General features: G+C 40.8%; 2 protein-coding genes across 2 annotated transcripts in view; both read left to right on the top strand.

Moving 5' to 3' along the window:
• Positions 1-3,451, top strand: part of AQP1 (aquaporin 1 (Colton blood group)) — an 18,224-nt gene extending 14,773 nt beyond the window's left edge. Inside the window, exons 3-4 of the mRNA XM_085050155.1 lie at positions 1-19; positions 1,509-3,451. The exon at positions 1-19 is cut by the window's left edge and continues 62 nt beyond it. Of these exons, the coding sequence (XP_084906281.1) occupies positions 1-19; positions 1,509-1,688 (199 nt within the window). The 3' untranslated portion in view covers positions 1,689-3,451. The remainder of the gene's footprint in view (positions 20-1,508) is intronic.
• Positions 3,452-29,225: 25,774 nt separating this feature from the next.
• Positions 29,226-48,420, top strand: GHRHR (growth hormone releasing hormone receptor). The gene is made up of 13 exons (XM_085053931.1): positions 29,226-29,282; positions 33,124-33,229; positions 33,905-34,012; positions 35,179-35,279; positions 37,704-37,801; positions 39,281-39,413; positions 40,496-40,649; positions 42,321-42,381; positions 42,487-42,556; positions 44,134-44,225; positions 44,702-44,831; positions 46,276-46,317; positions 48,243-48,420. Exons 1-13 carry the CDS (start codon positions 29,226-29,228, stop codon positions 48,363-48,365), a joined length of 1,275 nt encoding a protein of 424 aa, XP_084910057.1. The 3' UTR covers positions 48,366-48,420.
• The last annotated feature ends 23,669 nt before the right edge of the window (positions 48,421-72,089 follow it).

Raw genomic sequence — 72,089 nt, 5'->3', positions numbered from 1 at the left:
CAACTTTGCAAATCACTGGGTAAGTTGAATGAATTTTCATAGCCTACAAGAGGCTCAGAAAGCATACAGCCTACAAGACCAGAAGCATTTGAACATGTATCATTACACCCAATCAGTGAGGTGGCATTTCTCTTTCATTTAACAGAGAATAATCTCCTTTCAATCCTGACACACCTCAGGCAATCAGAAAATCCTCAGGCTCATCCAGTCTCTTTGTTCAAAGTAATACAATAGATTTTCTTTGGTTATTTCCCTTTATATTTCTTTATTTCAAACCTTTTAAATATTTAAGCTGTATCACACAGAATCCTGTTTTGTGTATTTATTGTGTAAACTGAGTGTGTAAAGTGCTACTGCTTAATCTGGTAAAACTTGATTTAGAAAGTTTCTTAAGCAGGTTTATAAACTGAAATAGATCATCCAATATTTAAGAGCTAATAAAAGGTTCAGCATCTTAAAGCTGAGTATCTGCTTATGTGTTTTCAAGGATAAGTGTTCTGGAAATGCAATAAACCTTAGATTATTCCTTGTGTTTAAGTGTAGTTAAAATGAGTAACTTCACTAAAACTTACTTATTTCACCAAAGCTCAATACAGAAGGCTGTTATAAAAGTTGTAAGTGAACATGTGTTCTTGAATATATAAAATGGGGCTTGTTCCAGCTCTCCTACTCACGATTTTGGCAGCCCATTGCATAGGCGTTGGTGGAAATTTAGTGGTAATACAATGGATTGTGAAAAATTTGGATATGGATTCCATTTTAATTTAAAGAGTAAAACATAAAGGGAGGACTCTGGGGAAATTTTGGCAGTATCTCCCAGTTGAACATTATTATTAGGACTCTAAGGGTAAGTAACTAAGTGAGTAGCTGGCATATGCAAAATTTAATAGGAAAATTATTATCCTTTACAAAACCAGAAGAAGATAGAGGTAATAATTTGTTTTAAACTAGTGGTATTGTTGAATAAAAGAAGAAAAAGCCTTTAATGTCAATTGTTATGTCTATTAAAATCAACCTGTCTACTAAAATCCCTTTATTACCTTTCCTTCTAAACTTTAATTTCCTTAAGTGGTTAGGCCAGTTCAATTACAGCAACATCATCACCTAAGCAGCGTCTGGTAGCAAATTAAGCCCTTCATTAGGTTCTTGTTAAGTGGTACTTTCAAATTCACCTATCACAGGAATTTAATAGGAGAATGACATCTAATGCCCTGTTTTTTTAGGAACTGTGCTCCCCTGCCAACTCTATCTGGAGTAGCAGAGGTGTTTTAGCAGGGGAGAACTGATTTTAAATGTCAGAACTTTTCAACATAGTCACAGTTATTTACCTCTGGGTCTATCACCAATTAATGGTGAGAAGTTCCTGTTATTTTGCCACGTAGTTCAGTAAACATTCAGGTTGTAAATTTAACAGTTCCCAGTTCACACTGTAAATTTCATGGTGCTAATCCTCAGAGGAGCTTCAAATGCAGAAACACCTGATGCAATAACTTGGACCTGCCTTTCAGATCTTCTGGGTTGGGCCAATCATTGGAGGAGCAAGTGCTGCCCTGATTTATGACTTCATCCTGGCGCCCAGAACCAGCGACCTCACCGACCGCATGAAGGTGTGGACCAGCGGCCAAGTGGAAGAGTATGACCTGGAAGGGGATGATATGAACTCCCGGGTTGAAATGAAGCCAAAATAAAGGGCATGGAGAGGAAATTTAAAAAAAAAAGCAAAAAAAAAGCAGCACATTGGTTTTCGAAGATTTTATCAGTGTTATAGACTCTTTGTAAACCAGCAAGCAGTACTTTGGTTTTTTTAATTCAATACAGTTTTCCTTTTTTTTTGTTTTTTTGCCCCCAATCTTAATAGCATTTTTTATATCTGGGTTTTTTCAATTGCAGAGTCTTCAGGTCAAGAAGTCATGACTTAAATAAATTGGGAAGAAGTTTATTTAGGTCACCTTTGCATGACCTAAATAAATTGGGCTGAAGTTTATCCCCTCCCTTGCTACCACCCAATTGTGAGGTGTATTTAGTGTGGTGGGTTGTCCCACCCCATCACTCAGTAATATGTAGTTCCAGTGACCAGTCTGTTTCCTGAAAGAATAGATATTGAGGATGGAGAACCATCTGTACCAACAATGGGGGCCTTGCACGTGAAGGAATAGCATTTATATAAAAATGCAAGGCTGGTATCTAATGCCAGCAATTAATAGGGAAATAAAGCTGTCACAAATCGGTGTCCAAAAGCATCTTTTGGAAGGAAAGGCTACTAAAAATTACTTGTTATGTAGAATTAACCGTAATTTCCTAAAGGATTGGTCATCTTTGAGCAAGAGGACCAGAAAAGTTAAGCAGGGTAAGAATTTCCAGAGTCACAGGATCGTTTAGACTTTCTGGTGTTTAATTTTCCCTGAACATGCATCCAGCTGATTGTGAGGGGAGAATATATCTAACAAAAAATATATGTAGATATGTTAATTCCTGGGAAGTAATAACTAGAAGTCAAATTGAAGAGTAGTAACAACAATGGCGACAAGAGCAACATGGTGCCAATGTGTAGACAGGATCTGATTCTTCCTGTGGCTACTCTGCTTTTGGTCACCTTGTGTAATTTATCTGTGTGTTTTAAAGCAAAACAAGGAGAAAAGAAGTCCCCTTTGTCTCTGACCCCATTCCAGTAGCCAGCGCTGCGACATTCAGGGACCACAGATAGATGTACACACAGTATATTTTCTAATGAGGGACAAATATGTACCTGTAAGTCCATTTTGGGGGTGGTTGCTTTGTTTTTTTATATATATATATATATATATAAATGTTTATATATATGTTTTATACAGAAAGCCTAGTATACTGTTTTGTAAGAAAATAAGAGCATAAAGACAAGAGGAAAGATTTGCAGCAGTGCTTAGCGAAATAAACGACACTGGAAACGAGAAGAAAATTAACACTCTAAATGACGTGGAAGATTATTTTCTGTTTTCATTTGTGTGTGTGTGTGCTACTTATGATTTCCTGAGTAACCCAAAGCATTAGCTGGTCTTACCTACTAACTATAGAATGTAGTTAAAGCAGATACATGCTGATGTACTTGTTCTGCACTAAACAGTTTTCCATAAGTGAGGCCCAGAGGGACTGACAGAAAATCAGCACATTCCAGCATTTAGAAAAACCCCCCAGAGGTAATGGGATGGATTCTGCTCTTAGAGAGACAGTGTGGGATTGGGAGTTGAGGTAGGATTGTTATAGGAATCCATATGGGTTGGATCATTTCATCCACTTGCACAGATGTACAATGAAAAAAATAATAAAGAGGAAAATCACCAGCAAAAGAAACCAGGATATATTTTATCTTTCTTGTCTACATTCGGCGTGCTATCCCGTGTATTGCCTATGTACATAGAGCATGATTGGATTTTGGGGTGGTTTAAAAATAAACAAAATCAGTTGTGCTAACGTACTGACTGTTCATGATTCTTCATTTTTAATTTGTCATGTAACACAATTTAATTTTCTGCACTGTAAGACAGAGAATTTCTGCTTTTCCATGCTTGATGCTACCCTTTAGGGAAAGGTAGCAAAGGTTCTTTGTTTTAATGGCAGGAAAAGCCTTACCTGGAAGTGAATTCTATCCAAAATATAGAAATTAAGCAGGACCTTGTGCCCATTTTCTAGAATATCTTTCCGACTTTATTTGCTGCTATCCCAGTGCATCCATTGACTCCAAATTAACCCTTTTAGGCTTTACAGAATCTCTGAGCCAGAACAGTGGCAGAACTCACCCACAGTAAACTGTTTTGACAAGCTTGCGGTGACTTAAGGTTTAATGATAGAGAAAATGTGAGATTCAGAGTTTGTTCCTTAGCCTACACCTTGCAAAGAACAATATCTTGGCTTATTTTCTACACTTCAAAGTCCAATACTGTGAAGACAAACAACAAAGTCTTTCCATTTGGGGTATGATAGGACTGTGTCATGTTAGCTGCTCTATGATCACTATGATCACTAAAATAATAAATAAAATATTAAAGATGTGCAATAATTATTTCACTAATGAAGAAACAAAGAAAACCCCAAATCAAAGTAAGTGAAATGTGATTTCACAGAATAGAATCATTGAAAGTTTTTTGTTGGAAGGGACCTTAAAGATCATCTAGTTCCAATCCCCTGCCATAGGCAGGGACAATTTCCACTAGAACATGCATTCACAGTGATAATGTTTAAACAATTTACAGTAAAGCTCTTGAAGGAATTACATGAAAAAAAAAAAAATCAGCTGAATTCCAGGCTTAAACCCCTCCCTTCTTAAAGAGGGAAAAGCTTAATGGTATATGTTAAAGTGTTTTTGGAGTACTTAAACCCTGAACTGAGAGCAGGGATTCAGGCCATGGCTGCTAATGCTGCCTCCACTCCTGGCACAAATGGTTTTGCTTTGTGCTAGACAAGAACCCTCCAAAGTTATCATCAGCTCATTAAAATTGTTGAAACATACCCAGGGAAGGAATTGAAGGCATGAAGCAGCAAGTATCGAAACCCACTAACAAATGTCAAGTGGGCAAGTGTGATCACCCAGAAACTCAGCAAGATGTCCCTGACAAAGCAAGCCTGGGACACAGTGGTTCAAAGAGCTCAAAGATGTGTGCTTTGAGAGCTCCTGATTGTTGGGAGGTGTCTGTGCCCTGGTGATTCCCAGGCAAAAAGCTCTGTATTTATGACACATTCTAACTGGAAAAGGTCATAGGATCAGAGAATGGTTTGGGTTGGAAGGACCTTAACCATCAGCTAGTTCTAAACTCTAGGAAAACCTAGGGACATCTTCCACTATCCCAGGCTGCTCCAAGCCCTGTCCAGCCTGGCCTTGGACACTTCCAGGGATCCAGGGACAGCCACAGCTCTCTGGGCAACCTGTGCCAGTGCCTCCCCACTCTCTGAGTAAAGATGATAAAGGGTGGATGTTTTCCTGGATTATCCAGGAACCACCTACTGTGGTTTCAATACCACCCATCAGGCACCTCACAGCATCCCAAATACCCACACTCTGTAAAGGAAAAAGCACAAGGAAATATTCCTGAGCCCAGGAACAAGATTGTCAGGGCATGTATGGACCAGCTCAAGCTTTTCCTGGGTAAAGCTGAGCAACTCAGTGATGATCCACTTTGCTTTGCCCAAGGGCCTTTGCCATCCCAGTGGGGTACATGATTTCTCTCTCTGTGGTTTCCTTAGATTATCCTCTGACTATTTTACATTCCAGCATGAGAAAATTTACAAGAAGGGTGAGGAAGGTGCTTTGGATTCATCCCTGGAGAAACCCCTGTTGCTCAATTCTGGAGACAATCTATGGAGATATGGGCCCTAACTTTATCCACCTATCTTTAGAATTAAATACATATTCTCCCTCCCCATTGTAACTGACAATTTAATTTTAGATTTCATGTTGCTCGGCTCTACGTAGACCTTTAACACGTGCAAGGAAAGAAAGGCAATTGAAATCTAACATAATGACAGCCAACACTCCAGGAAGCTTCCATTGTCCTTCCATATCCACCAGCTGCACCAGTCACAATTCGCAGCTAAATGTTTTTAAAAATTAGGATAACACAATAATACGAATACAGAGTTTCTTATCGTATTTCAATGTTTTCCCTGCCCTTACCCAGCTGAAGTTCGGATGTGCCAAGAGTCACACAATAAATTATAATAAGAATATGGATGTTATGATTCTGTTGAAGTCTGGGCTTGTGTAAACATCTGTGTGCAAACATCTGTGTCAAGAACAGTTCTGGGATTCGTTCAAGTTGATGTCCTTGAAAGTACTACATTTTTTATATATAAGTTGTCTGATATTACCTGAATTAGCCCAGAATTCCTTCTGGGAGCAACTGCACCATTGTATTGACTTTCTGAAGTTGAATTGTGAAATCAAACCTCTGTTAAAATAGATTAATGGCTAATTAGAAATTAGCCATCTATTTGGTCACTTTGCTTTAGGTTCTTGAAATTAATTTGCCAGGTAGGGCTATGAATGATGATCCTGAGAAGGCACAATCCTTGTTGACTTCAAGGTTCCCTTTTGCTGCTGGAAAGTAAAACTTTCTAGGGACCTGTGCTCCTGACCCCTCCCATGTGTCTGTGGACTCCTGCCCACGGCCATTCCTGTTCCTCTACAGGCCTGCTGCCTGTAGTGCTGAGATAAATTCCTGTACAGTCCAGAATCTGGTAAGGGCAGAGCACAAAATAAACACAGGAACACAGAATGGATGGAGGGAAGTGTCCCAGGGCACCCAAGGTGGCAGGTTTGTGGGTTTTAATGGCATTCAGAAGGATTTATTCTCCTCTCACCCTGGCTGAACTCTGTGCCCTACTGCCCCTGAGCCATACCTGGTTGAATGAGAGGTTTTCACCTTTCTCCATCGTTGTGCTATGAGATTTACAGGTTTGGATAAAAAAAGAACCCCAGAAACTCACTGCACTGCCCTGCTCATGATTTCCTGAACTTCCTGATCTGTCATGCTCTAAAATTTGCCATGAATTGCCCTCATTGTACCTTTTCCTCTGTTTTGTTTCTATTCTTGTCCCAGAGCAGGAATTAAGAAGCTGGTGAAAAATGGTCAGTGTAGTGATACTATTTGCCCATTTTTTGTAGCATTGCTAGAAAATTCTTACCTCTTTGTCATCTTTTCCTTTACACTTTATTTTCAAGGTGATGAGAAGGACTAGTATCAGTTAGAGCTGATCCCTCAATTTAACTTCTTCTTCACTTAGCTTGTGCTCAGTTCCCTGTCTAAAGGGTGTATCCTCACTCCTGGACAAAAACCTGGAGGGACCATTTATTAATTCATTTTTTCTTTGCCATTGAAAGCAAACAGAACAATGTTTCCTGGAAGCATGGGAGCCAAACAGTGACTCTTGACTAAAAGTGGCTGTTAAGTGCAATTGCTGGAAACAGTCATAGTTTTTCTTTCTTTTTTTTTTTTTGTTTTCCCCCTGAAAAGCAAATGGAGTACTTGCAGGTAACAATCTGTCCAAATGACAGATGTGACTATAAAAACAACAAGCTGCAGCACACACTTGATTTCCTTTGGGGATTTCCAACTTATTTTTTTTTCTTACCATTTCACATTATTTAATCAAGAAGAACCTGGCATGAAATAAAGGGGAGAGGGAGAAATAATGGGATATAGCATCTGCCTGATGCTATATCCTATCAGTGCTGCTGGGAAGAGTGTTACTGTATTTTCTGTCTTGGAGCCAGATCTGATTTACTCAACATTATTTAACATTGTTCAAGGAGTGAAAGAGGAACTAAATTATATTCCTATCTGGCTTTACAGTGCTTTGTGTTGTCATGGCGATGTGAAATGTTTTTTTGTGATATTAGGGAGAGGCCATTAATGCTTTCATGTGGGCTGTAAGAGATCTGACCTCAGCTCTGCCTGGTCAAGACTCAAGCCAGGCAAGGGAATGAATCTCAAACACCTATTTCAATCTCCAAATGCCAAAATTTCTGTGATGTGCCAGTTTTACGTATAAATATATTTACATCCTTGCTAATCCATGTAATTCCATTTTGTTAATCTTCAAAGCATGCTCCAGTGAGTCTTTCCTTGCAAACATTATTGATAAAGGAGACCTGTGATTTATTTGTCACAGGTGGGTATTTTGTCTCTGGGACTTTGTTTTTTTCCCATTTGTGTCATTTTCTTACTTTTTTTTCCTGTATTTGCTTTTTTCTATAGAATGCAGAGAAAATGCTTTATGGATCTATGTTCACATTTCCATTTCCATGGCTTTTAGGCAAAATATTGGAAGCAATGTGAAAGCTGTACTTCACTACAGGAAAAAAAATTAAAAATACCTGCTGAAGAATTTTCAGTGTTTGTTATATGCAGTTTGAATTAAACCACCTTGCAATGGGAGGGGTAGATTTTAGCTGTTTTATTAGAAATAATTTGGGTCTAGCAGTCAAGAACTTGACAATTTCATTTACTAATACAAATGCATCCTGAATCAGTGTCTTCGTGACTTTTTAGGAGGGCATTGCTCTCAGTTGCCACCTCTCTCTGTCCAGTGTGTGCACAGAAATGAGCTTTGCCAAACCTGAGCTCCAACACGACGAGGGACACCTTTGATCAGAGCCTTGGTCCTCCTGATAGGTGCAATCTGGGAGTGGCTGTTTTCAAAGAACTTGGAGAAATGACTGATTTCTATCTCCTGCTCAAGCTTTGGCAGGAGTGGAGCTCTGAATCTGCTGAGAACATGAACTTTTGGCTTTGAGTGGCCTTGAAGACAACCTGGTCCCTGTGTGAGCACTTGAGTGATTTGGGCTCTTGAGATTCGTGTTTGAGTTGTGTTTCTGTCCTCATCAAGTACTTTGGCTTGTCACATGAGGACTCCTCACATGGGTTTTCAAGCACTTTGTGCCTCTATTGCATCTGACCTTTTGTCAAAACATCCAGAGTGGTTAATTATTATGCTGTGGTTTCCACTGCATGAACAATAACCTCTTTCTTTCCCTAAAGGATTGTTTGTCCAATTAACTGCTTTTGTCCAATATTGTTAAAAAGCCTTGACTTTGGCTTCTTGATACATAATAGCTGTTTCCTGAACCCATTCAAACATTGAATTCATTGTTAAATTTTAATAATGGCCTCAGAAAAACGGTAGGGTTTCACCACTGTGCATATATTCCAAATATAAACCAGCAGAAATGGTTTAAAGAGTGCCCAGTCCTAGGAGCTTTGCTTAATAAAGTCACTTCAAAGTTTTGCATGGATAAAGAAAATGGAATAGAAATGGAAGAGCTGCAGAGTATGCAGAGTTAATTAATTGGGAATGGATGGGAATTAGTGGTAGCTGAGGTATGGAAACCAGTGGGATTCCACACTGTGCCAGGCTGGGTTCTCAGACTGCCATCTGACTTCCATGTGACTCAGTAAAAAGTGGGCATGTAGGTGTAGAAAATTTTGTACGTGGAGTCTTACATATGGAAAAGCACAGATGTGGGCCAGAGTTATGTAAAATCACTGGTGGGTCTCTGCGGAACACACTTTTCCAACTCCTGTTATCCCAGTGAAGATCTAAAACAACTCTTGGATGAGTTTTGATGGAGATGCAGGTGGCAGCTGATATTAAATTAATAGATATGATTTGAACAGCTCTCTTTATTGTTTTATTCAGTTGTCTTTTCATTAGGCTTTTTCTTTTTTAATTATATTTTATATGTGAGAGGGAAACATTATCTTTTCATACAGCATTCTGTCAGTGTTTTGAAGCGGATTGTGATTTTTAATAATATTAAGACTCAGTATAATTCTGTTATTTGAGGGAAGACATATTTTGACTTGCAAGTCAAGACTTCTAAATTTAGATATTGGCAAGGCAGGAGTTCACGTGAGAGTTCATTTTCTAAAAGTCCATTAAAGTCACTGCAAGTCCACTGAATTCAGTTAGTGAAATATGAAAACTGTTCAGATGACAAGATTAGGTTTACCTGAATAACTGGAAACTTCCCTGAAAATATGGATGAGATCCTGATAGACTCTAATAGAGACCTGTCTCCCTTGTATGTGCCTGTACAGATTTATACAGATAGGACACTGAGACAGGATCTCTAGTTTTAAATAAAATGTTTTTAAAAACTCACAAAATTTTTGACAAAAAATAAAAGCATTTGCAATATTTGACGTGGGTCTTTACATTCCAGTCTTTTATCTTATAGCTGAGTTTGACATCTACAAGTCAAATATATAAATTATCAAATATAAAATGTAGTTCCTTGACAGAATGACAAGCACAAGAGAAGACTTTAAATGTAGTCTTGTCTGGTGAGAAAGAAGGATTTTATATTCAGCTGTGTCAACTGCCTCTCAATCACATCCAGATATAGACAGAAATTATTTGCCTGTACTGAAATAGAAATCCAGCAGAACACTAAAATTTCAGTACACAGTTGTCTGATTAATCTCTGCCTCAGGCTGGTGGAGGCAGTTTGACTGCTCTGCAGAGATTTTCGGGATCTCAGTCTTCCATGAGACATGGGACAGAACTTGGGGGAATTTCCTGGGAATTCTTGGAGCCAAAACCTACTCTAATGGAGATGAAAGTAGGAAGGGCAGGCTATGGGGTGACATATTTGTAAGGAGAAACCTTGAATTTGGATGTGTAATGTTTCTAACAGGAGGGCAAGTGAAATTTCTGTAAATAAAACTTTCTCTGTCCATGTCTGTGGCCTTCAAGGCCTAACTAAAGCTAAGAAATCTCTGTCAGAGACGTAAAAGTTCCATTTTTCCACATCTTCCTTATCCAAATTCAGCTGGTAGTTCACTCAGCTAGCCCAACCTCTGCCTGATGGTTCCACATGGAAGCCTGAAGCCTTCTAACCCCTCTGGAGCAGAGATTCCATAGGAATGGATGTTCCTTTAAACACCCTCATTTGTACAGGATCAGCCTCTCCTGCTGCACTTCAGTCCCTCAAGATCCCTGGGATGCTAACAGGGACATTGCTGCTCCCTGCACTTCTGTTTAAGGCAATCCCAGAGGAGTGGTAACTAAAGAAAACCGTCTGCAACCTGGAGCTTTAAAAATAGAAGCAGATGGCTGGAGCTCTGCAACCAGCTGGGCTGCAGTTTGCAAAAGCTCGGGAATGATTTTAAGGTCAGCCCTGCACTGTGGGAACAAACAGCCCCTGTGGTGTTTGAACTGGAGGCTGAAAAAAGAGCCACAGCAGGAGCTGTTCTCTGATGCTTTTCAGCCTCTTTCAGAGATGTTGTCCTGCTTTGTTCCTTCAGCCAAGCAGGCTGGAGATGGGACTGGGCTGGCTGCACTGCAGAGAACATCCCTTGTCAATATGCTGCATTGTTTTGGCATCTCTCCCTTTCTTCACACACCTCATAATACTTCCATCACTTTTTACTTCAGATGTTCTTCACTCACTTTTAACCTGATGTGATTTGCTTCTCCTCTGCTTCACACTGGAATATGTCATTGGGGCAGTCTCAAGTTTAGAATCATGGAATCATGGAATCATGGAATCATAGAATCATAGAATCATAGAATGGTTTGGGTTGAAAAAGGACTTAAATATCATCTCGTTCCAACCCACTGCCATGGGCTGGGACACATTTTGCTAAACCAGATGCCAATTCCATCTGGCCTTGAACAGATTCAGGGATGAAGCATCCACAAAGTCTCTGGTCTTAGTGTCTGTCCTTGCTTAGCACCTGTCCCTGATGAAGATGATGATGATGTATTTCACACCTTTGTCACTGAGTTAATAGGAATTTGTTCTCTCAATTCTGCAGCGTCTCCCCTTGTTGACTTTCAGAGCAGATGTTCTTCACCCATCAGCACACCAGGCAAACAGCACTGGGCTCAGCTCACACCTTCTCACAGGGCTCCTGGCACATCCATGTATGTATTCAGGACATCCATGCTTTGGAGAAGGTAAAATTAGGAGTCTCTTCTTTCATTTTCCCTGCCCAAAAATCCAGTAGCATTCCCAGCTGAACAGCTTTGACTCGGATTGTGAATGCTGGAGCCTTTCTTTTGTTTCTATTTTGATCTTTGTCTTGAATTTCTTTATATTTTTGTTCCACAGAAGAAAGACCTTTTCCATAAATATATCGGGTTTGAAAAAGATGCCCTAAAGTATTTTATAGACTCAGCTAATTTGTGTCTAGGGCATTTCCAGAGCACTCTGTTGAAGTTACTGTCTCACAGCTGGCTGGAAATATCCGCATGTCCTCCTTAATTTCTTGCCTTTACCCAGCCACTTCATTAGCAGCTGAAATGACAATAAAAATTAGGCTGATAAGCAAAGAGGGACATGGCACAAGCTTAACAACCTGGAGGCAAAGCTCACATCTCTTCCAGTGAGCAGCATGTGATGACATTGCAGTGGTGAAGGACATGTGTCATCCTTCGGTGATGGAGTTCTGAAGAATATTTGTGTTGAACAAGAAAACCACATCCCTGATGGGTCAGGGCAGACCTTGAGGCCTGTGAGGGTTTTGCAGAGAGATGGCAGAGCAATCTGAGCAGAGCAATCTGAGCAATCTGAGCTGCAGAAAAGCACAAATCCTACGGTGAGCACATTATTCAGCCTGTTGCTGCTGGCATTATGTCACCGAGGAACACACCTCCTCCTCTGAGCTAAGGGAGAGACAGGAAACCTAAAACCAACATTTGCTCCAGCAAATGTAATCTTCAAGCATTCTCTCCTTGGATTAAGTCATCTCAAGGCTTTGTCAGACAGCTCGAAACAGTCTGACAGGAGGCCAAAAGCAAAGGCTGCCAGACTGGGTCACAGTTGTGACTGAAAGGTTGACAATGGCTGAGGTGGGAAAGGGAGGCTGGAAGAATGAGACCAGCGGGGAAGTGTTGCTGCCCACGCAGATAAGTCATTTGATGGGAAAGCTTTGCCAAGCCAAGGCTTGCTGTAGTGGAAAGCACATTGTATTCAGGGTTCTCAGCTGGGTCTGGGCTCTCCTGCACCATGGGGAGCTCATCTATCAAGTTCCATTGGGTGCTTCTTGCTTTTTTCTTGCTTTCATCCTTTTTACTGGCTGGGAAAGAGGGATGAACAGAACACACTGTGATTCAGCAAGAGAAATGCCCTTTGAGGACAATCAAAACGCAGCCTGAAGATACTGGGAGGGGATAAGATCAGTGCAGCTTGCCAAGGGAAATGGCCACGATTTTGGTGCTTTGGACACAGAGAGGTTTCTCCCAGGAATCATCTCTCCCCTGCCCAGCTCTTACCAAGGACAAAGGCTAATTCTGAACCTCCCAGTGTGACAGAGACAGTTTGGGGATGCAGATTTCCCTCCTCCCTCTCCCAAGGCTGGCTCCAATGAGGTGCAGAGACCCTTTGACTGCTTGACAAAAGTTTTTCAGCACCATCCAAGTTCACTTCTTAGTAAGAACCCTCTCTCTCCTCCACAAAGTGGCTCTGTGTTGTCCCTTTGGCATCCAGACACAGGGTTTGCTACTAGCCAGTCTGAAGGACTCTGCTCTTAAAAAAAAGAAAAATAGATCCTTCAAACCAGCAGAATAGTGAGACAGTGAGACCCAAGTGATTTGCCAGGAAGTTCAGATGGGTGGGATGCCCAATGGGTTTTCTCCACCCCTAGTCACAAAGTCTTGGGTGTCTGCCTTTAATAAATATGGCCTGAAAGCAGCTGGGAAAGGAAGGAGTACCACCAGGGATGTGGTCCAATTAAAGGAAAAATAGCGATTTCTTAAACTTCTTTAAAACATTTGGAGCAACTCTTCTCTATGGACTCACCAAAGGGTGGTGTCTGAAAGGCTTCAGTGACCTCACAGCCACCAAGAGCAGGGACTGGTGTTTCACACTGGATCAAGGTGGTGTTTTTCACATCTCAAATAAATTTCCAGCTCTTCTGAGGATTTTCTCACTGCCACTGAGAGCCTGAAGCAGAGCAGGGATGTGTGTGTGAGGGTGAGTGTGCACACAGCAGTGCCTGCACAGGGCTGGATTTCCAGCTCTCATTTCCTAGCCAAGGCACTGGGTGCAGTGCCAGCTTGGTGCTGAGCCAATATTGTTGTGTTCTGGGAAAACTCCATGAGAGCTCCTACTTGGGCTATGATAAGAGGTCAAGTTGAGCACAGCAGAAGCCAAATCATCCCAAATTCCAGCTCGGCGCTGACTGTGGCAGCAGTGAAGGTGCAGAGTGTGGCTTTCAAAGAACATGAGCTAATGTCTAGAAAATGAGAGTGGAGGAAGGATTTTGCCAATGGTTCAGCCACCAATTCCAGTCATGTCTCGGATAAATAATGATAGGCAATATTTGTTACCCTGAAGAAAAAAAAAAGCAATATCCAAATAAAAGCTGGTTTAAAAAAAAAAAGAAAAAAAAAGAAAAAATCAACAAACCCCAGGATGTTTGCAGAACTTCAGAGTATTCAGCACCCTCTAACCTGCACCTGAATATGGATGTACAAGACAAGCACACATGTTGTATTTTTCTTCCTCTGAGGTGAGATTTTTGAAGATATTGGACTGAGTTAGGAACTCAAATCTCAACATTATTTTCTGGGGTTTTCTGCTCCTAATTCACTCATATTTCTGAGTGCCTGTGCTCTGTCATTCCCTCAGTTTTCCTCCCTCTGGGACAGAACTTCTATTCTGTAACAGGGTTTGTGTGTGAAAATTAACAGTATTTTTACAGCAACCTTATCACTAGCAGCAAGCTCTCTCTCAGTATTTTAATATTAAAACTGCAAAAGCAGCATTTTATTACCATACGAAATTCTTGTGCACTTTAATTACTTAAGACTTGCAAATCCTCTGAGTTTAACAGTTTTCATATCCCATTTGTTGTCATTATTGTATGGACATAATTACACATTATGAAGTTATAGCCTATATTTCTAGCTTAGTGTGCTTTTATTCAGGTTTGAGGCATTAAACATGGTCCTTGCTGCACTGTAGTTCTGTGGGTGTTTTTAGTATTTTAAAAAGGCAGGACAATGTCTTATCAAGATGTACATCAGACAATATAATGTGTAACTAATTAAAAGGATACGCTGGTGTCCCACTCAATCTGGCATTTTTCTTCTCCACATTGTGCAGAATTATTTTTTTATTTTAAATTCAGATATCCTTTATTTTATCTTTACTTAAAAAGTGTTCCTTGTAGTGATTATAAACAAAGCACCACCACATGCTGCTCTCTCAGTGTTTGACCAGCTCTTCTCTAGAGAGCTATTAAGGCAGAAAAACGAAGAAACAATAAAATGTTGCTTTGAGCTGAGTTATTCCAATTCCCCTGTCCAAGCTGGAAGGATAGAAAAGAAATAAACACCAATAAACACTACATATTTCAGTATACTTACATCCTGACTGTATCCATCTGATAACACTGTGATTTGGTACTTCTGTGTTCTTGAAGGATTTTGAAGATTTTTTAAATAACTATCTCCCTTTCATAATTTTACAAGTCCTTCAGAGGGGATGAAGATGCTACTGACATAGTTTTGCTATTTTTTTATTAGTTTTCAACTCACTTGTGCCCTTTATGGCACTTCTCTGAGGTATCAATAGTTTACAATTAAAAATGTTGCATAAACAGCTTCCTCTTTTCCTTCTTAACCGTTCCTCTTCACCCTCTGCAGAATTATTGCTCAAACTCTCATTTTTAGTTAGAAATTTGTCTTTTTGCCTGGGTCAAGTGGAATGAACTCCTGACCTTTCCAAACTCACAGAAAATAGACTCAGGAGTAAGGGACTTACTCACAGCCAGACACAGTTCTTGTGAAACTGCCAGGGCTGCAAAATTGTCACCCAAGCAGCAGTGATGGTTTGTATGTGCAGTGCCAGGGTGGATAAGATGACCACAGAGGGGTGAGTTAGCTTGCACTCATGGCTGGGTCTTTCTGGTCAAATGAGTTTCCAAAAAAGGGGAGGAAAAATTAAAACGCAAAAGAAAAAAGTTCATTTTATAGAAAGATGAAAATAAATTTGGAAAAAAAGAGAAATATTAGTCACATAGTCTTTGGAGAAAGGTTTGTATAGGATTAGGGACAATGCATACAATAGTAACACTCAAAGAAAAAAAAACCTTAAAAAAAGATATATAAAAGATAGATTAGATATAGATATAGATAGATATAGATATAGATATAGATATAGATATAGATATAGATATAGATATAGATAGATATAGATATAGATATAGATATAGATATAGATTAGATATAGATATAGATACAGATAGATATAGATTAGATATAGATATAGATATAGATATAGATATATAAAATAATCAAAAGTCAGCTCTTCTGCCCCAAGTAAAAGTGATTGTGTATGTATTGAAAGGGGAGAACAACCCAACACCAAAATCAAAATCAAACCTCTCCATCTAGAAGGTTTTAAAAAATCTTTTGGATTTGGCTGCAAAAAGGGTAATTTTCTTTACAGCAGCTTGCTCAGTGCTGTGTTTTGCATTTAGCAGGAGGATCATGTTAACACCACACTGATGTTTTGGTTGTTGCTAAGCTGTGCTCCTCCTAAATCAAGGACTTTCCAGTGTCTCATGCTCTGCCAGTGAGGAGCTCCATGAGAAGCATGGCCAGGACAATGACCTGGACAGGCCAAGGGGTCTGCCATCCCCTGGGACACCATGCCCAGTGTATAAAATGGGGAAGGTGATGCTAATCACAGCCAGGGCATGGGTTTGGCATTGACAAATGCATGGTGAGCAACAGCATTGTGCATCACTTGCCTTTCTTGGGTTTTACGTCCCTCTCTCCCACTCCTATGTATAATAATTATCATTATCATTATTATCTTTTACTTATTTCAATTATTATACTGCTCTTATCCCAAACTACAAGTTCTACATTCTTTTCTTTCCCGATTTTCCTCCCCCCATCCCATTAGAGAGGCAGAAGGGAGTGAAGGCTTGTGCTGTTCTTAGCTGCCAGCTGGGGTTAAACCTTGACAAAAATTTCTATTACACATTTTATCCGCAGGACACCACTTCTTTCTGGGCTGATTTTCCGAGTTTCAGCAACCCCACGTTAATGGGTGTGATCAGAGGCAAGCAGTGATCTAACGGCCATGGTGAGATGCCTGCTGTCAACATCAAAGGCTGCAGTTCTGGAGGCAGAAATTCCAGCTGGGACATTCTTGTGTCACACAAATCAAGCTGTTCCTGACACTTTGCTCTCTTATCCTCATCCAGACTCCAAATTGTGGAGCCACTTTGGGGTGAAAATGACACGTAGCTCTTGGGCAGGGCCAAGGTGTCAGGAATGATTTCACCGCTTGGAACTTCCCAGGAAGTGAGATCCTCACAGTGGTGTTGGCTGAAATGGTGAATCAGTTCAGGAGGCAGATTTCTGTTTTTTTCTTGCTGTTTGAGGGGGGAAAGGGGGAAATGGGTGTTTCTTTGCACTCATGAGGGCAAGATAATACATTTCACTGCTCATTTGTATTGTTTTTACACAAAAAATCCACTTTCACACTCATCACTGCACCTCATTGCTTCGTGTTTTCAGATAAATAAGGAGCTTTTTGGGCCTCCTTGCTCATCCTCCCAGAACATGCCAGAGGAGAATTGTTGTTGCACAAATCCTGCCCTCCCTATTCCTATACCACCAAATTCCCAGCAGTGAAGCAGATTTATAAACACTTTCCTGCCTCTGACGAGGCTTTTAGCATAAGTTTACAACTGGGTTTTGTTTGCAGTTGATTTCTTCCTGTAACAAACCTCTCCCCACCCTGGCATGAAGTGGGGATTCGAGTGTGTGGCTGTCCTGACACAGCACCAGGGCAATGAAGAGGGAAATTACTACACTTCCCCTCTTCTGGGCAGAGAACAAACGGGAAGCTTGATGACTTTTGCCGTTTCAAGAAGTCAGTGGGTCAGACTGGCCATTTCCAGGGAATGGCTCAGTCCCTGTCAACCCTCTCCTTTTGTCTTTATGAGGAACAAAGCTCAGAAAACCCCAAATCCAAGATGCTCCCTGCAGTTGAACTTCCTGCAGGCTCATGAGCAGCTGGGAGAAAATAAGGGCAGAGTCAATTTTTTTGCAATGAAAATATCAAACCCTTCAGACAACTCATTGGTGTGGAAATCCCATAGTTCTACAGAAACTGTCCAGTTCTGTGAGCAGGAGGGACTGGGGAGCTGAAGAAAAGGTGTAAAATTCCCTAAGTTGCTTCTTACTCTCTTTAGCCAATCTTTGGCAGAATTGTCATGGTCCTTTTGGTCCCATTTAGGTTGGAAGCAAAACTTTTTGATATGGCATTCGCTTTTACATGAAGAAGTATTCAAGAGAATCTTTAAAAATTTGTTATATTTTCTTTTTATGACAATATATTTATGAACACTACAAGTTTGCTATTAAATCAAACAGAAGGACCAGAGTGAGCTCAGACAAAGCTGCAATGATGGAGAAGCTGGGTAAGTAAGATCCAGAAGAAAGCCTTAAGAACTGGGTGTGTGATTCCACAGGGAAAGGAAGATTTGTGATTAACTGAGGCTGGCTAAAATAGATGTGACATAAGAGACAAGCATCAGTTATTCCTTCTCATCATTACAGGCAGGAGAAATGGGTTTACAAGGCAGCAGGGAGGAATTAGATCAAGTATTAGGGAAAACATCCCAGCTCCAAAAAAAAAAAAAATCAAAAAAAAAAAAAATCTGCATAACTACCAGGAAAACTAGGCAGTGGATTTGGTTACCAAGAGAGGATGTGAATCACTGTCAGTGAAGATCTTTGGAATTGAAAAGCCATCTATCGTAGAATTAAATCTCCATTGTAGTGTTAGAACAGGGTTAAAATATTTAGTTATTGCTGTTATTGGAGCTAGACTGAGTTTTTTATAACTGGTATTCATAATTATGGATAATCCAAGTGAAACCTGCTTTTTTGTTGTTTGTTTCAGGTTCTATTTTCTTTCCCCCCACCTTTTATTATGCTCTATATCTATGAAGGATTGTGTAATAACACAACTGCTACATTTTGCTTTTCCTCCTATTTATCCACCACAGGAAACCATCAAAATACAGTGAATATAATGTGATAGGTGGAGAATGTGTCTCATGGTTCTTTCAGTAAACCTCCAAAATCTACATCCCAGGAAGCTGAATAAGCTGATAGCCCCTTGTAAGGAAAAGAGGTGCAGATATGGCTTAGTCTGAATGAGAGGGAGGAAAAATATCATGGTGAGCTGTCCCTTCTCTGTTTATCATACAATCATTAAATCATTGATTAGAATCTGAAAGTTGTCTCTTCCTTTTTTCTCTGTGGCAAGAATTGATGGTTTTTATCCTTACTCAGGACTTCAGTTCAGGAAGATACAAACTGCTGGAGGATACCAGCAGTTTGGGGAGTAAGCAAAAAGAGCAGTGACCAATTCTGATTACTAAAGATAGTGCTAAAGAGAGAAAATAGAGAAGTTGTGAGAAAAAAAAAAAGAATTTTTCATAGGGAAGGACCTTGAGTCTTTGTAAACTCCTGTTACATGATGGAGCTAGTGAGGGGTCAGACAAAATCAGGCAATTAGATCATGAAGACGCTGGAAAGGCTAAAACAGAGGCTTGGCTTGTTGGGTTAATCTCTTTTTTTTTGTTCCTTGAAGATGGTTTCAGGATTTCAAATATATAGTCTTCAAATTAACATAATGCCTGATCTTTCTAGAAAGACACTTCAAACCTGTGTGTGAAAAGACATTGAATCTGCAGGTTTGCTGGAAAAGAGTTAGAATTTATTCTTCCCCCCAACTTGAAAATGCATTATAATCATCACAGTTTAACCATTAACACACCTATCTATCCTTTAATTTGTAAATATTTTGTGCTGTTTTCCTTCAAAAGCTTTTATTCCAGTACTTCCCTGAGGTGAACCATTTGTCTGAGCTGAGAACTATTTCCATAGCCCTTAGGTTTGCAAGGAGAGAGCACTTCCACGTTATTATGTCATTTCCTCAAATAAGGGTCTGTGCTGCAAGATCGAGGAGCTAATTATGGTTCTTCTTTCTCTTTAGTCAGTCCTGAATCACCACATTGTGTAATTGCTCAGCTACTACCGTGCAATCAAAATAATAACATGTTTCTCACTTTTCTCATTACTACTGTAACCAGTGCAACCAGAGCCCTTACTTTTTGGCAGAATGTGACAGTGTGAAACCATCTGCAGGATAACCACAGGCACTGGCTTATCTGTGGCCCACAGGCCACCAAGAGCAGAGAGTTGACTTAACTCATCTCATGCCACTCTAACACTCCATAATTAACACCATAATCGTCACTTGGGTGTCACTAACTTCATTACTGGGCTTGTTTTCCTCCCAGTTTGAGCTCCCATTCTGATGGGTGCTGGGTGAAGATGTCTGATAGTTAATAAGTCTCTAGAAATTAAGATCTCAGAGCCAGCAGTTGGTTACCCAGGTTTTGACCCTTCTTCTGCAGGCAGATCACTTTCCATTTAGTCTAGAAGAAGCGTATGACAAAAACTTTTAAATTAGCATGATGGGTCTGCTTTGTGTGCCCACCAAGACTCTCTATCACTCCCCTCCTCAGCAGGACAGGGAGGGAGGGAGGGAAGAAAATAAAATGGATAAAGCTCACAGGGCAAGATAGATAAAAACTGTTTGATAAAGCAAAACCAAAGGCTTCGTGAAGAAGCAAAGGAAAACAAAAGATTTATTCTCTACCTCGTGTCTGAAGGGCTGTTCTGCCACTTCCTGGGAACTGGGGCTGCAGTGTGCTTAGTGGTTGCTCTGGGAGGCAAACATTGTGATAACAAATGCCCCTGCCAGCCCCTTCTCTTGGCTTGCATTGCTGAGCAGATGTGATATGGAGTGGAACATCCCTTTAGTCAGTGGATAATAACACCAAGGTTGTGGTTCAATCCCTGTATGGGCCATTAATTTAAAAGCTGGACTTGATGATTCTCGTGGGTAGCTTCCAACTCAGAATATTCTGTAAGTAAGGTTTGGCTCAGCTGTCCTGACTGTGCTCCTTCCCAAGATCTTGCCCAAACCCAGCCTACTGGTGAGAGAGAAATGATGAAGAAAATCATATTATCACAGAAATGTTTGGGTTAGAGAGAGCTTAAAGATCACCTCATTCCACCCCCTGCCATTTCAGGGACACCTTCCACCATCCCAGGTTGCTCCAAGCCCTGTCCAACCTGGCCTTGGACACTGCCAGGGATCCAGAAGCAGCCACAGCTTCTCTGGGCACCCTGTGCCAGGGCCTCCCCAGGCTCACAGGGAAGAATTTCTTGCTAAAATCCAATCTAAACCTGTCCCCTGCCAGTTTGAAGACATTTCCCCTTGTCCTGGCACTCCAAGATTTTATAGCCTCTCTTCTTCTTCCTTGCAGGTTCCCTTCAGGCCCTGCAAGGCCACAATGAGGTCACCCTGAAGCCTTCTCCTCTCCAGGCTGAACAACCCCACGTCTCCCAGCCTTTCCTCCCAGCAGAGCTGCTCCATCCCTCTGACCCTCCTGGTGCCTCCCCAGCACTCCCTCCCACAGCTCAGTGCTGTGCTCAGCAGTAGCCAAAACACTCTGGTGTTCCCACACCTTTATAGTCACCAACACACAGCTCAGCTGCTCTGTGGAAAACTAATTCCACCTCAAACAGACCCAGCAGGGTCAGGGACAAGATCCAGACTGAAATTTGGACACCTTATTTTCAGCATCTAAACATACATGTGCTGAAGGGGAGAAATTTCTGACCCAGGCACTGAATGTCCTTGTCCTAACACGATACCTGTGGACATTTGAGAAATGCCAGGGTGTTGAAGACACCCATGTTGATGGATTCAGGGAACACCTGTGCTATCCCTGAGCAGCTGGCAGCTGAGCAGGATGAACCAGAACAGCTCAAATATCAACAGCCACATCTGTTCAGGTAACTGAATCCTGTCGCAGATGTCTGGACTCACATTAAAGACCACAGGGACCTTTCCAGTGTGTCAGGAGACAATTTGCCATTAGGAAGGTAAAAATATTCGCTGCCAAAAAAAGGTATCCATCCATCTCTTTTAGGTCCCATCACACTGCTGCTCACCTCAGGTCATGAGACAGCAGCACTCTGTGTTCTTGCACTAAAAAAAATGGATTTGTTAATGGGCAGCACAGAGAGAGAAGCAGAACCATGGAGTGCTGACTTTTCCAGCATCCATGGTTAATCAATTCCATTTTTGAATGCACACCACTCAGATTTGGCATTAGTCAGGGGGGGAAAAATAGACCAAAAAAAGCCTCAGATCTGCCTGTCATTATTCTACTTTTTCTCAACCTCTCCCATGGTTATGATGTTCAGGGATTTACTGATTATTTTAACCTTTGGCCAATGATACAATCAAAACAACAGTCAGTGCCCTTCCCCAAGTAAAATTTGGCAGTGCAATGGCTTGAAAGAAATAAACTTAGTTTTGTAAGAGAACAGGGTATGCTTTATGTAATGAAATTACTGTGCACCTGCTTAATTAAATACAAATGTTCCTTCATAAGTGAATTTTGCTTAGTCCCTAGTCAGGGTAGCAGCAGTTTATTGGAGAGTAGTTAGGAAAAAATAACTCACTATTTTCAATAAAAAGATAAAGGCAACTAATCACTGCTTCTGTGAGGCTCTTTAGTTTAATATTAATATTCTAGTACTGTATGTGATGCTCTCTGTGGTGTATCAAGTACACATAGGTTTGCTCCTTCCTGAGAGCATGGCAAACATTCCTATTTCCACTGACTGATAACATTTTTTTTTGCCAGGAATTGTACCATTAATTTCGAAAAATGTTATCCCTTTTATATCTTATTCCTACTCATTGGTTCAGTAAAAGTGTTTGGTGATTTTACAAGGTTTGGAACATTTGCACAATGGAGCTCATACTGGAGTTCATCTCAGAGACATGAGACATAGTGAATTTTTTTTTTTAAAGAAAAAAGTGGGCAGAAAAATTGTCTTTTATTAGTTTCTGAACTTCAAAAAAAAAAAAAATAGAAAGAAAGTAGAAGAATCAGATTCATTTTTCTTGCTGGTTTGAACAGGAAAGGAATTCCTGGTATAGAAGAGAAATGGGGGCACTTTTATAAACTGGTTTCTCCTCTCAAATTCTCCTTTCTTTCCAAGGCTGCTCACTTTGCCACCCCTGAAGACAACTCTGTTGGCAGAGCCCTTCAGGGACCAACCCTCTGTGGCTGATGGAAGTCCAATAAAATACAGGGAAACAGCTTGAAGACACTTCAAGGCATCAGCCAAGCCCCTGCCCAGCCCCAGGGCAGCCTCACTCATCACTCCCATGGTGTTTGTCAGATCGTTTTCAAAAGCCACCCAACGACAGAGACTCTGCATTTCCTTCTCTTCATTTATTAAAGACTTTAACAATTTTTATTGACACAAAGATTTTTCCCCACATCCCATCCACAATTTTTTTTTTTGCACCTTCAGCAGTGCCTTTTTGCCCAATGTGACACAGCAAAACCATTCCTGTCTCCATTCCAAAGGTATTTTATAACACACAACGTGTCTTGTCACTATGGGTTAGTGGGAGGTGTCTCTGCCCACAGCAGGGATTTGGAGCTGGATGATCTTTAAGTTCCCTTCCAACCCAAACCATTCCATGATCCTGTGGTTCTGGGATGAATCTGCTTCATCTCTTTTGGCAAAACCATTGCTTTCCTTCCGACCTTTCCCCTTACTCTGCATTTTCCTGGCCTCTCCTCCAACTCTCTGCTTGCCTCTGGGTTATTTCCAGCAGATCCAAAGCTTTCTTGGAAAATGCTTCCTAAATAGGCTTCAGCTAAGACTGGTCAAATTGCTCTGGCCAGTTGGACTCCTTACCATCCTAAGTACTGCTTTATGCAGGAAGTAATTAATTCCCTCATTTAAACACCCAATAATTTTGCCCTTTTCCCAGCATTGTGACACCACTGACATCATTTACTCACCTTTTATAGACACCCCAACCCTTGGGTACTTTCTTGGAGGCCTGTTGATTATTGCTGCTGTTTCTGTCATTTTTTATCCTGAAATTATTAATGCAGAGAGTGAATTATTTTCCTTCTCTGATGTAAGGCATTGGTGGAGTATAACCAGCAGAAAATGAGGAATTGTGATTTGCAGGACAATTTTTAGAACTTGCAAGGTCCTAATGAACAACAAATCAAAAGAGAAGTAAGATAGAGAGAGAGATTTTGGACCACACAGTAATTGTCTTCCTGTATAGGTTGGGAAAATTACTGATATATTTTGTGTTAGAAAGGAATGTTCTGTTTGGGTGAGACAACCTCACACTTAAAGTGGAAATTAAATTTCTCAACTGAAAAATTTCAGAGCTTTTAACACCAACTCCAGGCTACAACTCACTTTGGAAAAGAGTGCTTAGTGCATTCATCCATTGTTTTCAAGCTGAAATCATAGATTATCAAGAGAAATCAGTAAATAAGTTAAACCAGATAATGTCTCATGGATTCCCGTAGAAATTTAAGTATTATCTTCTGTAGAAGTCATTAAATACATGAAGGTGATTCAAATAACATTTTTATTGACCACTTTAATTAAAAAATAATTTCTATTGCTAATTTTTGTCATATGAGGTGAACATTAGACAATAGTTAATCAATGGACAAGTCAATCAAATGATTATTTGAAACTATTTCAAAAGAGAAGGGTTCCAAACTCAAAATCCAAAATAAGCCTTTTAAGACTGAAAAATGTTTTAATGTTTCTTGCTTATCATTGCAAAATACCCTGTTTTATTTTATGTTTAGGGACTTATTTTTAATTTTTAAGAAGCACTTTCATTCTAAGTTCAGCTTGGTTTTGGACTTTTTTTTTTCTTCTTTTCTTTTCTTTTCTTTGGGTTTTTTCTCCCCTTAAGAGAAGAGTCAAATGACAAAGTAGTGTGTCTGGAAGCATCACCTGATGGGAACCACAAGACACAGATTTGGGTCTCAGCAGCACCTGCCCTCTCCTAAAACTGACCCCACTTCCCACCAGGAGCTGCCTTCTCTCTTCCACTGCCAGCATTTACAAGATGCCCTGAGGAATTGGTTCTGCTGGGGGAAAAATATGTTTATTTCTAGTCTGGATCAGCTCCCTGCTCCAGTTCCCTGCAATGCCCACAAATAGCTGTGGCAGGGAGGAAGCAGCTCAGAAGAAGTTGAAATGGAAGAGGGAAGAAGTGCTGAAACACAGTGTGGTCAAATAGTTGTGCTATAGCCTCGTTGCCAAGCTAGAAAAAATATCCCAGTGGAAATAAAATCAATCAAGCAGACTGGTACAAACCCCAGTATTCAAGTGCTTAAACAGATTTAATTTCACATGATAAAGAATTAATGCTCTACTTTTCATGCTGTTTAAACAGCTTTAGTTGAAACCCATCAGCTCATTTCATACATGATATGAGGCTAAATAATCAACCTCTTATGCTGCTAGGAAAAATGGATTTGACTGCATAATTATGACTTTGCATACTTTTCAGTCTTCAAGCATGGTAATTCAAGGCCTCGTTTGTAAAGCTTCTTTAAGCTCTGGGTTGTGTAAAGTTTCAGTGTTTCAAACATTCCCCTTTCTCCTCAGAAACGAAACATTCATCTGTCACGTCTGCACAACAAAACCGCCTATTCTTGGAGCTGTGGTTAAATGACAGACCCAGCCTTCCTCCTCCCCTCCCCTCCCACACCTTTCCTCTGCATTTCAATAGTATTAAAGAGCTGTCATTAAATAAGAGAGTCTGTGAGACAACGGGAGAGACTGAAATTTCTTTTCATTTCTCTGCAGATTCACCCTCAGTATTACAAATTTCACCGTGGCAGTCTGTGCCCTTGGGTGAGACCTCAGTTGCCCACAGAAGCATTCCTGGCTCCATTTTCACTTTGGACACTTCTGGTTGGATTAACGACTTCAAAAAAATGCAGATCTTTTCCCAATGTTGAATTCTAGTACTTTTTTTGGGGCATGATCCTTGGGAAATATGAAGCTGTAGCAACTTCATCTCAGAAGCCATAACTATTTAACTCAAGTTTCTTTGCTTTTAGCTTTGGAAGATCCACAGGGTTTATATGACAATGAAATATATTGTCAGTCTCTCCTTACATACTGAAATATTAATTTAGAGTGTGAAGTTTTCCTTCAGCTTTCCATCATCACAAGAAAACTAAAGTCATTAATCATGGACTGGTTTTGATTGAAAGTGACCTAAAGACCATCCAGTTCCACCCCCTGCCACAGACAGGGACACCTTCCAGTAGACCAGGCTGCTCCAAGCCCCATTTAACCCAGCCTTGAATATTTCAACTGTAGATTAATCTATGTATAAATGCCTTCATAAGTCCAATAGTTCCCCCAGAGAAGTTGTGGAAATCCCATTCCTGGAAATATTGAAGTCCAGGTTAGATGGGGCTTGGAGCAACCTGGGATTGTGGAAGGTTGGAACTAGATCCTTTTTAAAGTCCCTTTCAAGCCAAACCATTCTGTGATTCTGTGATAATGGAGAGGAGAAAAATGGCAGAAAAAACCCAAGAGGTTTCTATCAGTTTTGGGATGTTGTTCTGTGTGGGACAAGAGTGGAGAAACAGGGATGGCAGGGCTAGGAGGAGGCAACAAGTTGTGAAATCAGCCAGCATCTCATAAACGACACAAACCTCTAACACAAACTAAAACCATCCCACAAAAAGCAGCAAGAAGATCCTCGGGAGAGCTGTGAAAATGCCAGGTTTTCACCTTTGGAAAGCCCATGGGGAGACAAGCAGCTCCTTTTGCTGCTTCTCCAGTCTCTCCTCTGCAGCTCTGCCATCCTGAAGGCAAAGTGCCACCACTAGAGAATTTGGCAGAGGAGCTGCTGGAACAGGGAGTGTGCTGATGGTGGAGGTGATGAGTGGAGAGAAGATGGAGTAATTACTGATCTACTACGTGCTTGCCTCTGCTCAGGAGGAGTGTGGGAGCAGCCTTGCAGAGGTGGTGGTATTCAAGGACTGGTAGGAAGTGAGAATTTTGTGCCTGTGGAAAAGTGGTCCTTCAGATGTGCTTTTATGGTGAAACGAAGCGGCTCGGAGATCTGTTAGTTATTGTGGAAACTTTTTGGTTTAGATGTTAAAAAAAAAAAAAAGAGGTAATTTTAATGGAATAATAATGAAAAGGACCCATGAGTCCATTATTTTCTTTTAGACATGTCTTTCTCCTTAACCACAAACAGCTGGAAATTTGCACACAACAGCGACAGTAGGAAGGAACTCATTTTAATGGAATGTCTGTGCTGCAGAGTGGCAGAATGAGGCTGAAAACACAGAAAAGCCAGGCTTTCCAAAATGATCCATGGTGATCAGAGCTCCCTTATGGTGGATTTCAGCATAAGACCCCTCCACACCGATATTCACTCTGCCTGAAAAATGAAAACCTTTTGAATTCTCTTTCCCTGTGTTCCCTGGTAGGATGAAAAGTGGCAGGCAAAGCCTTCTGTGGTTTTTATAGGCATGACTTCAACAGCACTGAATAAACACCCAGAATGGTTCAGATGTGGTGGCTGAAGTGGAAAATTCTGATGTGGACATCAGCAGCTTACTCAGAGACAACTTATTTTTTTCTAATACATGGACCAAAAAAAGTGCATCCCTCTGGAATGGGAGATGTTGCTGCTCTGAAATGGATCTGTTTATGATCCTTTTTCAAACACTGCTTGAAATGGTTGTGGGATGCATTGCCAGTAGACAACTTTTGGGACAACCTAAAGGTTATTAGCATTATTAGCACTGATACATTACAGGAAACCTGATGGATGATCAGCCAAATTTTTTTCTTAAATCTGCAGTCTCTTTGGGAAGGAAGGGAGAGAGAATGTGTCAAAATTCTGGCATGAGCTTGTGGTGACAGCACTGGTCATGATGGTTTTATAAGGTTTTCCAGGGTTATAACAATATTAAATGTTTGTAAGACAGCTAAAACTCCCTGTCGTAGTCTTACTATTGCAAGAACTTTAAATTCAGGACAGTCTGAATATTTACACTATCCTCAAATGGGAATACAAGGTAATCAGGAAAATACAGATAAGACCTGAATCCTGTCACCAGACATGTTTTTAAAGGTATGTGTGAAGATGAATTAAAACTTTGTAGGTTTAATTTCTCTTACTAGCATTTTTTTTCATAGCTTTACCAACTGAAAAAGTAGATTTAACATTATGGGCTGAAATTTTTCCATGTTACACCTGTGCTGCAAGGTTCCCTTTCCTTCCTGTGAGGGAAATCTTCCAGTTCTGGAGATTTCATAGCTTCTGACATGAGTTTAGAAAAAAGCATGAGAACTTGTTGATGATAAGTACATTTGCAAGTGTTCATTTACCAGTCTAGAGCTTCATCCTCTGCAATGAGATGATTAAAAGTGACAGGAACACATATCTAATTTTCTTTTAGACAAGCCTTTGAAAGCTTGCATTATTAAAGGCAAGGTATAAGGCTTTGGGGAAAAAGAAATAAATCCTTAAGCACACACTGAAAGGAAAACTTGGCAACTTCAGCTCTCCAATGACATTTTCTTGCACTGGATATGCTCAGTTCCCTTGAAGAACCAACCTACAACCCAGTCCTGAAGGCTTCACACTCACAGATATTCCCAAATGTAGAAATTTCAGGATTCCTCATAGCTGTGGTGTCTCTGTGAGGTTAGAGGTTTCTTTCCAGGCTCTCAGCATTGCCACACTCCATCCATGAAGATAGGCAGTCTGAAGATATTTGAAATAATTGAAGAAAGATGGACAAAGAGCAGAGCCAGAGGTGAAAACAAGGTTGTAGGATGGACCATTGTGGGAAGATGAGAGCTGGGGTTTATAAATGATTTTAAGGAATGGAATTATCTTAGAATAGAAGAGCAGAGAAAGATATATTAAAGGTATTTCATATCTTGTGTCTCTGATCTTCCAATGTTAAGATTTGCTTAATTTTGATGGGGAATTTGAAATCCTTCAAGCTGGTACAAATTGATAGGCAAGTGAAATAGATATTCCTTTAGCTCTGAGGAGGAATAGGTATTTCTGGAGTGGGATTCACCTGGTCTGCCTTGAAGCTCAGGATGAGATGAATGAGATGAATGAGTGTGTGTATTTCTGGATTTTAACTGAAGAATTTGACTTCTTGAGATTTAGATACTCAACTTTCAGAAATCTGAAGCAAACTGGGAAGAATCCCCTGGGAATTTTGCCCTCAAATCAAAGCCCAAACAGGTACACAGCAAAATTTGTGTTCACATGCCTGTTAATAGGCTTTGAATTTGCATTTTAAAACAGCACCATGGTCATTACTCTCCATAAAAACACCAAGATACGCTGGAGCCACACTAAGAAAAATGTTTCCTTAGAAAAACTTTGACAATAACTGTTAGGAGAGGTTTTTTTCTTATGCCAATCATGTTGATTTAACACAGGACTAGCAATATTTAGAGCTCTCCATCCCTTCTAAAACCATTTGGTGTTAAAAGAAATAATGAGTCTTGACAGGAGGGTAGAGAATTCCCATAATCTTGGCAACAGTTGCTTAATTCATGCAGCCCAGTCTTTGAGCAAAGTCAAAAAGTTGGAAAGCTTCAACACAGCTTAGAGAATTGTTAATATTTATTCCCCACTTCACATCCCTGTTACGTCACTTCTGTGCAGAAACATAAATGCTTCAAATCAGCGACTGAGAGGAGAAAGAGAAGTCAAAAAGCAGGTGAAAGATGCTAAGAGAGGCTGAAGAGGTGAAGTTTGCCTCTTGCTTTGGAACATGAACTCTTGTGCTTTATACCACTGTGCTCTGCACACCCTGAGCCTGGCAGTGCTTGTAAGTAATTGCATTGAAAAAAACTTTTACTTCATTGTGTTTCGATAATTGTTCATTTCCTTGTGGGAGCAGATGGTCAGGTACAGCTTTATTTTTAATTTTTTTTTTCCTTTGAGTCTCTTTTCTCTCTGTTTGCTTTGGATTCCAGTTAAACAAGGCAAGAGGCAATGAAAAGTGTGAACAGCAGCAGAAGGGACCCACGTTGCAGGATCTTTATATCAGTTTATTTCTCTGCTTTCCTATGACACACTCAGCAAAGAGAAACACATAATTGGCAGAAACCCTTATTTTGTGTGTGTGGGCTTTAAAAGACAGTGACAAAGAAGAAGAAGCTGGAGGAGGGCTGTTACACCAGAGCAGCTGAGTTTTGATAGTTTGCTTAAATTTCAGATTCTGCAGTTTTATTTGTTACAATTTCATCTCCCTTGGTGGTAGCATAATTGTTATTTAGAATGTGAGCAGCTGAGATGCTGCAGGTAACAAAATGTGGAACCAGCAGGGATGCTCAGGGCAGATTTACAAAGATAAAAAACCATTAAAAAGCCCAGAGGTCTTGCTGATATTTCCCTTTGGACAGAGATTAGCAAACCAAGATCCAGGATCACATAGATACCAGGAAATGTTTGTGAAAAATGGGGAAAGGCTTTTATCTTTGCTTTTGAGAATAATTGCATTTTCAGCATCTTCCTTTTGTGATGCTTCCTCTCTATCCTTTCTTCTTTCCTGGGAATCTCTTCTCTGAAGGAACCTGTCATGAGGGGAGGCAGCGCAGATTGGATTTTTTGTGCATTGAGAAAAATAAACTACTATGAAATGATTGAACAAACTTTTTACTGATGTGAAACAACAGATTCCTTTGTATCACCTGTGTGACAAACCCACTTCCCTGCAGTGGGAGTAGATAAGTGTGATTGCTTGTAAGTAGAATATCAGGATTCAGTGCTCATGGTTAAAAATATGACTGAAGGTCTCTGTAAAACCTGCCTGATTTACCCAAGAGAAATAGCACTTTCTTCTTTAAAGTTGAGTTAGTAATTGCATGATTATGCACTGATCAAAAACAAGTTTATGTGTTTGTGTGTGATAAAAATCTCCTTGCATATTAGAGGATAGGTAAACAACTCTTTTTTGGTGTAAAATGATGGAAAACCAGCCCTCTGTTTTTGCTGCTGGTGTAATTTGATCATGTGCTGTCCCTGGAAGAGCTGAACTCCTGGAGAGGTTTGGAATTCTTAAGAAACTTACCCTCATCTCCTTGAACTGAGCTAGTTCAAGGTAGTTAAATGCTATAGGGGTATAAATATAACTAAAACACAACCTGGGAGTGGAATAATTTTTTTTTTGGTTTATTTTGCCTGAGTTTTTGCCATATCAGATGTGGCACTCAGTGTCTGTTCAAGCAGTGGTTAGTGCTGACTTGCACATAAACTGTGAAAGCATCTCTGAAGGTCTTCCTGGAGGAAGAGGCAACAATTTAAATGCCTGGTACTTGATCAACCTCATCTTTTTATCTGAAATGCACGTGGTAAAGTGTTCTCACAAGTCTGGAGACTTAGAAAGAAAAAGGGGAAAAAAAAAGCTTTTCTGGAGTGGTGAATGAGCCAAACAAGCTTTGCTCTTGCCATGAATACTTCAGAGAGCAAAGAGAGTTTTGACAAGCAAAATCTAGCAATGTTTTTGGCCAGGACAAATAAATTAGAATAGTGCAAATGGGTGCATTTCCTCTTACTGAGGTTTTTCTGGGCACAGTTCACCGAACCAAGAGAATGTTGTAAAAAACATTTTCAGTAAATGGTTTGACTGTTTTTTCTAGTGACTAGTAAAGCAGCTTCTTGCAATAGCTGTCATACCCCATGGTTAGGGAATTTTCCTGCATTCATTGTCCAGGGTGAGTAGAAGGGGGGAAAATATATATGTTGGCATGAAAAGAAGTATCCAGAGAGCAAAGATTTTCAAGTCAAATGCCAATTTTCAGTAATTCTGCCTGACATTGCATTTCCTAGTGAAGAGTTGAGAGGCTCCCTAGACCCCCTGATTTTACTGATCTGGATGACATTGATGCCTAAAGAAGGTTACCTGAAACAGAGGCCAAGACAAGTTAGGAGAATAAAAAGTGGACAAATTTATTAAGGGACTTTAAGGTACACTCAGGGCAAATGAAGGTTCCCCGTGAGGCTACACCCAAAATGGATGCCAAGTCACAAGCTCTTCACCTTTTATAAGTTCTGTCTCATTAGCATATTGGGTCTTAATTCCCCAATTACACCTTCAGGTGATGATGTCAATCACCCCAAGCTTGCTCCCCCAATTCACTGTTGTTGACATATTTTGGGGCTCTGAGGCAGCAAAGTGTCCTTGAATTTCCACTCAGAGGAATTGTTTTGGCTAAAGGCACTGGGAACAGAGGTTTTAGTGCTTTATATGAAGCCCAGAACTACACCAAAGCTACAGATACATGAAGAATAAAAGCTAAAAATTCTTAAGGCATCAACATCTCTGAGGCACCTCACACCTCCCAGGCAGGGCAAAGCCTGTCCTCTGCTCCATCCATCCATCCATCCATCCACAGCCACCCTCCTCTCACACCAAACATCCTTCAGCCTGGAGAAGGAGCCCTGCTTCTCCCTGCTGCCCTAAACTGACCCATGGCACTGCTGCCAGCACATTTGGCAGGAAAACCACATCCTCCCAAAGGTTCAGTAAATGGGATGCAGATGCTCTTGCATGGCATTTTCAACTAGCAGGGCCCAAACCCCAGAAAAACAAATGCTGTGCAATTAATGCAGCAGCCTCCAGCAGCCCGAGAGCCTCAGATTTTTGGTGAATATGCAGTTCCAATGCTCTGCAGGCCAACATGAGATACAGACATTAAAATGGAGGGGAAACACCACCTTGTTGGAATGGACACAATCTGCCCTCTGAATGAACTGAAAGCCAGAGGTTTGTTTTCCAAATTCCCTGAATATGAATCTTCTCTGGGTGGAAGAAAGCTGAGCCATATGTCAGCCACCTGTTCACCATGCAAGTCTCATCCTGGCTTTATTTTTTGTTTTGTCTCCGTGCTTTTATGTCTGTGTTCACACATGCAGTGGTTATGGGTGGACAAAGCACATTTTATTTTATTTTACTTTATTTGTGAAAAGTAGTCCTGTGCACTCCTGCATCCTCAGCAGTCTGGGTGGAACAGCCTTTGTCCTTTGCTGCCTGAGGTTCTCTGGATGCCTTCAGATCCTCCTGTGGTGCCCTTATAAGACTAAATGAGGACTAAACAACTGAATGTTTCCTTCTATTAAAGACCTACATTTTGATTTTTTTCCTTTACACCATCACGCCAAACCAAGAAATGCTTTGGTGCAGAGTGGTTTTGGTTTTTTTTTTTATCCAAAGAAAGGAGTTTTGCCTCCCACCCTGTGTAAAGAAAGGCAGATGGCAGAAGGGAGAGAACAGATCCATTCCTTTTGGAGTGAAGAGCTCTTCCAGAAGGCAGTTTTGCAGTAATTGTGTATGATTTCAAGGGGATGTTACTTTGGAGGTTGGCAGGAGGATATCTGTGCCCAGGTGGGCTCTGCAGCTTTTCCTGCACTTCACTGTAAGAAAAGGAGCCTGAGCTGGTGCAGTGTGATTTCTGGGCCCAGATTTAACAGGATCTGGCTAAATTTGGGGTGTAAATGAGTCCTGCACTCAAACTCAGGCCCTAGCAAAGAGATCTTTCTTTCATTCTGAACAGAGGCAGAAAAATTTATAAACTTTCCAGTTCTCCAAAAGTAAGTCTGGACTGAATGCCTGATGAGATCTCACCCAACCCCTTCTTACTAATCCCCCAAAACTCTTCTCCCTGTAGGTTGCTGGAAGTGTCCACCCAGAGTGTGATTTTATGACAGAACTGAAGAAAAAGGAGGCTGAATGTCTGGAGGCTTCACAAGAGCATGGGAATTTAACATCCCCAGGTATCCATCCATGAGTGAGGGATGAAGGAGGCAGAGAGAAAGGACCCAGAGCAGGACACAGCCAGGCTGCCAAAGCACTTGAGGGTTTTATTTATGGTCCCATATATCTTTTGTCTTGTCAGCTCTTCTTAAATCTACTCCCAGTCCTTTCAATTCTCTTTTTTTCATCAGTTTTTCCATGTTCAATTATTTTTTCTCATTCAGTTCTTTTTTCCATTCAATTTTTCTCCCCACTGTCTTTCCCCTTTAAATGTGGACAGTAAATTTATCAGAATCCTTGTATCCCTGTCCTATTCCTCACCCAGCTGGATGCTATCATTGCATCATGCTTCCATGCCTGTGAGGGTTTGTGTTGATCCTTAAAAATAGGGCAACCCCTGAACAATTACTGTGCTCTGGTCTTCCTTCCAGCATCACTCTCCCTCCCATCTCCACAGTACATCTTCATTTATTGCATTATTTCTGAAAACTCACCTCAGCCTGACACAGGGGTCTAACTAGAGCAGATTAAATAGCACTCTGGGGGTGTTTATTTCTCATAATAGAGGAAAAATTGTGGCTAAACTATTTTTATAAGATATGGAAGGGGCGGGGAGGCAAAGTTTAAAAATGTTTGGGGTTTTGTTTTGCTCAGATATAATCATGCTTAAAAATATGTTTCACTTTCTGTCTGAGGTTGCAAGAGAACTTGGGACAAATTGCTGTGCTGGCCAGAGGCAGATGCTGGAGAGATTCTTACCTTGCCATGTCCAAATGTCCTCTTTCACTTCATGAAGGAGCCAGGTGATGTTCTATCAGGGTTCTACTCCTGTTGAATGTCTGGCAGGAGCATTTCCAAAAAGGGGAGAACATTTCATGCTCCCATGAGTTGGATCAGAGCAGTACTGCAAAGATTTTAGTAGGGTATGAAGGACCTTAGCAGTTCTTCTCATATTTTAAGGATTATCCATAACTGGATTTGATTTCCACAGACTGTCATGAAGCCTCAGATCAAAAAAATACTGAAATAAATGGAGTGATTCCATTGGTTTCCATGTGTTTTGGGATCAGTTTGTTGCATCAGTTTCCTACAAAGCTCATCTGGAGGCTGTCTAGGTCAGAACTTGAGCTCAGGGCTTTCTGAGATTTATGCTCTGATTCGTGTGGGATGAAATTAAGGCAGAGGAATGAACAATGTGATTGTTCTTTGAGACCAAGGCTGGGGACACAAAGCAGAATGCAGGCCCTGGAGCAGCACATGTGCTGCAAAACTGCAAACTAATGCCTTTGTGCCTGCTTGCTTGTGGGTGAATATGGCCAGGAACAAAGTGTGAGCCCACTAGGAGAAAACCACCTCCAGGAAAGACCTGGATTTGGCAGCTCCACAAGAAAAAGGATCTGCAAAGCCCAACCTCTGCCTCACCCTACATATGCTAACTATAAATGAGGGATAAGGAAAATCCCTTTCTTCTGTGCAGATTAATTTCCTGCCCTGGGATTTTTGGATTTATCCTTCATCTGACTCATAAATCTTTTGATGGAAGTGTGCTCTGCTCATGGCAGGGGCTGCTCATCCCAGCTGCTGATGGGCCAGGGGAGAGGAAGCCCAAGGGGAGGTGGGAATGAGAAGGCAGATGGTGGAAGGGTGAGTTCTATGTAAACCAGCAGTTTATGGAGCAGTTCTTCCCAATCTTCTCCAATGTGCCTAATTTAATTCCTTCCTTAGTCCTTCCCACCTCTACCTTGTCAGCCTGGTTCTCTCCCTTCTTCCCATTGTTTGTATATAGATAAAATAAAAAGTGTTGCATCTGATGACCTGAATGTACACAGTAAAACTGTCATACCAACTCTGTGAGATACAAATGATCCTGTCCTCCTGGTACAACCTTGTACCAGAGGTCTTCTCCTGGATTTTATTTTCCATATTTTATATGGTTTTCCATTTGGAATATTAAATGCTTCTCTTTCAGCTGGGACAGTAAAAAGAAACTGCACAAAAAAAGGCTGGTCTGACCCATTCCCTCCCTACCATGTCGCCTGTCCTGTAGAAGATGAGATTCCTCTGGAAGAAGTGAGTTTAATTACAGAAATACATGTGAGTGGTGTGCTGATTGCTTTCTATTCCTGAAGGTCACTGTAAATGGAAACTCAGAAGGAGCTGAAATTTCTTTCTAAATATGGAATATATTTCAATTTTTTAATCTGGGAGAGGGAGTTTTCACAAGGCATGGAGTGATGGGACATGGAAGAAGTTCTTTACTGTGGGGATGGTGAGGTTGCCCAGAGAGGCTGCTGTCGCTGTTGAGCAGCTAGCAGAGTAAAGAACTCAGTTCTCAGTGGCAAGAAGGAAAAACCTTTATTGTTTTGATTTCATCATATATATAGAGTTTTCAAAGGTCACCCAGATTGGTCAGTCAGAAACCTCCCCCTAGGCCTGATTGGCCAGGTCTGCACAGTCCAAATCTTGGGACACTGTTTTTAATAACATCCAAACTTTGTCTTTATTTATAAAACACAAAAGAATTCTCATGGGAAAGACCTGTGCTAGCCACAAAGCTGTGGCTGCCCCTGGATCCCTGGCAGTGTCCAAGGCCAGGCTGGACAGGGCTTGGAGCAGCCTGGGATAGTAGAAGGTGTCCCTGCCATGGCAGGGGTGGAACTGGATGAGCTCTAAAATCCTTTCCAACCCATTCTCTGATGATTCAATTATTTCACCTAGAGAAAACTCCTCAGTTTTAGGGTTATCTACTCAAGGAGGGAATTATTTTATGTTTTGCACATATGATTTGTTGCCAGCTGCTATCAGCCTAGCAAAACTTTGATGTTTCTCATGGAGTGGTGCATCCAGACTTCCTGGCAATATTTGGAGCTCTGAAGTTCTTCTGTGAGCTCTGGCTGGAGTTGTGCACAGTCAGGGATTTGGGTAATGCTATAAAACTCACACTTCATCCACTAGACAAAAACCCACCCCATTATTCCTGGTTTCCACACCATTTAACTTCATCAGTCTCAAAAAAATACTGTGAAAGTCAGAGCTAATCCCTGCACTGTGGATCTGTATTAGTGCTTTGGTCAGGAGCAGGTGGGAATTTCCCAGGGATATCTCTTGGCTATCCCTTCTTACTGCATTCACACTGAGGGATGACCTCAGAAAGGACAATCAGGCTTTTTTATGGATAAAATGGAACTGGAAGGCAAACTCAGGGTGTTTCTAGTGTGCATTGACCACTAATAAATGGGATCATGGGATTAGACTGAATAATCAGAAATCTGCACACATGGATGCAGAATTCTCGGCACCTATGAAACCAGGAGCTGCAAATAGATGATATTTAAGGTCCCTTCCAACCCAAATCAGTCAGGAATTTAGGATTCTATGACCTGCAGGTGTAGTGATAAATCCTTTTTGCTGCTGACAGAAGCCATTAAAGTCTCATGTCCCAATGAGTGGAATTGTCTTCTGAGAGTGTTTTCCTTCATTAATTATAGAAGGAAAAGAATGAGAAAAATAGGATTGTATGAACAATTAAACAGATCAGTCCTGTGGCCAGGTTCTTCTGGTTCTACTTCAGGCTCATATTTAGGCAGCTAATTTTTAAGCACCTAAATAAATTGGATAAACTCTTCTCTATGTCAGTCTTAGAAGTCCTTAATTAAGGTTCCACTTAAGGCTCAAAACGAGTATCTCCCCTTCTCCAAGTGAACCGTAGGAATGCACTGCAGAGCTGGGCTTAGGTTATAAAAACACCAGAATGGGACCCAAGAGGCAAACCATGTTAGACTGGAGTTGGATTTACAGCCTAGAGCTTAATCATTCTATTTTCTGCTTTCATCTGTGATGAAGTCAACTTATCCTCACTCGGGGATGGTGTCTGAGAGAGGAGCCACTTAAATGGAAATGGATTTTGATTGCCAGTCCAACTAGGTAACAGCTGAGTTTGTCAGCAAGAAAAACTGAGGAAAAAAACAACCCCAGGAAAAAACAACCCACCGCAACACAATAAAAATCAAAAGGAAAAATAGGTGGCAAAATTGGAAGTAAGGAAGCAGAGAGTAGGAAAATGGGGAAAATAGAGAAAAGCTGACAGAATTCTGAATTCTTCATGCTGCCAGCAGGATTGTGCTGTTACTGCTGGGGAGAAAACATGGTATAAAACACAGCATTTATAAAAATTGCAGAAGATTTTTAACAATGCCTTTATGGAAGACTGGTGCAGGTTTTTATGGGTTTATGAATGAGTTTCAAACCACCCTGATCAATACATGTTTCAGCGTCAGATTAAGTTGTGTTCACACAACTATGGAATGGGACTTCACAAAAGAAACATAATGAGTGATTTAAATTGAATTTTGCTGTGGGATTCGAAGAGGGAACAAAAAGGCAGCCAGGGATGTCAAGAGAATGGAAGCACCAAACAAAGCAAAACTGAGAGAATCAGTGAAAAACTGACATTTAACTGGAATTTGTGTGACAAATAATTCTCTTCTTTTACAGCAATCCTTTTTTCCTACCATCAAAATCATCTACACTGTAGGATACAGTGTGTCCATCACCTCCCTCATCATTGCTGTGACAGTTCTGATTGCATTCAGGTAAAGGTGTCCTCGAAATTAATTTCTTTTAACAGTTCTTAATTTCTCAGATTGTGGAAGAAAACTTTAGACACAACAAAATAATATAAATAGAGATTCAGGTGAATAAAAATAAAAATTCCCAGCCGTATTGATTTAATAATATGAAACTGAAGCTGGAAATGAAAAGTGATCAGAGAAGAATAAGAAGAATAAGAAAATTCAGATCTGGGAAATAAACCCTGACTGTCTATTGGTGAAACTCAGCAACTCACTTTGATGCTGAAGGACCAATAGAAAAATTTACTTGCTTTAGGCTGGAATAAAGATTTTTTTCATAAACTGAGTGTGCCTGCCTGTTATGGCTCCAGGGAATTTATTAATAAGAAGAATATGCACAAAGGACTTGATTCTGAATCACTGTTCCTATGGCATTGTATGTATTATTATTGAAAATTTGCCACTAAAGACATGTTTTAGTCTCATAATTTGGCAATGTTTGGTAAGAATTCTTTCTTACTGAACTATCAATAAATTAGGTGTTTTCAAGTCCAGTTTAGAGTATGTAAGGTATTTTATCATTAAATGTAGGTTTAATGTTTGCTGCCCTGTGGGATTTATTTTATTAGTCTTTGTTTATTCATTGTATTTCTGCAAGACAAAAAAAAAAAAAAAAAAAACAACCCAAAAAAACCCCCAAAAAAACCCCCAAGAGATTTATTTATTATTATGCTGTGAGAATCAAGGTTCTCTAGGGAAAGTTTTCTTGACCTCTGCTGGTTCCTAGTTCATGTCTGGAAGCCAACAGATATGTTTATTGACATCCACTCTGACCTCAGGAAAACAAACCAACCCAAATGAGGGGAAAGAAAGAAACAATGGACATAAGGAGATGTAGTAATAGGGAGGAAAAAGTCATAGTTAACAATGAGGTTGACATTTGAGGTCACTAATAAAATTCTGCACACTCTAGGTGAACTTTAAGATTAGGTGACCCTCAGATTACCAGGTCTTCAAAAGGAATTCAGCTTTTAGTGGAACTTTTTGGTTATTAACAAAAATCCCTATGTCCAAATGAAAATATGAAGTTAAACTGTGAAACACCCGCAAAAACCTGTATTTAATAAAAGTCAAAATTTTTAATCTTAATTAGCTGGGAGTTTAAGGTAGAAGTGTAAATTGAATTTAGAATAGATGTGCCAAATTGTTTTAAAGCTCTTCTGTGCTTTCACTTAATTCATCAAAGTAACTTTGGCAAAGTAAGGGGAAAAAACCTATAATTCTGGCTAACAAGGAAAGAGATTAAGATGTAGATTGTGGCTGAATTGCTTCCCATGAGGAAGTTTCCTGTCCCTCTTGAAAGAGCTCAGTGGATCAAAGTGTTCTTCCTAAATGGGTCTGGAAGTGCCTGAGATTAAACAGGGGCTGATTGCTAATTTTGATTACTGCCAGCAGAAGTCAGGTAATTACCTCAAGAGGACCTTTTTTCTTTTCTTCCAGGAGGCTTCGCTGTCCCAGGAATTATATCCATGTCCAGCTCTTTTTCACATTTATCCTAAAAGCTGTTGCCATTTTCATTAAGGATGCTGTCCTTTTCCAGGAGGAAGGCATTGATCATTGCAGCTTCTCTACAGTAAGCACGTGAAAAGCAGGATATTTGATGCTTTTACGCACCATTTGTATATGAAGAAGTTTCATATATATTTATATATTTATGCATTTATGTATTTATATATTTATATATTTATGTATTTATGTATTTACATATTTATATATTTATATATGAGATATATGAGATATATGAGATGTATGAGATATATGAGATATATATTTATATCTTTATATATATATATATTTTCATATATATTACTATATTTATATATGGGAAGTTTCACTTCTCATGCTTCTTTTTTACTACTTTTTGGGTTTCTTCCTTCTAACCTGGTAATGAAAGGGACATAATTCTTTTATTCAGTGTATTTTAATTCCATAAATGTGTATATGATACTGTCCTATATTATTAAAGCATCGATTTGTGACCTTGTAGTACTCTAAATGAAATTCAGACTTTGACATAGCAAACAAAGTAGTATAATTACACTGTTATATTTCTGTAATTTGAAGCCTAAAATTCAAGGTCTCTGAGTATGTGACAGAACAACTTTTAAAGCTTATTCTTCTGGAAATGTTAGATTTCATGTTCTGGCTGGAAGCTCTGACCTATAAACCACAAAACACTGAAGGTACCAGGAAATCAACTTTGGGGCTTTCATCCAGCCCTAAATCTTGGCAGTGTGGCAATGGTTTGCCCACAGAGGTTTTTGGGGTGATTCTTCTGCATTTCCCACAGCCAAACAAAATTTTAGAGCTGAGCCTAAGGAGAGAAATGGGTCCTTGAACCTTTGTCCAAGGAGCATTTGACACTTAAGGAACACTCAAGGCAGAGCATTTGTGAGAGAAATCACCTTCTTGGGAGCCCAAGTTTCATTTCTAACACAGAGATATGAAGCAAAATGCAGTGGAGATTCCAAGGTGTTATTATGGTTAAAGCCTTGTTAATCACAAATCCATTTTACATTTGAAGCTCTCAATTTAAACAGCATTTAAATAGTAAAATCTGTTCTTGGTAGAACTCAGCCAGAATTGCAGATTTCTAGTCCATGGTCAAATCAAACAGATCTGCAATGCCTAAACTATGACTTTCCTGCTCCATAGACTGAATGCAAGATCTCTGTGGTTTTCTGCCACTACTTCATGATGACCAATTTCATGTGGCTGCTGGTAGAGGCTCTTTACCTAAACTGTCTGCTGCTCTCATCCCTTTCCCATGGAAGAAGATATTTTTGGTGGTTGGTTCTCTTTGGCTGGGGTAGGTATGAATGTCATGTGAAATTAGTAAAAGGCAGGATGTCAAATGAGGCTGTTCAGCCTGGAGAAAATAAGACTTCAGAGAGATCATATGGCAACTTCCAGGGGGTACAGAAAGGCTGGAGAGGGACTTTTCACAAGGCATGGAGTGATGGGACATGGAAGAAGTTCTTTACTGTGGGGGTGGTGAGGTTGCCCAGGGAGGCTGTGGCTGGCCCTGGATCCCTGGCAGTGTCCCAGGCCAGGCTGGACAGGGCTTGGAGCAACCTGGGATAGTGGAAGGTGTCCCTGTAGGTTGGAACCTGGTGGTCTTTAATGTGCCTTCCAACCCAGGCCAGTCAATGACTCTATGATTCTGTGATTCTATAACTCTATGATTCCATAATTCTATGACTGTATCATTCTATGATTCCATGGCTCTATGACTCTACGACTCTGTGATTCCATAATTCTGTGATTCCATGAGTCTATGATTCCATGAGTCTATGATTCTATAATTCCCCTATGATTCTATGATTCTGTGATGCTATAACTCTATGATTCCATGATTCTATGACTCTGTGATTCCATGATTCCATGGCTCTATGGCTCTGTGATTCCATGAGTCTATGATTTCATGACTCTCTGACTCTATGACTTTCTGATTATATGATTCTATGACTCTATGACTCTTTATCTCCATGATTCCATGGCTGTATGACTCTGTGATTCCGTGACTCTATGATTTCATGACTCTATGATTTCATAACTCTATGATTTCGTGACTCTCTATTACTCTCTCATTCTATGATCCTATGACGCTACGACTCTACATCTCCATGATTCCATGGTTCTGTGATTTTATGCTCTATTCCCATTAAAAATGCTGGATGTGGACCCCAGTTGATCTACATTTGATCTAAATTGATCTAAAACTAAAGTACCTAACTTGGATGTTGCTTCCATTTTATTTTTATGAGCGAGGAGCAATCAAGTTTTTCACAATAAAGTTCCTGTGAAAGGAGTGGAAAATTAAACATATTTGGGGATGCACCAGGAGACAACCAGTTTTAATCTTCTTTTCCCCACGAAAACACAGCCAGCTCTAAGGAGTTATCACAAACACCAGAGTCAGACGAGCCTTGCTCCTGTTTGTGCAGAATAGTTACACAAGCTGGGAAAGGGAATTTTTTTTCCTCAGCAGATTTGTAATCCTGATATTTCTGCAGCCCATCTTTTGCACTGAGCTATTGTATGAACGAAGCAGCTCTGTCCCCTGAATAACAGGACAGGCATGAAACAGCAACACCATCCCCTTGATTTTGTTCTTGGCTGGAATAAATGGAACTGTTCAGGCTTAGAAGTCTTAGAAACCAAATGGTTGCCGGCAGAGAGTTGCTGTGCAAGGAAAAAGCAGAGAACTCCTCCAAGGCAGGTGAATGCACTTGGCCTGAGGGATTTTTTGATTGGTTCAGGGAGGGAAGTCCATGCCTGTTGCCACCAAAGGCTGAGGTAGGCTTGACAACTCAGCACTTTTTGTGTTTTAGGGACTGAGTTGAAAACAATTCCTGCTACATGAACAGAACACAAAGGGCAATTCCAGCTCTCAAAAATGAGTGATCTATATCATTACAGCAGAGTTTCAGTGGACAAGGCTTGGATTAATTATACTTTATTTTAAAACATCTGACAGGTTTTCCAACACTTTTCACCCTTGTATGGATATTGGCCAAATTCTACTTTGAAGACACAGCGTAAGTTAGTGTTTCCTACACTGTTCTCTATTCTTGGGTTGTATTTTTAATTGATTGCAGTGATTACATACACATCTTTTTCTAAACTTGCTGTTGTGTTTGCAGATGCTGGGATATCAATCAAGGCTCTCCCTACTGGTGGCTAATCAAAGGACCTATTATAATTTCTGTGGGGGTAGGTACTTCTGAGTTTGCTGATATTACTTAGGAGAGAAAAAGACTTTTGAATTAAAACTGGGTTGCTGTTTGCTGAGTTGTAGGAAGAGGAATGGTAAATTTCTACTCTTAACTGCCTGTGCCCAATGCAAACTAAAATGAGGTAGAAAACCAAAGATTAAACTTTCACAGAATTGTCAGGTTAGTTGAAATTATTAGCAGCTGAGTGGCTAAACCCTCATAATATCTGAAAACAAAATTTTATGCAAGAGCCCAGAATCAACCATAAATTTTTATACAAATTTTCAAGAGCAACAGGTTTCTGTTCAGAGCTGCTAACAGTGATAACAGCTCTTGAGCCTGGCATTTACTGAATAAACTGATGGGCTTTCAATGATTATCACAGATGATTACTCCCACAAGTCATTAAACCCAAGCAGTGCTTGGAAAAACAGCTAATGGATGACCTTAAGGCCAGCTATTAAAACCTTAATTTAATTGGAGGACAGATGCATGCAAATGAGGCATATGGGAGCATAGAATGCTTTGGGTTGAAGGGACCTTGAAGATATATACAAATGAGGTGAATAAAGAACCTCAAGTTGAATTCTGGTCAGACCTTGCAGCATTTCAATAAAATATTTCATTTCCTTCTACCTCCATTTTTTCCCCCCACTTCTGCCATCCACAGCTGAAGTCAAGGGATTGCAGTGATGATTCTTCTGCTGGAATGTACATAGAGCATCCCCAATGGGTAGAGTGAGGTTGGACTTTCTGGTAAAATGAGAACATTCTTGGGCAAAATTAAGTATTCAGCCTCTCCTGAGGAAGAGCTGGTGTGTAGAGACACACAAAAATGCACAGGGAGAATCCCTCTGATTGGGGAAAACTGAGCAGCCTCACAGACTTTGGATAAAGCTGTGCCAAACTGCAATCGTGGAAGATTTGATTTGCAAGTTAGGATTGACCCTAGCTAGCTTTGGAGCTGAGCTAATGATCCCCAGAGGCTCCTTCAGAGCCAACAAAGGGAAACATGCACTTGTGACAAGTGATTAATCTGATTTAAACCAAATATCTACCTTGGGAGGAGGTGACTGATCCCCAGCTCCACCTGAGGCTCCATTGCCTGTCCTGGCTGCTTCTCCACTTCTGCAAAGGCACAACAGGCTCATCAGCTCAGATGGAAATATCTCATCGTAAAGATATTTAGGCAGATAAATTCTACTAACAATGTGCAGAGAGATCAGCCAGAATTTAATGAAATATTCATCTCTGAAGAGATTCCAACTGCTATGAGGCACAAAAGGTAAAAGGGAGTCACACAGGCTATTGAGGAAAATATTTTTACCTAATGAAATCAAATTCTCAAGTTTTTATCTTCAGCCATTTCTTTAAGCAGGAATGCAACTTATTTAAATACTTGAATGCTGCCAACAGGAATAGTATTAATAAACTTAAACTGATCTAAATGAAACTGAGGAAATTACATTATAACTCAAAAAGTGAAAAAACCCAACAGATTTTCACTGCAAAGTTTCAGATCAGAAATTAACCTTTTCTTTTTCTTCCCTCCCGCCCCTCGAATATTGTGAACAGGTCAATTTTATCCTATTTATCAACATCATCAGAATTCTGCTGAAAAAACTAGACCCCAGACAAATCAACTTCAACAACTCTTCCCAGTACAGGTAGTGAATGGAATAATTTTTAAAAAATCAATTATTTTAGTAATAAAAATTTTTATAATTTTTCTAAACGGAGAAGCCCTTTGCTCATTTTCACAGACTCAGTTTAACTGGTATTAAATTTTAGAAATTTCCAACCTTATTTAATGGAAATTAATCAAAGAGTGAGAGTCAATTCACTTAATACTGGCCAATGTGATGTATTCAGATCTGATGTCTGCCTTCCAATTGAAATCAATGAGACAAGAAAACCATTAATTGAATTTGCATTAGATCTCTTATTTAGGACAGGAAAAATTACCCTCTGTTGCTGCCTTTCTCTGTATGAGAACTGTAAAGGAAGCCTGAATATTTATTTCTATTTTATATACATCTTTATATATCTTAGTTTCTTTTTAGCTCCTGTTCAATATTGTGAGACACTGCATGCATTAGTCCTTAAATAATATTAACTTTTTTATTCTCATATGCTGTCCTAGACGTCTCTCAAGGTCAACTCTGCTCCTAATTCCATTATTTGGAACCCATTATATTGTCTTCAACTTTCTCCCTGAATACACCAGCCTGGGAATTCGGCTTTACCTGGAGCTCTGCGTTGGATCTTTTCAGGTGAAATTCCCACAGATCCTTTGGCTCCTTCTTAGTAGTTTTTCTCATTTAACCTTGTGTCCTCATGACAACTCGTATTGCATGAAAAAAAATTCCTTGGATCCTGAATCCTGTGTCTCCTCACAAAGTTCCTGGTGCTTTGCTGAGTTGAAATATCTGAAGAGGTGACAAATCCTACCTGGGTTTGGGCTGGTGTGCAAATTTGCAGATTTTGCAAGTACAAGGCTAAGATTTCAGATAAGTGGGTGAATTGGATGGTGGGTCAAAGTCAAGCATGGGAAATCTTCTTTGCTACCAGTACTGGTCCACCTGCCTTCCCTGACTTCTCTAAGAAATTCGAGCTGATTTGGGTTGATATTAAATCATCCAGGGGCAATCAAAGTTGTAGGTTATCCAAAAATAAATTGATAATCAAACATAAACAGTGTCTGGTGAGTGTCCCAGCCCCACACAGGCTGCTGTCCCAAGGAATGCCACATCCCTTTCCCTCCTGCAAATATTGGTTTGATGTCCTCACTGCTCCAGATGGGCACACAGGGCATGGACAGCTTGAGGAGCTTGAGGCCAACAAGAAAAACTCCAGCTCTGATGTCTCCTCCAGGTGGATTTGCTCCCTGAGGTTTGAGCCAGACAGGACCCAACTGCCCTTTGCTTCCCTCCTTTTCCCTGTGCTGCACCTCAGTCCCCAGGAAGCTGATCTGGGAATGCCACCAATGCTCCCAGGGGAACAGATCTCTCCCTGGATGGTTGCATGGGATCATTTGTCAGGGAGCATCACCAACAATCCAGAAGTTGTGCTCATTTATTCCTCTTAAGGACTGAATCCGTTGTGTCAATCCTGCCCAACATTTCCAATATTCCCTCTGTATAGCGAGGGGACTTTCACTGAGTTAATGAACAATTTAATGAATTAGTTGATGGAATAAAAGGTTGAGGTGTTGCACCAGGATGTGGTCATGTAGGTGCTTTGACCTCCTAGGGTTGCCCTGAGTTTATCTCAGTTCCGAATCTTAACACACTTATTCTCGAGGTCAGAATTTGGTCTTATCTGATACTCTGCAAAGCCACAGGAGTTGACTGGAAAGCTGTGTGAGCTCCACCCATGGATCTCCTTCTGAAATCTCTGTTTTACTGATTTATGGTGTGCAAAGGATCAGCTGACAACATATTGGGTTGCAGAATGGACCATACCTTTGTAATGATCAATTACATTTCTGAATTCATACCATGTCACTGATATTGATGAAATGCCACTAATGAAGTGTTTATCTGGCTGCTCAGCTTTATTGGAAATCCAGAAATTATCTTTCAATTTCTAGCAATCCTCCCACCTCTAGAGGTACTCAGTAATTCCCACACACAACACCAAAATGAAGTCAGATACTACAAGTGGCTTTTTCACACTGTGTTAATGCTCAGAACTTTTTCTTCTGGTCTTTTTCAGGGGTTTATCGTGGCCGTTCTCTACTGTTTCCTGAACCAAGAGGTAAAGAAATGATATTGATTTTATTTTCTAAAATATTCCTTTCAGCAGAAAATGTATAGTTGACAATCAGTTTCATACAAACAGACAACCAAATCTTTCATTTTCTTATGACTGTTAATGTGGGTAACAATGCTGATGAATTTCATTTCAATTATCTTCATGGGAATGAAGCCATCTAGTGGTGAAATGAACTTTAACTACTTTGCTATTCCATCAAGTATTTTTTATCCTTTTTGCACATTTTTGTCCTATAGCAGGGCTTGGAAAACCCCTGCTAGGTCCAGACCTGAAAATACAGCCCGCTGCAGTGATGCAGAGAGATCTCAATTTACTAAAGGTCTATGTTTAAATTGGAAAAGATCTGAATGGAAAAGATTTAAATGTATGATCTTTGCCCAACAGCGAAATATTATTTTTTAATATTTTCAATAGGGTCATGAGGTATCTCAGTATTTCTTTATGTTGATAAATCTGTTTTTCTGTTTAGAACATTTAAGTCAGAATTTTACTGTTGATGGGAGAGGAATCTTACCTTTTAGCTTAGTATCCAGGTACATTTACATATTTGTGATAATAATGCATCTTAAATGAATTCTATAGAAAACATGAAATTTTATCCTCCATATTTTAGAATATGTTGAAACCCTGGAATATTCCCTCCTTTTCTGATTCCAGAGTAGCTGAGGTTGCTCTTTTAGAATATGACTGGGATTCAGTTTCAGACTGTTTTAAGACTTTGCTGGATTCTGTCTGCAGATCCTCAAAAGGAGAATCCTGTTTCACACATGCCTGTCCTCCCATCCCCAGAAAGGGCATCCCCTCTAACGCCAAAGGTCTTTTAGGAGATTATTCTGTCCCTAATTATTCTAGACTCCCTGGACTCTATTGACTAAATCTTCATTTTCCAAGTTTAAAGTCTAGGGCTGATTAAGCTTTCAAACAGTATTCAGTCATCCACATGTGCCACTGGCCAAACTTTCTGAATTCTCTCAGAAATTTCTGAAATATTAAATCAAATATTTGTAACTATATTAACAGTTTTACCCTTTTGTTTGGGTCCCTGGCCATGAATTATTTGCTGCTCTAACGATGCTTGTGTTCAGATCAGGCTCCTGTCATTAGTTTATTAATAACCCAATCCCTTCTAACCACAGCTTCACATCCCGCTTGACATCCCAGCACTTCAACACAGAAATTCCCTTCCTATTAAACATCTGGGGAGGCACATTGCTAACAGGAATCAGATGGGACAGGAGGCTTTAGTGGGTGGCCTGGACCCACTGTGTGTCCTGTGAACGTGCCAATACATGATATACAACGACACAGCTGTCAACAGCACACAGCTAATGTCTCCTGGCTGCTGCTGGCTTTCTCCTCATCATCCTAAATGGAAAATTATGATGATTTCCCAGCCACAAATCGGTGGATGCTGATTAAGAAACTTGCTGCAGATTATATACTTTTCTAGGAGCAGATGGAAACAAGGCAACATTCCCTAGCAACTGGGGAAGAGCAGGCAATGTGCAGCAAATATGTTTGATTGTGTGAGCAACAGTCGTGAGACTGTTAGTAGAATAAATATTAAAATGAATGTTTGAAAAAATGAGAAGAGACATAAAGATAAGGTAAGAAAATATTCTAGGGATAGAGAAAATGTTATATAATGCTAGAGACATCAAGCTCAGCACTGACAGACATTTAGGAGAAGTTTTCATCAGCACAGAAAGATGGCCATGCTGAGACACGCCAGATGAAATATTCTCTGCAGTATCCTTTTCTGTATCAGATAAAAAAGGAAACTAACTTGGATTGAGATGTCTAAAAACTTCGTTCTTTTCTAACCACTCTTTCTGTCCTCCTCCTTCCCTGCTGCTCTGCTCCCCAGCAGTATTTAACCACAAAATAGCCTTTCCTTTGTTCCCGAGGTGCAAACGGAAATCGGCCGGAGATGGCATGGGAAGAGATATGGGTTTGTGCCAGTGTGGAGGAGGACAAGGTGGACTGTGCCCTCCAGCTCTGGGGTGAAAATGACCACATCTGTGTGCTGAAAATGGCCTCAGGGTCTGGAAGGAGAAAAAAAACCCAACCAGGTAAAAACCAAACAACAGGCAAACAAAAATTTTACGGAATTTAATGATTGTGGTTTATCCTGAGCAAGCTGGAGGAGGATGCATTTCTATACCAGCTCTGCCCATGGAGCCTCTTTTGCAGGACAAGCATTGCAGGGACAGCTTAAACCCTGAGTGACCTTCTAAACACAAAATGACCCTCTCATTGAAAACCCTGCATCACAGCAAACACACAAATCACCTCTTCTGGGTAATTTCTGTGCTTTCACTGGTAGAACATGAAGTGCCTAGGAATGGGAACCAATAGCACACTTCAGTGACTCCAGAGATTTCCAGCCCTGGAAACCAGAATTCCATCCTCCTGCAATGGGAAGTCTCTCCAGCTTATTCAAGCTTTGTTCCATGTTGTGATTCCATAGACATGCAAAGAAAGAAGCCAAAAGTCTTGCTGAACTCCTACACAATGAGTAAAAAAGCCCTTTTATGTTGTCTTTTTACGTTGTCTCTTTAGTAGCAAAAGGATTCAAAGTTCCCAATAAAACACTCCCAGGTCCTGATGTTATTTCAGGAGCTACAGGTTAGAAAGTTTCTGACAGCCAAGTAGCAGACAGGGGAGGTGTTGGGAAGGCCAAGGCTCTATATGATAATCATTCAGGGGATTCTTTGCAAGGAAATGAAAAAGAAAAGCCAAATTTTGCACAGAAGGAGAATGAGACCCTCAGGAGATGGACTAGCAGGTTGCTGGGAATACTGCTAAATATTTTCTTATGTGTGACTGTTTTTGCTGTCCAGTGTTGTAAAACATTCAGAAGCTTGAAAACAAACTTGAATTCCCAGTGTTTGTATTTGAGTGGTTTTGTTCTGTTTTGATTTGTTGGTTTTTTTTCCACAATGGTGGTTGTAACCTGTAGATTAAGGGATTGATTAAACTCTTTGATGGGAACATCAGGGCTTGGAAAGGAGTGAAGAAAGCTAAGCTGTCCCAGCTAATGAGGATCATTGCATCAATACACTTTACCCTGCTCTTCTGAACGTCTTAGTGAGCTGCCAAGTCTGATTAAACAACAGAAATTATGGTAGGGAAATGTGGATTTGCCTTCTTTTCCCCTTTGCTGTATCCAGGTAATTACAGCTCACTTGAAGAAGTGCAATGGTATTTCACCTAGTTTTTGTACAAAAGCTGACTGCCCAGGAGGCATTTTCCTCTTCCAATTAAAAAAAGAAAATGCAGTGGTTTTTTCCCTTGTTATTCTTCTACCTGTGAAAATTACAGCAATGGCTGGATTCAGAGGTGAGGGTGGGAGAAGATCTTTATTTCCATTTCTGCAGTGACTCCTTGCAACACATTTTACAATGTGGGGCCCAAGATATGGTTTTTACTGGTTCCCTTCCTTTATCCAGAAGAATTCAAGGTGATCTGGGTGGAGAGCAAGAAGCTAATAGAGAAATGATTTCACATGGCTTTCAGTGTCCCACAGCATCCAGCTCAGGTGGAAAAGTGGCATAACCAGTAAATATGAACTCTTTCCTGGAGATGAATATTTTTCAGCATCCCAAAGGTCTCTATCAGCTATAATGGAGCCTGGAGAATAACTCAAGAAAGACAGATAAATTTTGCCCATCTCTACCTGCAGATGTTTAGATAGAAAATTGCTTTACAGCTGCTGCATTGCTGCTGGTGTGAAAATGGCAAATTTATTGTGAACACCATCCTGCTCCCTAAGTGTAAGTGAAAAAGCAATAATAACCAAATAAAAGTCTTTCTGCTGCTGAACAGCTCAACCCTTGTATGGCTCAGCTGATTTCTGAATGTTTGATGGCACTTTCTGATCTCCATGTCTCCAGCAGTGTTTGACAGTGTCATATTAAGACTCTTGTAAATCTTGACTGGATCAAATGGATTTTCCTGGCTTTTAATCAAGTCCTGAAATCCTGAAATGGTGTTTCCACAATGGCTCTGACATTAAATGGAAAGGTTAGATATGAAGCCACATGAGCACAGGGACTTCTCGGGGTTCTTGCTCTCTGCTTTAGAGAAGATTGGATTTAGAGATTGACCCCAAATCCCTCTGCATCAAAAATAGTTGGTCTGTCCTAATAATTTCCATTGTCTCTGCATCATCTACAACAGGCACAAGTATTTGGCTGAATTACACTACCTGTGGCATCCATTGTCATCTAAATAGGGTTATTACACACTGGGGCTTTGTTCTTTTCAGTCATCTCAGCTTTTTCTAGCATCAAAAAGGACAGGAATCTTCAGATATCATTTCTTCCCTTCCTGAAATAAACCATAGCTATTATAAAGGAAAAATTTTCCTAGGGGATGACTGAAACTGGAAACAGAAGTGGTTAAAATCAGAAGGTGCAACTCAAACTATTTAATTAAAATATTAATATCAGTTATGACAAGGCATGACATGGAGATTAGGATTGCAGTACCTTTTTACCAAATTCTATGTTGAATATAAAATGTGAAGCAGAATTCAAAAACTTAAGCAGTTCAGCTTTTCAGGAAGGGAATTGCATTGAGTTTAGATTATTTTTACTGGTCTTAACACCAGTTTAGGAGCATGTGCACACTTATCACATCAAATTATTTTCATACAAGTTCTTGACTGTCACATGCAGCATTTGATAACACAAGTATGAAAAGTGTAAGCAGCAGAAACTCCTTAACCTTTGAAGAATAAATTTGGCTAAGTGTGATTTACTTTCACTTGAAGCAGAGCCAGAGCAACGAAAAACTGGGTTGAGGATGGAGAATCATTCCCAGGGTGTGCAAATTGCTACAGGGTTTACAGTGAGTAAAACCAGAAGGAAATAGAGTTTTGTGGGATGGGAACTTGAGCTGATCTCACTGCAGGCTGCAGAAGGAAAAAAAAAATCAGTTTTAGGTGTTAATCTTCCAGTTCCTGACAGCTGAAGTTCAAGTTAAGCTGCTTGGTCTTGACCTTAGTGTCATATCACAATTAATTGTATGATTTTGATTAACTTTTCTCCTTCTACCCTCAAAACCACCAGCCAGATGCCTAAAAATAATTAGTAACTTCCAATTACTTTTTTTGAATGAAAATATCCCTTTTTTGTTTTGGTTTGGTTTGTTTTTTGGGGTTTTTTTTGGGAGTATTTGATTGGTTTCTTCTACATTCACATTCAGGTGGCATTTTCTGTTAGGCTTTTGCCCACTAGTTTTGTCATAATTTTTTTCTCTTCTTTCAGTCAGGTAATCACTGTTTTATGCTGATTTTTTCTGTCTAGCTTAGTGCTAGCTTCCCCACACATTATAACTGGAAATTTTAGTGGCAAGGTCTCTCCTACTAACAGTATTTATTTTCTATTAACAAAATTAAATAATGTATCACCTAATGACTATCAGAGAAACCTTCTGGTTCTTCTGTCTTTATCCACCATCAAGGAGAGGACACTATCATCATGAAATTTCAGATTTCAGTGAAGTTTTCAAGGGCAGTTTCACAGTGTTTTGCTTTATTTGAATTCTGATTCAAGCTCTAGTACAGCAAACACTTGGTACTTTTACCAAGGGATGTCCTACAGTGACAATGACACTGACCTTAGAGTAGGACACTGCAGAGAAAACAAAAATATTAAAAGTGCTCCTAAGTGTTTAGTGACTTTTAGATTGATTATTCTAATGAAAACTCTACTGTCAAAATTTGTCGTCTGAACCAATTTGTACAGATTGTGAAAGGATTTGTGAAACCCTTCCAGGTAAGATCCCAGATCTTCTGTGATGCCTGTGCAGAAATTCTATAATGCTCCCAGAAATTCTATAATGCTCCCAGAAATTCTGTAATGCTGTAGGAAAGTGGAGATGTCCTGTCCATAATGGATTGGGAACAAGCCTGGAATTCCCTTTAATTATAATGCTGTTGTTCCCTGCTGATCAAGGAGAGCTCTGGAAATTGAAACTGAGATCAACCACTCAACCCACAGCAGCTGTGATAGCAAGAGACACAATTGCATTTACACCATCACTGTCTGGCTTGAATTGTGCTCTTGTATTATCAAATTAAGGTATTGATGTGGTACTCCTGAGGTGTAAGTTGTGCCATTATCCCTAAAGGACAAAGCTTTTCATCAGATCCTGCCCACTGCAAAATACGTCAGAATGATTGGGAAATTTTTGGTTAGTGGGAACGATTTTATAGCACACTGTGTAAATCCTATATCTAAAGAGCTTAAAAAAGAAAGAATTAGTTTCTATCAATATTTCATGATTTTTGTGCTTGCAGAACATAGTGTTGTTTAGCTGCAAATAAAAATACATAGTGTTCATACTTTGTGGCATAAATTAAAGGACTGGAATGTTTATTTCTACCATATTTTGCTTCAAATGCCATAAATTTTTAATATATATTAAAACACAGCAGTATGAGAAAAGAATGTTAAAATATTTTTTGCAATTTTATGGAGCAATAAGATTTTCCTGTCATTTTGGATGTTATTGAACAAAACTGCTGTGTCAAAGCGGAAAATAAATACCTTTCTTAAAGTAACAGAAACATAAAATAAATCCTAAATATTTTTTTAAACACAAATGTCTGCAGTGAATCTGTGTTTCTTTATTTCCTCTATTACACTCACTTAGCTTTTCAGACCATTTTATCTGTATTTTAGCCAGGCATTTGTAGAGTTGGTCTATGGAAAGTCTCGGAATTAAATGATCTTTAAGATCCATTCCAACTCAAACTATTCTAGGATTCTATAGTTCAGGACAAACAGGTAAAATCACACCTTTAAACTGGGAATGGGATTTATCTCCAGCTGTTTGAGCTAAATCAAGTTTATCAAATGGTGAGGTGAGGTAGTTCCTCTCCTCCCCTTCCTAAGCACAAGCTTTATTTTCACAACTCAGGTGGGTTTCCAGCCAGAAAAAGCCCCAGGATCCAGTGGATTAGGTCTACAGGAAATTGTAAAAACACCTCTTTTTGGCAATAGAGTTAATATCTGATGATTTGAAGTGATTCTAGAAGCTTGAGAAGTATCCACAGCTGATCTACACTGAGTGCATTTACAAGTTAAAGGTTTTCTCCATCTCCTTTCTGAACAGATAATGACAATGTGAAAAACAGAATCCAAATCACCTTGATGGGAAAACAACCACACAATATACTGTTTATATCATGCTAACTGTGCTTTCTTAGCCAGTGGCATCTACAGAGAAAAGGTAAGATCTCCTAAGGGAAAATGAGACCATTTTAAAGGAAAACAAGCAGTGTTGGTGTGGAAGTGAGAGGATTTTTCTGTGAAAAGTTCCCTCACAGCCTGCCTGATACTGAAAGCATTGCCAGGCAAGCAAAGTCTAAGTGGGTTCAGGACAAGGTGGGAGAAATGAATGGAAAATTTGGGAAATCCCAGAATCACAAGTGAGAATGTGGGAAGCAGATCAGATTCCTGCCCTAAGCTTCCCCTCCTCTGTGTGTGAGGTTTGAGCATCGTCAGTGATGAGCAGCAGGAACAAAGTGCTGAGCAGAGAGTTCCAAACTGAACTCTGAGTGAAAATATCTGCCCCCTTTCTTAGCAAAAACGTGCAGTGGTGTTGCAAAGAGCACACAGCAGACCACAAACTGGGGTGGGAGAACTGAAATTCCATTGGATTACTCTGAAAACAGCCCAGATTTGTTTAGTTTGAATGAAAACATTTGTGTGGTTTTCCATGGGAGTGAGAGGGAGGACACAAACTGTTCCAGAAACGCTGACAAGAGGGTTTTTTATCTCCTGATCTCTTATCCTGCAATTGCAATGTGGTTCTGTCCCCAGTTTCACTGGTTTCCAAGCTACTTTATTTGTTATTACTTTTTCTCCAGTTTTACAAGACTTATCCCACAGATCACAGATTAGATCTCTGTGATTCCCACACAAAATATTTATATAATTATTTTAGTCTCAAACCACATCCCAGCTCCACTAGATGGCAGCCAGGACCTTCCCAGACCCCATCCCTGTGAAACAGGATTCTCCTGAGGTTCCCTCAGCACACACCAATGGAGATGTTCCATCCCATGATTTATTTCACCCCTTTTCCAGTGACACTCTCAGCATTCCACGCCAGTGAACTCCGCCATCCATCCCACAGCCAGGACGTTACATCTTTCTTTCCCTTGCTGCTTGCCTGGGTTGGACTTGATGATTTAGATGGTTTTTTTTCAATCTGGACAGTTTTATGATTATAAAAGCAGCTGGAAGTCCCTCTAGAAGGCTGTGCCATGTCTGTACTCTGGACATTTCTGGGTGGAGTGGCTCAAGATGCACTTGAGGCCAACCTGCCAAGCCTTGTAGAGGTTGTGAGATTCCCAAGAGTGGATTCAGGCATGGCTGGAGCTCATACTCACCCTGAATAGAATCTACAGGTGATGCCTTAGGATTTTAGCTTCTATATTTTTCATGTATCTGTAGTTTTAGTGTGTAGCTCTGGACTCCATATAAAGTGCTTAAAACTTCTGCTCCCAGCATTTAGGCAAAACAATTCCTCTAAAGCACTTTGCTGACTCAGAGCCCCAAGATATGTAAAAAATTGTGAATTAGGGGGAGCAAACTTGGGGTAATTGACATCATCACCTGAAGGTGAAGTTGGAGGATTAAGCTTGAAATGTAAATAGACAGAAGTTATGAAAAACTCATGACTCACTGCCCATTTTGGGTGTAACCTCTTGAGTGAGCTCTGTCTGCCCTAAATGTACCTTGAAGGCCTTCAATAAATTAATCTGCTTTTTATTCTCCTAACTTTGTCTAGCCTCTCTTTTAGGAAAGCCCACCAGGCATCGCTGGGCAGCCCACCACGCAGCCTGGGAGCTGATTTCAAGGACACTGGTGAGTGACAGCCAAGGGGAAGGTGTGTCACTTCACTTTTCCAGCCACACTGGACACCACTCAGGGTGGTAACGACTCCCCATGGAAGAGGATCAATAAATCCAAACATGCTGGGAATACAGTGCACTCCCTCTGGGAATGTCTTGCCTTGCTGGTGGAGAGTCGGGGAGACTTCAATCTGGAGAAGCACCAGATGGCAAAGTTGCCAAAGCAAAGGCTGAACCATTTGAATCAGAGCCTCAGAGGTGGTGTTGGAGTTAAAAGAGCTCCTGCCAGAGCAGAGCTCCCTTAGGTTCCATCCCAACATGCAGCAAAGGTGGGTTTGGAGCAAAAGCCTGGACCTCAGTGCTGGCAGCAGGCTTGTTGTGGTTGTACAGAGCTCAGTTCAAGCTCTAAATCCACCTGAGATGCCAAGAGAAAAAGTGAATGAACAGCTGGCCTGGGCTTAGTGCCACAGTGTGGCTAGCACAGGTCTTTCCCATGAGAACTCCTTTTGTGTTTTATAAATAAAGATAAAGTTTGGATGTTATTAAAAACAGTGTCCCAAGATCTGGACGGTGCAGGCCTGGCCAATCAGGCCTAGGGGGAAGTTTCTGACTGACCAATCTGGGTGACCTTTGAAAACTCTATATATATGTTGAAATCAAAACAATAAAGCCTTTTTTCCTTCTTGCCACTGAGAACTGGGTTCTTCTCTCTGGTAGCGGCTCAACAGCGACACCACAGCTGCTTGGCTGCTCAGCTGGAGGAAATTCACTCACGGTGTCCCCATGGTTGTGACAGTAATGAACACATTTATGACATCAGCTCTAAAAATCAGAGTGTGCCACCATGGTATTGTGACAAAACCTCAGGAGTTCCCTGCTGTTTTGTTCACTTTGGGATTTTGTGGTATTTAAATACATTTCAATGGATTTGTTGAGGGATTTGGAGATTTGTAGTGATCCTCTGAAAGGATTGGTTTTGGTAAAAGCTGGACCTGAAGATAGATTCTGCTTCTGGTAGGTGGTTGTGTATCTCTAGGGTTCATTAAAGTAGAAAAAAAAAAAGAAAAGAAAAAAAAGTGGGGTTTTTTTGTGGAGAAGTGAGAAAGAAAATAGAGGAGGGAGGGAGGAAGAGGAAAAGAGAAGGAAAAGAGAAGGAAAAGAGAAGGAAAAGAGAAGGAAAGGAAAGGAAAGGAAAGGAAAGGAAAGGAAAGGAAAGGAAAGGAAAGGAAAGGAAAGGAAAGGAAAGGAAAGGAAAGGAAAGGAAAGGAAAAGAGAAGGAAAGAGGAAAGGAAAGGAAAGGAAAGGAAAGGAAAGGAAAGGAAAGGAAAGGAAAGGAAAGGAAAGGAAAGGAAAGGAAAGGAAAGGAAAGGAAAGGAAAGGAAAGGAAAGGAAAGGAAAGGAAGAAAGAAAATCTTATGACTAAATGAATGTTAATGGAAATAGTTTGGAGATAGCTCATATTTTATATAGAGATGAGATAGGGATTAAAAAAGGGCATCCCAGCTTTGACTGAAAATAGCTTTTGCACTTTACCCCTGACAAAGAAAGGGCTGCAACTATGGAAGTATTGGAAATATTAACTTACTATTAGTTTCATACCAAAGACTAGATGAAATATTTTGGAAATATCAAAGTTTTACTGAAAATAAAGATTTTTAAATAAATTTTAGGGTCTCTAAAACATTTCTGAAGGGTTGTTGTATCTTTGGGCAACAGTCCACACCAGCTGTGGGAACCAGATTGACCTACTCTCGTGTTCAGTGCTGAACATATGCTTAATTCCCTTTCTGGAACATGGACTATATTATTCCAAAGCCCACATTTTCTTCCATTTTTATTAATGGGAAATCTGCACTAGTATTTTTGAGAAGGAAATGCAGGAAACATTAAAAATCAAAATACCCTACTTACCTACTTCAGAAAAATATCAATGGGCTTCCCTGGTTTTGGCCACCTTTCATTTTCTTCCTGCTGAAGAGATGTCAGGCATAGGAACTCTGTGTCTCCTGGCTTTTTAATAGGAGAATAAAACTGTTACTATTTTTACCTCTAGTAAGGTGCAAAGAGATGGAATTCATCTGACATTATTTAGTAGTCTAAGAGGTGCCTAAATTCAGTCCAGGCAACTCAGGTTGTGGTTGTAGAAGAGAGGAATAGATCACTTTGAGGTGTGATTTACCCAATCCATTTGAGACTCTTGGTATTAAAATGAGATGAATGGCATAGCAAACTCCTCTTGTTGGTTCTCCATGGATTTTGAAGGAATTCCACCTGGATCAGCTGTGGATGTTTTGGCAGAGGATCCCTTTCAGCACAGCCTTCCCCATGGGGGCTGACACTGCACCAGGACATGGAGGGACAGGACAAGGAAAAATGGTTTCAAACTCACAGAGGGAAGGGCTAGGTGGGATATTGGGAGGAAATTCTTCCCTGGGAGGGTGGGGAGGTCCTGGCACAGGGTGCCCAGAGGAGCTATGGCTGCTCCTGGATCCCTGGCAGTGTCCAAGGCCAGGCTGGATGGGGCTTGGAGCAACCTGGGATAGTGGAAGATATCCCTGCCCGTGACATGGATGATCTTAAAGATCCCTTCCAACCCAAACCATTCCACAGTCCTCTAAAAATCACAGTTTTCAAGACCACCTTGGAGTCTCCTCAGAGCTGATTCCCAGCAGGCATGACCAGTTTTACCCATCAGCTCTTGTGTTTGGCACCTCCTGCACCCACCAGCTCTGCACTGGGATGTGTCAGGATCTCACAGATGCTTCAGGCTTCACATCCACGACTCTCTCAGGGACCTGCACAGGACACTGGGCTCTTTCCAGTCTCTCTCCCCTGGGTCCACTGCTGCTCAAGAGCCATTTCTTGGGGCAGCCAGTTTTGTGGATCAGCCAAGTGGCAGCCCAGCTCTCCCTGTTTTCTGCTCTGAGTGTTGGAGAAGCTTTTCTGACCACGTTAAAAATTAATTTAGAGCCCAGTCTTGGTTTCTAGTGCAGTTGCAGGCTTATTTTGAGAGTAAATACACCCAATGTCCTTTCATATCCTGTTTTCTCTCACCCAACTACACACAAAAGCCCAGAGTTTTTTCAGTACTAAGCTAAGCACTAACTTGCCTGCTTTCCTGGCACATTTGCTTGTTTTTCATGGCACAAAGATGGCACAGGACAAAATCCACTGAAGTGACCAGGTGCAAATGTTGTCTGTCCTCCTCCCTCAGCTTTTAATGCATCTGTTTTCCCGAGTGCTCTTTCAGAACCTCAGTAACAATAGGAAAGTAGCTTTTAACTACTGGTTGTATTTTAATCTCGGTCTGTCTCTGCTTTAAAAGCTCTGGGAAAAAAAAAATAGAGTGGCTTTTAATAAAGTAGCAGCTATTGAAATACCAGTAATTTTCTTTCCTCCCAGAGACTCATAGGAGGACATTTAATTGGATTAATTCACCATTCGCTTTTAAAATGTTGGGGTTTTTTTGTTTCTCTCTCTTTTATTTTTTTCCCTTTTCTTTTTCCCCCTACTCTCCTTTCTGATGCTTGCATTTATCAGTTATTTCACAACAATTCTGATGCTTTTAGAAGGAAGTTGTTACCTCTGTACCCAGCAAGAGAGCTGCCAGAGCATTGGCACCTCAGCTTCTGATGTGTGATGGCCAGAAATATTTGGTGACTCATATAATGACAGACTGAAACAACAGGAAGTTTAATTCCTCTAATTTTTCTGCTTTTTTTTTTGCTTCACTGGGGACTGCTCAGCCTTTGGTCATGAGTGCTCCACTTGTCTTTAGCCACACATCTGAGCAATTGAATATAAAATTTAAAGAAAAAAAATCCCAAAACAAAATAAAACCAACCAAACAAAAAAAACCAAACCACCCAAAATTCCCATTACAGTTCAGTCTGTGTGTCAAAATCCTTCCTTAACAAAAACAAGATGTTTTTCATAGATTATTGATTTTGAAGAAAGGCTATCAAGTCCATGCTAAAATGTTTGATCCATCTGAAAAACTAAAATGTGGACGCAAACATTCGACCTGATCATTTGGATATAGTTTAATTCCACAAGTAATTTTGAATGTTTTATTTTGCATTTTCCTCAAGGCTCCTCTGAGCACTTAGAATAAACATTTGCTTAATATTGGTTTTGTTTCTGACATCAGACCAGGTTGGATTGGGCTTGGAACACCCTGGGATGGTGGAAGGTGTCCCTGCCTGTGGAAAGGGCTTGGAAGGAGATAAATATTTAAGGTCCCTTCCAACCCAAACCATTCTATGATTCTCTGATTCCACATTGTTTTTCCCCTGCATGTCTGTTGACCTGAGCACTTATGAAATAGCTCCAGGAAGCACAACCACCTAAATATCTCAATAAATAGATTGCAACCAGTCTGTGCCAGCCTGTGACATTGCCAAGAGCAGACACAAGCAACGGCGGAACATATTCTGATAAAAGATCCTCATGATAAACAAGAGGCTTTTGAGATTTGGAGTGCTGAGGGCTCTTTTTGATGAGAAAAACAAGGCTTTCAGCAGCAAAATTGGGCAAGCAGCAAGCAGCTGGTTTCCCACTGGGTAAACATGTGCAGAGGGATCAGCAGTGGGGAAGTCCAAAGCAAACCTTGGAAGCCACAGAATTGACCCATGCTGGGGCAAACATGGTCTGAGAGCCTCTTGCTGGGATGTGTGCAGCTGGGGAGCTGGAAAAATAACCCAGCAGGGCTAGAAATCATGAGCTGCTCTGCTGGGAATGCTCAGGGGCAGAGCAGCACTCAGATCCCACAGCTCTGGGACAGAGGATGTGTCACTGTTGAGCCACTAGCAGAGTGAGAAGACCCAGGTTCAAAGTGCCATCAAGAAGAAAATTTTATTATTTAATTCCATCTTATATAGACTTTTCAAAGGTCACCCAGATTGGTCAGTCAGAAACCTCCCCCTAGGCCTGATTGGCCAGGCCTGAACTGTCCACATCCCGAGACACTGTTTTTAATAACATCCAAACTTTATCTTTGTTTATAAAACACAGGAAGAAGAGAGAGAATGATTCTCATGGGAAAGGTCTGTGCTAGCCACAAGGATGCTGCCAGGGGAGCCTCAGCTCAGCTCAGCTCAGCTCAGCCCAGGGAGCTTGTTGTGCTGCTGAGGAGATCCCTTCTGCCAGGGCTGATTAAAAATCGGCCTGAGGGAGAAATCATCAAAACCTCCAGGGGAAAAGTCCCAGTGTGACCAAAGCTGCCTCCCCATTTTGGGCACAGGGGCAGCAGGAATGCAGCTCTGAGTTTCTTTGAGCCAATGTGTGAAATAGAAATGAGATCAAACCTGAGAAGCAGGGTGTGGCTCAACCTCCTCCTGGTAAAATTCAGCATGGTGAGGCAGCTGAGAAACACAGGCTATCCTTTTTTCTAGCCCTGTAAAATTTAAAAATTACTATCTCAGACCTTCTGACTCGTTGTCCCTCTTCTGATTTTCTTGACAATATTTCGGGAGAACTAAACTACAGCGGCTAAACTTTGGGAACCTTTAATAATAATTGTTTAAAAAAAAGTTGTCTTGGATCCTAAATACTGTCCCATATTGTTGGATTTCGTCTGATCCAGGCCAAGGTGGGTGTCAGAGGCTGCCTAGGGAGTCAACAGGATACACAGGCAACTCTAGGGCTGGTTATTTTTTCCTAAGCAAAATATGTAAGATGAACCACCCTGCAGATGTGTTATCACTCAGCAGTGGCTTTGAAATTGTTCCCTGCATAATTTAGAAGTTTAATTTTTAGGCATCTGACTTTGAAAGTGTCTAAATTGCAGCATTTGAATCCCAATTCAAGGATCACAGCTGAATCCTATCTCTACTGCGTGGATGTGTAAGTGCTTTTTTTGCAAATGAATTGCAGCTGAAAGAGGGATGAATCTTTTCCACTGAATAATTTGTGAGGGGAAAAAAACCCTCTAAGACCATCGAGACCAACCATTAACCCAGAACTGTCAAATCCACCACTAAACCACATCCCTGTTGCCACATTTGTCTTTCAAGCCCAGACAGGGAGGTATGTGTGTGACACAGACTCCACCACTGCCCTGTCCAGCCTGTTCCAGTGCCTGCCAACCCTTTCTGTGAAGAAATTTTCCCTAATATTCCATCTAAACCTTCCCTGAGGCCATTTCCTCGAGTTCCTCAAGACTGGGGAGAAGAAAGTGCCCCCAGTCTGGCTAGAGCCTACTTTCAGGTGGTTGTGGAGAGCACTAAAGCCTTCTCTCATCCTTGTTTTCTCTAGGCTCAACACCCTCAGCTCCATCAATTGCTACTTATTTGTGCTCCAGACTCTTCACCCTTCCAATATCCAAATGCTTTCTAAAGAAATGAGAAATTTAGGGTACCAAGAGTCAGAAGGAAAGTTGAGGGAGAAGCAGAATGAAGAGCAGAAGATTTTCTTGACAATATTTCAGAGCAGAAGTGCTCTGTGACACATTGCAGACACAAAAGCTGAAAAAAAGCTGGCAAATGGAGCTGTCCACAAAAGAAAACCAGGAGGGACAGACCTAGACATCAGCTAGAAAATCAGGGCAATTTCTCTGCAGCAGGGGAAAAAGTGAACTTGCTGCAAGGATTCAAAGGTTGTTCCTTTGCCCCTCTAGTTTGCTGTTCTGCTTCCTTCAGTCTCCTCTGCAGGAGACTCAGGAGACAGCCCTGGACATGTTCAGCAGGTGAAATGTTTAATTTACTCCCCTCACTTCTCAGAGGTTCGGGCTTTGAAGAGGAGAAACCTGTTGCTGCATGCTCTGAATTTTTCCAGGGAGCAAACTAAAAATATCAAGCAAATCTGCAACGTAGTCCTCAGAACTGATTTTTCCAATCTGCTTTTCTCTATGGCTCTGCTTAGTCAGTGTTCATAAAATGAAGTTTTACATAAAGAAAAGCAATCAGAGAAAACCTTGTAATCTGCTTTATGATTTCTTCAGGAGTTCACCTGTGTGGTTTCTGTTATTCTCTAAATTAAAGTTGCCTCAGGCCAAGCTTTTTCCATACATTCTTTTCCTGTATATTTCATGGATGAACTGTATCAATTTTCATATGAAATTATATTGGGTTTGCACACAAAATTTTGGTAGTGAGGGCTACAGAGGTGCTTTCTGTGAGAAGCTGTGAAGTTTTCCCCAACTCCAATTAAGCCAGCTGGATCCAGCATGGACCTTCCACTGTCCATGGCAACAGGGTTTTGATGTTACAGCTGAGAAAAACTTTATTTTATTTTTAATGCCCCTCTGGAGGTTAGAAGCCACAGGCAAGACTTGATTTTAGTCTCTCTCTTTTGTGTTTGCTCAAGAGAATGAAAATGAAACCACAGAGACTTCAAGCATTTCGGAGTCTCAGGAAAAACAAAGCCTGAAAGAGCTGGAACAGCAAAAGTTGAAGAAGATGCATCTTTCATGAAATATTTCTTTTAAAGTTAAAACAGAGCTTTGTAAAGGGAACTGAACACGATCCTAAGCACTGGTGGCAGTGCTCAGATGATGAAGGAAAGCTGTTTGGTTAGGTATGCAAATTGCAGGAGAATTAATCAAAATTCATGGCCCCATAGAGCATCTCTGTAGTGTTCAGTCCTCCTAGGTGCTAAAAGGCCTGAAAGCAGAAGAGTCTTTGTGCATATTTATTGCATAGGTGGAGGGAAAGGTTTTTCAAAGGTGCATAACAGATGATGCATAAATCTGACTGCATGGCAATTAAACCTACATGGCTAATTGCTGGGGTAGGCTTTAAATCCCCAATTTAGACAACTTTGTAACTTTTAGTCATTGCCTCAGGGGAGGCTGTGGGAAACAGTGGCAGGAATTGTTCAGGAAGCCTTCCCAGAGATCAAAGAAGATTTCTGAGTGATGAGAATAAATTATTCCAGACAAAAAAGTAAAAAGTGAAGTGGTTTTACCTTTTCTTAGCAACTCTGAAGTTAGGAATCAAATATTATCTGGTTGTACAGAACATCTCTATTGTCAATAAAACTAAATCCAATAAGATGAAACCCAAACTTCCCACCTCTAATTCATCCAACATCTGTTGGTCACAGCTCAAGGGAGATTCACTTGACATTTGAGAAAGTCTCAGTGTCTCCACTGACCACCTGCAAACTTAGCTTAAAAAATTGACTAGATTGGAAGGGAATGGAATGGAATGGAATGGAATAGAATAGAATAGAATAGAATAGAATAGAATAGAATAGAATAGAATAGAATAGAATAGAATTTCTGCACTGGACAGGACCTACAATGATTATCCAGCCCCACTGCTGACCAATTCAGTTCAAAACTTTGCTCTTAGATGAAAGGAATCCAGTTTCATCTGTCTGCCCAAAACAATGGGTTTCTTCAAAAGAAGATTTTTCATCCACATGAGCAGTTGGGAGTGCAGGAGAGTGGCACATACAGAGAATTTGATTCTTTCTAAGTACCAGAGAATGTGAATGCAGAGATGAAGAGTTGACTCCAAGTTTATTCATTGCTTTCACCTTTAGATAACTGACATTTTCCTTCAGAGCTTTCACAGACTTTAAGTTTCTATTTCTCCCAGAAAAAAACCCCTCACTGTGTATCTAGAGTGAGAGTGCTTTAGAAGCCAGGAAATTCTGCCTGCAAAGGACAACCAAAGGAAGATACATCCATAATTTATTTTCCCCTGGGTGAGGGTATGAACCAGATTAATTACTTTTCATGGGCAGCTGCTGGCAGATTGACCCCAGCTATTATTGCAACCATTAAGTATGGAGGAGGAAGATAATCAATCAGTCAGTCTGTTACACTTGTAATCTTGGCATCAGAAACAATCAAGGAGCAGCAGATCTATCCATCTGCTGGCTTGCCTGACTGTTTTTCTACGTGTTCATCTCTTCTAGGCAGCAATATCTATCTATCACCTGACAGTCACTGCTCTGCAGGACACACTGACAGCTGGTAGCAGCACAGAATTGCTCAAACCACTCGAGCATCAGCAGTTTTCTTTCCCTGGTGGACCAGCCCAGAATGACTTCCTCTCTGTAGAGGGAAGGTTGGATGGAAACGAAAGCAGTTGGCATTCAGAAGAGCTGAATCAGGGACTGTAGGATTTAACTCTGTGGGATTTGGTTATGAGGATGGAATAGAAACGAGATCTCTAAAGCTGGGTTTTAGAGCATGGGGCTTTATTGTGAAAAGCAAGTGGGTGTGAGAGGCCTGCTGGGCTGCAAGATGCAGCTCAAAGCAGGTCAGAGAGGCAAGAGAGAGAGGGAGAGAGAGAGTGGCAAAAAGAGAGAGCGATTTGCTGTTTACAGTACAATAGATCATCTTCTGTGTTGAATATTCTAATTCTCTTTAACCAATCTAAGACAAGCTACAGACCCTACAGCATTTACATACAACCTATAAGAATCATCCCATTACCATACGGGGTTATATTTCAAACCTTAAAAAACTGCTTTTTGGAATCTCTACCAGTCAGGCAGGGTCTGCTCTGCCCTTTGGACATGCCTATAGGCAGAGGGCATTGTTCTATCAAGAAAGGGGATTACCTTCAGTGGCTATACCATTGTTTCCTAGTTACTCTGCAACTCAAACCCTGTCTTCATCTCAATTTGGTTTATACTTTCCATATTCTCAGCATCTTTTGCTAGGTAATCATATCTATAAGGTTTTCCTATTTCATCTTCCCCAACAGGGACAGCTGAATCAAAGAAGCCCAACAGAAACCCAGCATGGGAGAGGTGTTCTCTCTCTTTCCATCTCCAGGAGATGTTACATGCCAAAGATGGCTGCTGGATTTTTATTGTGGTCAGGACATAATTGCAGATGCAGTCACTAAAAATACCAAAGCAAACAGCTGTTCCTGTTAATATATTGCATAAATCATCTCTCCACACATTAATCAAGTGGATGGAGCTCTGTTCAGAAGGGACTTTTCCTACCACCTTTCTTCTGCCACTCCAGACTTAATGTCTTCATCTTCCAGAATGTATTTTGTGGAAAAGACAGGAGAGAAAAGCTCTGTGACTCTTCACAGCCTGGAATGCCACCAAAGCTTTTCCCCTGTCATTAATTCATGAGAGAAAGGAGCCATTTCCATGCCTGTTTATCCATACCACATGCTGCTCCAGGAAATCAAGCATTTCTCTGTCAAGCGTCTTCCAAGTAGCCTAAAAGGAGCCAATTTATTAGCTCTGGGCTGTTAAATGATTGAAGAGGCTAACGGAGGAATAATAACGCGAGTTTGGGAGATCATAGAAACATGAAATTTGAAGCTGTAATGAACCTCCAAAATCATCATGGTGCATTTTGAGTCATGTATCACTAACAAGAGGCTCAGCTGGCTGTTTGGAAGCTCTCAGTGCCGCCTGTGTCCTGATTTTCTTCAATTTCCTCTCAATGAAAGCCATGCCCTGACAGACACGCTCTCCAGTTTTGCATTGCAGCCAAGCAACAAAACCAAAAGATCATTGGAAATCAGCTGGGAAGCCCTCCAGAGGTTGCCTATATTCCTGCTCCAAGGGAGGCCCTGCTTGCCTGAAGAAGTATATTTTATATTTATACAGTCTGCCCCTGCTGCAATCCAAAAGCAAAAAAAGCCAAATAAAAATGTTTGTGTTGTGCTCTTCCTTGTTGATTGACCACATAAATGATAGAAAATAAAGCTGGCAAACCCCAGGACTTTCACATTTGTGGTTTTTTCTTTTTCACCTCAGTTTTGCTGCCAAATGCAAACCACAATTTCTTATGCTTCCTCAAGCTTCAGAGAAGGATTCAGGTTGATATGTTAATTAATCACAATTAATTTCATCACGAGAGCTTTCAATTTAAGCCACTTAAATAAGCAACATATTGAAAGTGTTTTTGCCTGAGGTCCTACTTATAAAACATGAAATTCACCTCACCTAATTATAAATATTTAAAAGTTACAACTCTCAGTCCCTGCAAGTCTTCCATTTTTTAGAGTCACTAGGGAAAAATAGGCACCTAAGAAGGTAATTTTTATCTCAGAGGATGACTAGTTTAGGCTTTGACAGACAACTCACCTACCTGGTATAAATAAATCTCACCTAAGAGTAGAAACAGAAAAACATGGGCATGAAACAAATTAAGTTTAATGGGAATTTTCAGCCAACCAAGATGGAATTAAAGGGGATTTACCCAAAACCATGCCACAGTTCAATGCCAGAGTCAAGAATCAAACCCAGTTGTCCAAACAATCCTCCTGTGACACAGAGCAATACAGAACTGTAAATCTCTGGCACTGTGATTAGTTGTTACTCCAGAGTAAAAATGTAAGGCAGGATGAAGCAAGACAAGAATTAGATGCTGGTGCTACACAGGAGATTTTTGAAGCAGCTGCAAAAAAGAAAGCCACCAAAACCAGAAAGTGAAAACTAGAAAGTGGCTGGGGCAGTAGGATAAATGTTCTTGAAGAATATTATTTATCTCAAATATTTGAGACAAACATTTGTCTAATATGATGCTCCCAGGGCTGGAGCCCCTCTGCTCTGGAGAAAGGATGGGAGAGCTGGGAATGTTCATCTGGAGAAGGGAAGGATCCAGGGAGAGCTCAGAGCTCCTTCCAGGGCCTAAAGGAGCTCCAGGAGAGCTGGAGAGGGACTGGGGACAAGGCATGGAGGGACAGGACAAGGGGGAATGGCTTCAAACTCACAGAGGGCAGGGATAGATGGGATATTGGGAAAAATTTATTCCTGTGAGGGAGGGGAGGCCCTGGCACAGAGTGCCCAGAGAAGCTGTGGCTGCCCCTGGATCCCTGGAAGTGTTCAAAACCAGGCTGGACAGGGCTTGGAGCAACCTGGGACAGTGGAAGGTGTCCTTGTTCATGGCATTGGTTGGAAAGAGATGGTTTTTAAGGTCCCATCCAACTCAAGCATTCTCTGATTCTATGACTTTTGTACCACTTGCAAAGCCTTCCTTCCTTCTTCCCAGCTCATTAGAGAAGAGAAACCTTGTAGCCCTGCCTGTAAGAGATCCTCAGCATAATGTACCCTCTGGAACTTTTGGACTGGAATATACAGAGCATAATACTCAGTGCTCACATCCTGTCCCTCTTGTAGGTAATAGCAGCCATTATCTCAAAATCAGAGTGACCTTTTCTCTGTGCTCTGCTGGAGAAGGAAATTGTTCAACTCCAAAGAGGCAAATGGTCTGCAGATATTTTCCCATGTGAAAGCAGGAGGTTGTGTTTCTGTAGTTCCTTCTAAACAGGATCTTTTTTATCCTCAGTGGATGCTCAGCCCAGGTCCCCACTCCTGACTTGGTTGTGATAACACAAGTGTTCCTTCCTTCCTTCCTTCCTTCCTTCCTTCCTTCCTTCCTTCCTTCCTTCCTTCCTTCCTTCCTTCCTTCCCTCCTCCCTCCCTCCCTCCCTCCCTTAATCCCTTTCCCTTATATATATTTATGATTTTTTTTATTTTTATAAAAAAGGAACCAAAACATCCACACACATCCTTTTCACTGCAACTAATTTCTTTTTTTAAGCAAACCTCCTTGTATCTGTTTTGTCTCACTCTAACTCACCCCAAGGGCTCTGTTAACAAGATCCTCAGTTATTCTGCCTCAGATTTGGGTTCCAATAAGGTTCTCCAGAGATGCTTGGAGCATCTCTCTGGCCTCCTCTAGACTCATTCCAACAGCTCCACCTCCTTCTGATATTGGGAACTCCAGAGCTGGAAGTGGGAACTCACAAGAGCAGAGTAGAGAGGGAGAACCACCTCCCACACCCTGCTGATAATGTGTCTTCTTCTGCCTTCCTCTGATTTAGGATTTTGGTACCCTAAAGTTTGTAATTCAGTTGGTTTGGCTGGATCCAGGCAGGGAAAGTTGGTTTGTTGAGATTTATAATGATAATCATAGTATTTTTTTAGGTGTAAAGTATCTTTAATATTTTAGGGTTGAACCCTCCCACACAGAATAAAATTAATAGTGCAAATAAACTGGGTTTTTTTTAGTCCAAATTGTCCTGCTTAGCTACTTTTATTTCCATTGAGGGCTCGAGCCTTTTTGGCAGTATTGCTCTTCTCTTTCAAGCTTCAGTAACCAGAATGAGAAGTCCCTTGCACGCTGTGTTAAAAAAAGATTAAAAAGGGGGAGAAAAAGGAAGGAATAATTCCATTTTATAGCATGTGAAAAATGCTTTAGGAAAATAATAATCTTTTGCAGTCGAAGTAGGCAAGGAACCATCAATACATCAAACAGGACAGTCAAGTTACATTTCACATTACAAATTGCCTACCCAGGAACCATAAAATGGAAAATAATTGTCTTTGATACCACAAATCAGAATTTGACCCGGGCAATATGTGCATGAGTGAATTCTGAGACATTAAAATGTAACTGAAAGGCATCTGCTTGTCAAAACCTTCAGAATTTAAACCTTCAGAGAAAGCATAGTCCAGTGGATAAGATCTCACATTAAGATTCAGGAAAGAGGTTCAGCTCTGCCATTCGCCGCTCAGTGCTTGTGTGAGAGTTAATAAATCTCTCTGTGTCACATCTGGGAGGGTGGATAATGTGCCACAGTGCCACTTGTGCCACTGCCTTCGGGTGCCAGGCTGCTGAGCAGAGCCCATGGGCATCCAGGCTGGAATTGCGGGAGGAGGAGAATGGAAACAGCCAGTTCTGCTCACAGGAAATTCTGCTGCCTGGGCAAAAATAACTCTAAAGCAGGGTTGTGCCTTTAATTCTACCATTCCAGAGGATTCTCAGTGTTTTATGCTGGACTGTAAGGACCTGACTTCTCTTTGTGAGGAATTCACAGTTATGTATTCTCCTGGAATTAAGCAACTTAGTCTTTTGCTTGTATAGAAAATCAAACAAACAAACAAAAAACATGAAGTCCCAAAAGCAAAAGGAATCCTTTCTTCCATGGAGGAGATGCTGCCACCCTTTACCTGGGAGGAAACCCAGCAGAACCTCCCTCCTGATGGTGAGAAACCCTGGCATAACTCCAAAGATGAACTGTCTGTGTGCACAAGATCCTCCAGCCAAAAGGCTCTCAGCTCCTGAGCACTTGTCTGGTGTGTGGGAAGCAGATGTTTTCACTCTCTCCTTAAGCTGCTCCACTTTGCATGAAATAATTCAGCATGAATTGGACCACTGAGAGAGAGAGAGAGATTAGTAAATGTGATTTTGAGCCCCAGAGGCCAGTTACTTACTGGAGGAAAGGGAGCAAGGCTTCAGTCCCACTTCCAATTAATATGTGTAATGTATGCATTCATCAGAGCATGGTGAACATGCAGCTCCCTCTCTCCTGGGTGCATCAGCTAACCACAAATCTTGTTCCTTTCTTGAGCATGGGTAACTGGTAATTAGCATGAATAATAATAAAAAAAAAAGCTGGCAGGAGGATTACAGAACCCACCAGCCTTCAGCCTCATGGTTGGAAAAGGTTTATGTGTGTTTTGCCCTCCTTGGCTGAGACAAACTTAAAATCTCACCATGAGTTACTGGATAAAAAGGAAAAAAAGAAAATGCCACAACTTGCTGAACCTGTAATTCCAGCAAAACATTTCTTTCTGTCTTTTCACTGGATTGGGAGAAATGATTGGTTTTTAAATTCTGACAGCACATAAATATGAATTACACGCTCGGCTGCTCAGTGCCATGCAAATGCCCATGGCTGTGGGCATGTCCCAGAGGAAGCATTTATCTGCTCCTGGAAGCTGGAAGAGCAATCACTGAGGGAACTTTGTCAGGTAGTGGGAAGGCTGATGTTGGTTGCTGATTTCCTGCTGCTTTCCCCAAGCCTGGCTGTTTGGGAGCCAGAGGACTGGCTGATTTTCAATGTGGAATTTATAAGCAAAGTGTAGATATTTATGGCTTCAATATCTATATTTGGCCTTTGACTCCTTCTGACAGTGGAGATTCAGTCAATGTAATCAGTGGATTGTGTGACCAACTCCCTCTTTGCCAAATAAATATCTAAAAGAGATAGAATAAAGCATGTCCTGAAATAACTCTCTCTCTTTCCCTGTTAAATATGAAGGAAGCCAAATCAGCCTCTTAAAAAAGAGAACACAGTTTTCATATGAGTTTTGTGGAGTTTTAGGTTGGATATCAGGGAAAGTTTCCTTTCCCAGAGGGTTTTACTTCACACCACACCTGATAAAGCAACTTGTATGAGATCAACCTCCACTTCTTAGCTAAAGAGCACTATAGAACTCTTCCTCTTCTTCATGTTGGAGTCAGGAAAACAAAAAGCTTCAGAAAGGATCATGGAACAGAATTCCACAGGATCACAGAATTACTGAGGTTGGTAAATACCTCCCAGCCCATTGAGTCCAAGCTGTGCCCAATCCCCACCTTGTCCCCAGCCCAGAGCCCTGAGTGCCACATCCAGTCATTCCTTGGATGTCTCCAGGGATGGAGACTCCAAACCTCCCTGGGCAGCCTATTCCAAGGTTCAACAACCTTTTCCATGAAAAAATTCTCCCTGTTGCCCATCCTGAACCTCCCCTGGCACAGCTTGAGGTCATGTCCCCTCTTCCTGTCCCTGCTTGCCTGGCAGAAGGGTCTGACCCACCCTTTGCTCCACCATCCTTCCAGGCAGTCATGGAAAGTGGCAATTTAGACTCCTGTCCTACAAATTAGAAACAGTAATTTCACCAAGTCTCTTTCTTCTTTGTTATGCAGTCCTGCAGCCCAGCAAAGGTGGTTCAGAAGGGACTTTAATGAGTATTAAGTCATCATGTGATGGTCTGATGCTTTCAGGTGTCAGGAAAATTAATATGGCCTGGTGGCTGCTGTCAGACAGCTCCTTAGAACAGCCCAGCAACTCCTGCCAAAGAGCTATTACATGGCATTCATTTTGAGAAGGAAGGAGCTCAATTAAAGACCTTGATATATTCCTGCTCCTTTTCACACATCCTGTCACCAGCATGGCTCTCCACATTCATTGGCCTATATTTCCTTTGAAACGGAGAGACCTTACCCTTCTGACTCTGACTGCATATTAAAATGTTCTGCTGTCTGGTTTCAAGCAATCTCCACAGACAAAAACTCTAGTGGGAAATGCTGTGTGATTAAAAAAGTCACAGAATTTTATTAAATGAACACAATAGACAGTGTGGGTTTCACCTTTTCTTTGCAGCAATCGCTCATTAAATTATTATCCCTCAGATGTTATAGAGGGATAAATAATAATAAAATTTAAGGGGAAATCTCCCAACCAACAATTTTTTTCTTCCTTTATAAGCAAAGATTGAATTGCCCAGACTCTAAAATTTTAAGACCTTTAAATGAGACTGGAAGGACTGGAAAGGACTGGAAGGGACTGGAAGGACTGGAAGGACTTGCAAAAACAGGGACAGACCACTACTTGTAGAAGCTATGGTGTCTTTTTTTAGGGATGCAGCTCATGTCCTCCAGCTAAAGGCTCCAGAATTGTAAATTTGGGTGTTGCAGTCTAGACCTCCATGCAGGAGTTGGGTGCCTGAGCTCCTCTCCAGGTGCATAAATACAAACACCCATTGCATTCCTAGTTGTCAGGTGGCATCCAAAATATCTGTGTGGAGCTGGCAGATACAGCAGAGAACCTAAATGCAACCTGTGGTCTTCTAGAAGGCCAGGCAAGAGCCTTTAGGCAATCTCTGATGGTGCTAAATACTTCTGCAAGAGAAACTGAGCTATTTAGGGAAGATTGTCCTCCTGTGCTGCCACTGGTGAGGCCTCATCTCAGTTCTGGGGTCAGCTTTGGGACCCTCCTGGCAGGAAGGACATTGAGGGGCTGGAGAGTGTCCAGGGATGGGAACAGAGCTGGGAAGGGTCTGGAGCACCAGGAGAGGCTGAGGGAGCTGGGAAAGGAGCTCAGCCTGGAGCAAAGGAGGCTCAGGGGGACCTTGTGGCTCTGCACAGCTCCTGACAGGAGGGGACAGGCAGGGGGTCAGGCTG

This window comes from Lichenostomus cassidix, chromosome 2 (assembly GCF_008360975.1).
Source record: "Lichenostomus cassidix isolate B80296 chromosome 2, HeHo_3.0, whole genome shotgun sequence".
Lineage (NCBI taxonomy): Eukaryota > Metazoa > Chordata > Aves > Passeriformes > Meliphagidae > Lichenostomus > Lichenostomus cassidix.
Note: the sequence above shows the minus strand (reverse complement) of the source record. Positions and strands in the feature narration are given on the sequence as shown.

Bases quoted from the DNA above. Each gene is read 5' to 3' on its own strand.
- GHRHR (XM_085053931.1), top strand. From the start codon at position 29,226: ATGAACTCTTGTGCTTTATACCACTGTGCTCTGCACACCCTGAGCCTG. The intron at 33,230-33,904 runs GTATCCATCCAT...TTTCTGTCTGAG, and splicing joins TGGGAATTTAACATCCCCAG to GTTGCAAGAGAACTTGGGAC. The intron at 46,318-48,242 runs GTAAAGAAATGA...TTTGTTCCCGAG, and splicing joins ACTGTTTCCTGAACCAAGAG to GTGCAAACGGAAATCGGCCG.